At 41.9% G+C, this 72,089-nt stretch overlaps 1 pseudogene; it reads right to left on the reverse strand.

Moving 5' to 3' along the window:
• Nucleotides 1-18,340: 18,340 nt before the first annotated feature.
• LOC142217910 (E-selectin-like) lies at nucleotides 18,341-43,292 on the reverse strand (annotated as a pseudogene).
• Between the last annotated feature and the right edge of the window lie 28,797 nt (nucleotides 43,293-72,089).

Here is a 72,089-nt window from a genome sequence, read left to right on the forward strand (position 1 = left end):
AGGCTATTCGTCTCTTACCTTTAGACGTGGTCTTCACAGTGCCATTCCTTAGAAATGCCGGTTTTAACTGGTATGCAAATAAGTTCTCTGCAGCAATGAGGGCACGCCCCAGTGCTCAAATGGCGATGGGGGCATCCCCACTGCTGCCCAAGAGCTCACTCCAGCGACGTCTCCATCTTCAGTTGAAACCCTGCCTCTTCTGTCTTCCATCTCGGTCCAACCTCCGACACCTGCACAGTACGCTCCTGTATTGAACTATAAGAGTGGCCATTTTTGGGAGGCCGCTCTTGCTCTTGTAGCTTTCGGAGTGAGATTTCAGGCAGCAGTAGGGATGCCCCCATCACCGTTTGAGCACTGGGGCCTGCCCTCATTGTTGCGGAGAACTAATTTGCATACCGGTTAAAACTGGTATTTCTAAGGAACGGCACCATGGAGACCACATCTAAAGGTAAGAGACAAATAGCCTTTCTTAAGGCTATTCCGACGTGGTAGTTAGAAAAAATGTTGGTTTGGCTCTTGAGGGTCCTCAAGAGCCAAAAACACGTGCTGGTGCAAGGCTCAACTCACCCCAAGGGCCAAAAACACAGCTGGTGAATTTTGTTTAGTTCCAAAGGACTCTGTGTTTAGATTTGGCTCAGTCACAGCTCCAGAAGATGCCTTGGAAGGCAAGGTTTCCTATAGTGGCTCCATCTTAGCAGGACAATGATGATGATGATGATGATAATGATGATGATGATGAAGCTTGGTTAAATCTGGTGTCGGAAGGGAAAGTGGTTTCTGATCTACATCTAAAGTACTGGAGCATGTTGTTTGGACTATTAACACCTGATCAGAACCCTGTAGAGGTAATGTAGAGTCTGATATTAGAGGACCATTACCGGTAGTAGTGATTGCAGACAATTCTCCACCTTTGCGGTCCTCTAAATAAAAGTTACCCCTAGGACTAGGGTTGAGCTGATCTTGACTTTTCAGGATTGATTTAGAAATCCGATTTCCGATTATTTTTCATTCGAACCCGATCTCGATCCCAATTCTGATCCCAATGCAAGTCTATGGGATTTTTTTTTTTCTAATGATTGTTTTTTAAAAGCAAAAAAAAAGGTACCCAAAAACACATACAAGTTCTTAGAATGAATAGAAATAGCAAGAGAACACTTAAATGGCCATAAAAACATTGTTTTCTAATCACTACACAGCGTGGAGTCCAAAAATTGAAGCACATGAGCCTCTGAAAAATTGTAACTTAAAAAAAAAATAAAAAATATGTGCAGGATGAGCTACAGAAAATCGATGATAGGTTTTTTAACATCGATTTCTTTATAATGCCAATGGTGTGTTATAGCCCTTCGCAATCCAGGCCTCGTTCACCTTTATAAAACTCAGGCGTTCGACATTGTCAGCAGAGAGTCTTGTCCGAAGCTCTGTGACAAAACCACCTGCAGTGCTGAACAGTCGTTCAGAAAAGACACTAACTGCTGGACAGGAATGTAACCCCAGGGCATACTGGGCAAGTTCAGGCCACATTTCCATCTTTGACACCCAGTAGTTCAGCAGGAAAGACTCTTGTGGTAAGATGTCTATGTGCGTTTTCATATAGTCTTGCACCTGCAACATAAAATACTGTCTCCGGTCTGATACCTCTACATTTAATGTTAGTGTAGTAGACCTCAACAAAGACAGCCAAGCACTAGCCACACTTCCCCTGCAACAGGCTGTGCTTCTGTCTCTGGGACCACCATGGCGTTGTGAAAGTTGTGCAGGAGTTGGAGATGATCTTGATTCACTGCTTTCGGTAGGAAATGTGTCCATTAAGTCGTCCAACAGTGTTTGATGGTACATCCCAATAAGCCTGTGGTGTGATGGAAATGAAGCCCGGAACTTTATCTCTGAAGCGAGGATCAAGTAGGGTTGCTACCCAGTATTCAGGATCTGCCAGGATGTTTTTTACACGTTTCCAGAAGACAATTAAGCATGAAATGACACATGTGTGCCAATGTACCTGGTGGAGATTCATCACTGTCCAACTCATCTAAGCTAACTATTGTCTCTTCTGCATCCCCCCATCCACGCACAATGCCTGTTGACTGGGACTGCTGGAATGACTCCTCCACAGTGACATCAATCTCCTGATCCAAATTGTCCTCATCATCCTCCTCCTCCTCCTCTGAATAAGTACCCACATAGGCTATTCGAGTCTGTGACCCAGTCTTCAACCATTGCCTGATCCGTCCAGCCCTGGAGTCATGGTGGCCATGTTGGTCTTCCAAGTCCTGGCTGTCTTCCAAGAAAATCTACTCTTCCTCCTCTGTTGGACATACCTGAACCCTCAAAGTTATGAGACTGTCCTTCAATGTGCACAAAAGTGGCACAGTCATGCTGACGCTGGTGTTGTTTGCGCTGCCCACTTTTGTGCAGTAATCCAGACACTGAAGAACCAAAGAGACGTCATGCAGCTGTGCCCACTCCACAGCCATAAGAAGGAGGTTCACTGGGGTAACATTTGTATGTTGGGCTCCTCTCGTCATCAAAAGATCTATTACTGCTGGCTTCTGTTCGACAAACCTCTGCAACATATTCAATGTCGAATTCCACCTGGTGGGCACATCACATATGAGCCTGTGAACGGGCAAGCGGTGTTTGCGCTGAAACTGTGCCATGAGAGATGAAGCTACCTTGGACCGCCGTATATGGGCACACAATGTTCGTACTTTGTCAATCAGGGGTGCAAGATCGGGATAGTGTTTCAAGAACGCTTGCACCACCAAATTGAATACATGCACAAGGCAAGGTATATGTGTCAATGGGAACAAATTCAGGGCGGCCACCAAATTTCTACCATTGTTGCAGACCACGTTGCCTATTTTGAGGTCTAGCGGACCAAACCATAACACAGTTCAGCAAGTATAGCATCTTTGATGTTTTCAGCAGTATGACTCAGTTCACCCAAACTAATTAATTTGAGTACTGCTTGCTGCCTTCGCCCACTAGCATGCCGATACAAATTAGGTGCATTTCCAGACCCATGATGTGATGGAGGTTCTGGTTTGGAAGTCATTCTGTCCCCAGAACTCTCAGGAAATGAAGTTTCCGAATGAGTTGAAGGGGAAGTTGGAACCCCCAATGAATTCGAAAGGACCCTCCTTCGGGTTGGAAGAACAGATGACAAACTGCCATCCATATTCTGACAAGGATCAAAAATGTTGACCCAATCTGCGGTCAGAGATAGGTAATGGCCCTGCCCATGCTGGCTAGTCCACGTGTCTGTTGTCAAATGCACATATGCACTAACAGATTGCTTTAGGGCACGCTTTATCTGTTGCTTGACATGTTCCTGCAAGTCAGGGACCGCCTTTTGTGAAAAGTAATGGCGGCTGGGGCACAGCATGGGCCATCAGGGAGCGAAAAGCCTTTGATTCCACAAAACGGAAAGGGACCATTTCCAAGGCCAGTAGTTTTGAAATACTGGAGGTAAGCAGCTTAGCACGCTCATGTGTGGCTGGATAGGTTTTTTTCCTTTCCAATACTTGTTGGAGGGTGGGCTGAATATTAGAGCCAGAAAGAGAGGAACATGTTGGAGCAATTGGCATGCGGAATTCAGATGTGGCTCTTTGGCCAGTGGTTCCTGTAATTCTTTTATAGAAATTGCTTGACTGTTGCCCAGCACTGCTGCCTGGCGCACATGAAGTTGGTGTGTACGTGGCACTGGCATTGGACAAGTAGGTTGAAGAACTAGCCAAAGCTCATGGTGGTCCAACGTTCACAGGCACATCCCTCTCTTCACTTTCTTGTTGATTAAATATTTTAAAAAGTGATGGGTGTACAGGTTTCAAATGCCTAGGCATAGCATTTGTATTGAGGTGCCTAGTGTCCTTTCCTCGGCTAAGTGACTGCTTGCAAGTCTTGCATATCACCCTCGTTGGGTCATTTTCATCTTTGGTGAAATATAACCACACAGTTTGTTTGGAGCCTTTCTTTTTCAGGTTAGCACGTTTAGGCGCTTTGGGTCGCAGAGTGCCAGCAGGAGAAGCGTTTACTGGTGTTCGTATTATAACTGGGATTTGTGCATTAATTGGAGGACGTTTTGGTGGCACTGGCAAACGAACTTGAACCTCATCATCAGAACTAGTTCCTTGATCCTCTTCACGTGGAGACCAAGTTTTGTCAACATAGTCATCATCCACTGGCTCTTCTGAACAATCTTCCACACTAACGCATGGGCTGGCCTGGATGATGGTGAAGGCAGTCGCATCTGGAATTTGTGTTTCATCATCATCAGATGACAGCAGTATGTCTGTGAACTTGGACATTGATTGATCAAATAATGCAGCAGATCCCTCAACTTCTGCCAAATTTGTTGGACAGGTTAATTTAGAAGGGGGTAAACTGGATCCCCATTGAACATTTGGCACAGCAGATGACCCAAAGCTTCGTTCAGTGGAATATGAGGAGGAAGTCCTTCCAGAAGAAGATGCTTCAATATATGAAGTAATTAGTTGTCTGTGGACTGGCTTATCAGCATTCAGAATACCGGATTCGCCACACACATGTAATGCTGACGTCTGTTTTTTCCCTTTTATGGCAGGTGGTTGAGCTCTGGCCAGAGCACGACTGTTGGGTCCTTTTACTTTTTTTGTTTTTGGTGGCATGGTTTTTTTTTGTTTTTTTTTTTAATTGTTTATATATACAGTCCTATGAAAAAGTTTGGGCACCCCTATTAATCTTAATCATTTTTTGTTCTAAATATTTTGGTGTTTGCAACAGCCATTTCAGTTTGATATATCTAATAACTGATGGACACAGTAATATTTCAGGATTGAAATGAGGTTTATTGTACTAACAGAAAATGTGCAATATGCATTAAACCAAAATTTGACCGGTGCAAAAGTATGGGCACCCTTATCATTTTATTGATTTGAATTCCCCTACTTTTTACTGACTTACTGAAGCACAAAATTGGTTTTGTAACCTCAGTGAGCTTTGAACTTCATAGCCAGATGTATCCAATCATAAGAAAAGGTATTTAAGGTGGCCAATTGCAAGTTGATCTCCTATTTGAATCTCCTCTGAAGAGTGGCATCATGGGCTACTCAAAACAACTCTCAAATGATCTGAAAACAAAGATTGTTCAACATAGTTGTTCAGGGAAAGGATACAAAAAGTTGTCTCAGAGATTTAACCTGTCAGTTTCCACTGTGAGGAACATAGTAAGGAAATGGAAGACCACAGGGACAGTTCTTGTTAAGCCCAGAAGTGGCAGGCCAAGAAAAATATCAGAAAGGCAGAGAAGAAGAATGGTGAGAACAGTCAAGGACAATCCACAGACCACCTCCAAAGAGCTGCAGCATCATCTTGCTGCAGATGGTGTCACTGTGCATCGGTCAACTATACAGCGCACTTTGCACAAATAGAAGCTGTATGGGAGAGTGATGAGAAAGAAGCCGTTTCTGTACGTACGCCACAAATAGAGTTGCCTGAGGTATGAAAAAGCACATTTGGACAAGGCAGCTTCATTTTGGAAACAAAAATTGAGTTGTTTGGTTATAAAAAAAAGGCGTTATGCATGGCGTCCAAAAAGAAACAGCATTCCAAGAAAAACACATGCTACCCACTGTAAAATTTGGTGGAGGTTCCATCATGCTTTGGGGCTGTGTGGCCAATGCCGGCATCGGGAATCTTGTTAAAGTTGAGAGTCGCATGGATTCCACTCAGTATCAGCAGATTCTTGAGAATAATGTTCAAGAATCAGTGACGAAGTTGAAGTTACGCCGGGGATGGATATTTCAGCAAGACAATCATCCAAAACACCGCTCCAAATCCTCAGGCATTCATGCAGAGGAACAATTACAATGTTCTGGAATGGCCATCCCAGTCCCCAGACCTGAATATCATTGAACATCTGTGGGATGATTTGAAGCGGGCTGTCCATGCTCGGCGACCATCTAACTTAACTGAACTTGAATTGTTTGTCCAAAATACCTTTATCCAGGATCCAGGAACTGATTAAAAGCTACAGGAAGCGACTAGAGGCTGTTATCTTTGCAAAAGGAGGATGTACTAAATATTAATGTCACTTTTCTGTTGAGGTGCCCATACTTTTGCACCGGTCAAATTTTGGTTTAATGCATATTTCGCATTTTCTGTTAGTACAATAAACCTCATTTCAATCCTGAAATATTACTGTGTCCATCAGTTATTAGATATATCAAACTGAAATGGCTGTTGCAAATACCAAAATATTTAGAACTAAAAATGATTAAGATTAATAGGGGTGCCCAAACTTTTTCATAGGACTGTATATATATATATATATATATATACATATCTGAGGACAGGACTGCCTATTGGATTATAACAGCCACTGGTTGTCAGGAGTGGACGTATACCTAGTTGGCTAAAGTATATATATATATCTCTCTGAGGACAGGACTGCCTATTGGATTATAACAGCCACTGGTTGTCAGGAGTGGACGTATACCTAGTTGGCTAAAGTATATATATATATATCTCTGAGGACAGGACTTCCTATTGGATTATAGACAGCCACTGGTTGTCAGGAATAAACGGATGCCTTTTTTGAAAGGTATATACAGTATAACACCCTCACTAGCACAGCTAAACACCTGCCTACACTGACCCTAGCTACCACTGAGATCCTCTCCCTAGCTAGTATGTGCAGCAAAATGGTGGCGTCTGCATCATCACTGCCCTTATATAGAGGGGTGTGATGATGCTGCCGACAACCAATGAGCTTTCTGCCCACAGCTAACATGGTGCCTGAGTTTCAGGCGTCATCTTAGCTGTTCCCACAATGATTGGCCAGTAGCCAAGCATTGTGAGAACTTAACCTCCGACCTCGATCCTGCCGGAAAAGATCGTGTTCGGGATTCCGATTGTGATCGTGAATTTTTCTCGATCGCCGATCGGAATCCGATCTTTTCCGAACATGATCGCTCAACCCTACCTAGGACTTGATGCCAAAATGTTATCAATTTCCCAATCAAAATCAAGGTCAATGTCTGGGTCCTCAGTCCAATCCACTGCATCAATCCCACACAATGAGAGTGATGGTTCTGCAGCCACCATTTTAGGGGCTAACAATTTTAATGGGGCTACCACTCTGCTGGTGCAAGGCTCAACTCACCCAAAGGGCAAAAAACTCTGCTGGTGCAAGACTGAACTAAGTTAAAAGGCCTAAAACTCTGCTGGTAAAAGGCTGAAGTCACCTCAAGGGCCTCAATCTCTGCTGGTAGCTCAGCTTAAGGGCCTCTAACTTAATTTGGAAGGGCGCACGTTAAGGGCAAGAAAAGTGAATTTTAGAAGGTCTTACCACATCACACACACACACACACACACACACACACATCCACAATGACAGTTCAGGGTGGGTACTGTTGGATTTCTCATTGCCTATTCCATCTGTGGTTGTCATGGGCAACGTGATTTAAAGGGATGCTTGGTAATGTTTCTTTAGCTTAAAATTTGGGGAGGAAAGAAGGTTTCCAGGTATTTTTCCACTTTGCACAAAGTTCCACTTGACCACCGACGTGTGGAAAAGTGCACGCGGCCAGTGCATGACGCTACATCTCAATCACGGCACACTGGCTGAATGTAGTTGAGGCTGGGACCGGGTCGCAAACTGTGGCGGCCTGCCTTGTCTCCCCGCCCAATATTCCTGGCAGGAGTACTGAAACACCACCCTCCTCCTCCTCCTCGTCCGCCATTAAATCGACCCCAGCTACGAGCTGGAAACGCTGCAACACTGGCGTGGGGAGATGTCAGCAGGCTGTGCTGAAGCTCATCAGCTTGGAGGACAGACAGCACACTGCCTCCGAGGTGAGGGATGCCATCCTGGATGATATGGCAATGTGGTTTTCGCCACTGCACCTGGGCCCAGGCATTTTTTCATGTGTGATAATGGCCAGAACCTGGTAGCGGCTCTGATGCTTTCCAACCTCCAACATGGTCCATGCCTGGCCCACGTTTTCAACTTATTGGTGCAACGGTTTTTAAAAACATACCCCAATTTACACAAGCTACTGGTTAAAGTGTGGTGCTTGTGCACCCACTTTGGCAAGTCTACAGTAGCTGCTGCTCGCCTCAATACACTCCAGCAACGCCTAAATCTGCCTGAAGCACCGGCTGTTGTGTGAGGTCACCACACGCTGAAACCCTAGATACAGTATGTTGAGCAGGGTGTGTGAGCAGCAGAGACCTTTGATGGAATTCCATCTCCAAAACTCAAGGGTTCATCAAAGTCAGCTCCGTCAGTTTCTGCACCATGAGTGCCCATGGGTGGCAGACTTATGTGAAATCCTATCCCATCCTTTCCCCTGGACACTTTACAAACCTCTATGAAAGTGGATAAATAATTAGAAACCTTCTTTCCTCTACATTAATATGGACAGAAACATAACTTTAAACCGAAAGAAACATTAGCATGCGCTCATCACAATTCCTGATATGACAGCTGCGTCAAGCAGGGTGCAAGGTACAACGCAGACCAGGCCCGAGCACCAGGAACAGGTGTTACAATGGCTAGTGGATAATGCTTCCAGCTGCTTTTGCACCAGCCAGTCAGCCACTACCTGCAGTTGTGTTCATACCCAAGAGTCTGCCCCTCCTTCCTCCCAACATGTCCAATCTTCCCAACAGAGTCATCCCACCCTTGCCCCCTCCCAGGATCTATTTTCGGGTCCTTTTACTGTCTCTCCCTCTGTTGAACTACTTCCCGAATCGCAGGAGCTACAAGACGACTTTGTGTGTCCTGATGCCCAAATACTGGAGCATCCGCCATTTCCTACCAATTTTGTGGTTGTGGACCCGCAACCGACATTTCTTGGCCTCAGTGATGATGATGAGACACTGTTGCCATCAGGGCAAGCTGTGATTATGTGTGGTTTGCAGTAAGAGGAGAGTGAGCAATTGGAAGAGGAGTTGGTGGACAACGAGGCCACCGACCCAACATGGACAGGGGTGATGTCTAGCAGGGAAAGCAGTGTAGATGTGGAGGCAAGCTAAGCAGGAAAAAAGGTGACTAGAATCAGAGGCATGGACAGGGGTGATGTCTAGGGGGGAAAGCAGTGTAGAAGTGGAAGCAAGCGCAGCAGCAAAAAAGGTGGCTACAGGCAGAGGAATGGACAGGGGTGATGTCTAGGGGGGAAAGCAGTGTAGATGTGGAGGCAAGCGCAGCAGCAAAAAAGGTGGCTAGAGGCAGAGGCATATCCAGAGGCAGCATGGCCAAAGATTTTCCATGTACTAGCCACTCGCCCAAAACTCGCCCATGTTGGCAGACTTATGCGAGATCTTGCGTGTCTTTGAGGAGTCCACCAAGAGGTCAGCTGTGATGACGCATTAGTGAGTGTAGCAATCCCGCTCCTGTGTGTGATGCAAGAATCCCTCATCGCCATCAGGGATAACGCATTGCACGCTTAGGAGTCGGGCATAGGAGCAGAACCATCCCAGCAGGATAGTCAGTGCACACTCCTGTTCGCTTCACAGTGTATATTGATGAAGGAAGAGGAGGAGGAGGATGACGAAGTGGCAGATGATCTCATTGTCACACAGGAGGCTAGTGGCACCCCCTGGCCAAACTACTACCACTGAGGGGCCTAGTGTCACCAGGAGGGACAAATATAGGTACATGTTGCGGGAGTACCTGGCCAACCACAGCCCTGTCCTCTCCGATCCCTCTGCGCCTTACACTTAGTGGGTCTCCAAGTTGGATTTGTGGCTGGAACTTGCGCTATACACCTTGGAGGTCCTTTTCTGTCCTGCTGACAGTGCTGACCAGCTGACTTTCATGAAAATGAACAGCCAATGGATAGACCCGTCATTTGGAAGGCAAGCCCTGGGCTCAGTGGGAGAGAGCAAATGCAGGACAATCATCACCCGGCGTTGCCGACACTACTTCTTCCACTGTTTACAGTGCTGGTGCTGCAGTCCTGACCACCAGCCTGGACACCTCCAGTAGGCCTTATCACTGATGGCGATGATAGGGAATACAGAGACTTAAACTGGGAATTTGTTGAATGGTGCCAGCTGAACCACCTCAGGATTAATGCTTTGAAGACCAAGGAGATGGTGGTGGACTTTAGTAAATGGAGAAGTGCTCCGAACCCGGTGGAGATCCAAGGGACATGCATTGAGATAGTCAGGACTTATAAGTATCTGGGTGTGCTCCTCAATAATAAAGTGGACTGGGCTGATCACCTGGAGGCGCTGCACAGAAAGGGCTACAACAGACTCTACCTGCTCAGGAGGCTGAGGGCCTTCGGAGTCCAGGGGACACTTCTTAGGGCCTTTTTCAACTCTGTGGTTGCTTCTGCCATCTTTTTCGGTGTGGCCTGCTGGGGGAGCAGTATATCAACCAGGGACAGAAATAGACGTGACAGGCTGATCAGAAGGGCCAGCTCTGTCCTGGGGGGCCCCCTGGACCCAGTACAGGTGGTGGGAGACAGAAGGATACTGTCTATGGTGACCTCCATGCGGGTGAACAAATCCCACCCCATGTATGAGACCTTGATGGCACTTAGCAGCACCGTAAGTGACCGCCTGCTTCACCCCAAGTGTGAGAAGGAGCGCTATCGCAAGTCCTTCCTTCCAACCACCACCAGGCTGTATAATCTACATCAGACCATGCAAAGATCACACAGAAAACTAATAATGATTATGAAGTCTTCCTTCTTTCTTCTTCTGTTCCTTAGCTGCTATGGGCTCCTAGTACATCTTTTCGTCTCAGCATATGTGTGTCTACTTCTGCAATATATTACTGTGTATTATCTTGTATCTGTATTACTCTGCAATGTGGTTTTCCCTGCTGCACCTGGGCCCAGGCATGTTTGCGTATGTGATAATGGCTGGAACCTGGTAGAAGATCTGGAGCTTGCCAGTCTCAAACATGGTCCACACATGGCCAACGTTTTTAACTTGTTGGTGCAAAGGTTCTTTGAAACCTACACCATTGTGCCTGATATACTGGTAAAAGTGCGGCCATTTTCGTAAGTGAAAAGTAGCCTCTAATAGGCAGAAAACTTACTGAGCCACTCTTCTACTTGTAACTGCATGATAGAACCTGCGTATGTATGCTCTCTTGAGTTAGAGATAGATTGGGGCCCCTGCATTTTAAGTTTATGCCCCATTCAGCTTCAGCCCATAAACAGAGAAGTTATTTTGTGCCCATTAGTGCCAATTCAGCCGTGCCACCCCCAGGATTAATTCTTTTACCCCTCTTTTGTAGTTGTCACTTGCCCTAGCAGCGTATACAGTTGTCAGGCCCACCATTAAGCTTCAGCCCATAAACAGAGATGCTATTATATATTTAGCTGTATACCACTTTTATTTTGGAGTGGAATACATCCAGGAAAGCTGGATTCAGCTTATATATACTGTACACAGATTTTCTGTATACCACTTAGGTTTTTGGGGGTACACACCGAGGAAAGCTGGATTGAGCATATATAGCCTGACTGAATTGCTGTGTATCCCACTTAGCTTTTGGGGGTACAGCATTAAAAACTGGATTGAGCGTATATAGCCTGACTGAATTGCTGTGTATCCCACTTAGCTTTTGGGGGGTACAGCATTAAAAACTGGATTGAGCGTATATAGCCTGACTGAATTGCTGTGTATCCCACTTAGCTTTTGGGGGGTACAGAATTAAAAACTGGATAGCGTGTATATAGCCTGACTGAATTGCTGTGTATCCCACTTAGGTTTTAGGGGGTACAGCGTTAAAAACTGGATTGAGCTTATATGGACTGACGGATTTGCTGTATACCACTTAGCTTTTGGTTGGTGCAGCATTAAAAACAGGATTGAGCATATATAGCCTGACTGAATTGCTGTGTACACCACTTAGCTTTTGGGGGGTACAGCGTTAAAAACTGGATTTAGTGTATATAGCTTGACTGAATTGCTGTGTATCCCACTTAGGTTTTGGGGGGTACAGCGTTAAAAACTGGATTGAGCTTATATGGACTGACAGATTTGCTGTATACCACTTAGCTTTTGGGGGGTACAGCATTAAAAACTGGATTTAGTGTATATAGCCTGACTGAAGTGCTGTGTATCACACTTAGGTTTTAGGGGGGTAAATCCTTAAAAATTGGATTGAGCATATATAGCCTGACTGAATTGCTGTGTATCCCACTTAGCTTTTGGGGGGGTACAGCATTAAAAACTGGATTGAGCATATATAGCCTGACTGAATTACTGTGTATCACACTTTGGCTTTTGAGGGTAGACACCGTGGAAAGCTGGGTTGAGCGTGTATATCCTGACAAGGATTGAGCATACATCAACTCCTTTCCCTGCAGTATATAGCTCTGAAAAGAGCTGTTGTTATTCTTTAGTTTTTCCCTGCCTAGCTGAAGCTAATCCCTATCTAGCCCTCAGCAGCACGACTGTCCCTATGTCTCCAAGCCGTAAAATGAAACGAAGATGTCAGCCGCTATTCTTATAAATCCAAGGTCACATGTTTTTGGCAGCCAATGGGTTTTTTCAATTTTTTTCAATGCCTAGGTTGTCGTAGTTACTGTCCCACCTCCCCTGCACAGTTATTGGTGCAAAAAACACGCCAGGGAAGGTGGGAGGGGATACGAATTTTTACTGCGTTTGCTGCGTGGTATTCGATTGGAATTGAATACCTAGAACAGCTTGGTATTCGATCGAATACCAATTCGATCGAACAGCGTTCGCTCATCTCTCGTTAACACATAAAACATTGAGTGCCTATGAAAACAGATGAAAATCAGTGTCAAACACACATATTTATTTATTTATTTATTATGTTTATTTGTATAGTGCCATTATATTCCGCAGCGCTTTATAGACATTGACAGTCACTGTCCCATATAGGGCTCAAAATCTACAGTCCCTATCAGTATGTCTTTGGAGTGTCGGAGGAAACCAGAGTACTTGGAGGAAACCCACGCAAACACAGAGAGAACATACAAACTTCTTGCAGATGTTGTCCTTGACAGGATTTTTTCTTCATTGTATAACATTTACTTGAGACATCTTGCGAACAGTGTGTGGACTTTGTTCCTAATAACACTGAAATGTTTTCAATATTCATTCTATTTCTGTGATTATATCTTACTAGTAGAATACCCGTGGCTTCGCTCACGGAAAATATGTAAAATTGTTTGTTATGCTAAAGTTAAATTTTCAGTGTAACATTGATATAGACATTTTCAGAGTTCTACAGTAAATCTTTTTTTCCACTTTAAATTTTTATTATTTTGACATTTTACTAATTTGTCATAACATTGAGGTGAACAACAATTTTTTTTTTTAATTTCAACATTTTTATTGATTTTACATATTCGATACATATTATGTAGTATGAACTATTACAACTATTTTTAAACTATTTTTTATCAAAAATTAAACTTTATATCCCTTACACAAACATATAAAACATTTGAAGCTACAAGTCACGTTGTTCACTTGTCTCAGCTCTTTGACACAATTTTGCGTTTTTAGCTTTTGGATGAACTTGCCCAATAGATGGACGTTTTTTTGGGCGGCATTTTAAAAAACAGTCTGTAGTATTATGACCTTTTAGTATTCTCCTGACTCTGATAAGAGATGTAATAGGATGAATACAGTGGCATAACTACCGGGGTAGCAGCGCTAGCAGCTGCCACAGTGCCTGGGACATTAGGGGCCCGGCGACATCCGCTACCGTTTTTTTTTTTTTCTTAATAGGCCGTTAGGTAATGGTCCCTATTTAATTACCGATCCTGGCAGGGGCTGGGATCGGTGAGTGATGCTGCGGGCACCACAAACACTATTATTATACTTGGGGGTCTTTTCAGACCCCAGTGTATAATGATCAGAGGTCCAGGAGAGGTAAGAGAACATAAAAAACAGTGTTACTTATTTCTACGGGCTCCAGGCAGGCTTTGGACCTACTTCTGTGACGGCCATGACATCACATGACTGAGGCCTGCGTTCCGGCTCATGTGACGTCCCGGACGTCATTGAAGATGGCCGTCACCATCGAGGAGTGCATCGGAGTCAGGGAGAGTTAAGTAACAGTGTTTTTTATGTTGGTATCCCCTCTCGGTCTCCGAGATTGTTCATGGGTGTCCATAGTGGGGCATAATAGTGTGTGCAGGGACCACTATGGGGCATAATACTGTGTTCAGGGGCAACTATGGGGAATAATACTGTGTGCAGGGGCCACTATGGGGAATAATACTGTGTGCAGGGGCCACTATGGGGCATAATACTGTGTGCAGGGGCCACTATGGGGAATAATATTGTGTGCAGGGGCCACTATGGGGCATAATACTGTGTGCAGGGGCTACTATGGGGAATAATACTGTGTGCAGGAGCCACTATGAGGAATAATACTGTGTGTACCAGGGCCACTATGGGGCATAATACTGTGTGTGCAGGGGCCACTATGGTGCATAATACTGTGTTCAGGGGCAACTATAGAGCATAATACTGTGTGTACCCGGGCCACTATGGATCATAATACTGTGTGTGCAGGGGCCACTATGGTGCATAATACTGTGTTCAGGGGCAACTATGGATCATAATACTGTGTGTACACGGGCCACTATGGGGCATAATAGAGAGTGCAGGAATACGTGGGGGGGGTGTCGGTCAGGGGGGGCTCCATGTCAAAAGTTCACCATGGGGCCCCGCCATTCCTAGTTACGCCGCTGGATAAATAGTAAATACAGAGCAGCCCTTACATAGTATTACTGACCTGAAGGAGTTCACATCTCAGTAATGAAAATCGTCTCACAGGCAGACTTGCGTAGCTGCCCATAGCAACCAATCAGTGCTCAGCTTTCACTTTACCTCAGCAACTTCAGTGATGAAAGTAGTATATGTAGTGTATAGTAAGCAATAATGACAATTTTACTATCAGGCAGTTTTTGCCTGACCAATATTGTTGCTCAGTAAGGCTGCTTGCACACTACATTATTTTTCACGGGTCTGTGGGCCGTGGATTCTACAGCTCCATAGACTTCAATGGAGCATGCAAAATGCACAGCTTTGTGCACAAAGAAGTCTATGCAATTGCCAAATCCTTGGCCCAGAGGCCCATGAAAAATACCATAGCGTGCAATCAGCCACTAAGGATACCAGATGTGTTTTGTCAGTACGTGCGTGTAGTTGTGCGCGAGTGTGTGCCTGTGTGTGATCCATATGTATGTATGTGTGTGTGTGTGCATGTGTTTGCACACCTCTGATCCATGTCTATAAATGCGTGTGTGCATGGACATGTGTGGTCTGTGTATACGTATGTGTGTGTGGATGTGTGTGCACACGTGTGATCCACGTGTATATATGCGTGTGTGCATGCATGTGTGTGGTCCGTGTATGTGTATGCGTGTAAGTGCGCATGTGATCCATGTGTTTGTGCGTGCGCAATGCAAGTATCCATGTGTGCGGTAGTTGTGTGTTTGTCCATGTGCATAGTGTGCATCCATCTGAGTGTGTTTGTGTGTGTGTATGGTCCTTGCATGCGTGTGTATGTGGTGTGCATGTTGTATTTATGGGATCATGTTGTGGTATTTATGGGGTGGTGTTTGTGTTGTGTGTGTCTAGAGTGGTCTGGTGTTTGTGTGGTGTTGTGCTTATGGATTGGTGTATGTGTGCTGTCTGTGTGATGTTTATATGGTGTTTGTGAAATGTTTGTGTATTGTGTGTGGTGGTGTGGCCCCTTTAGCAGCGACTCTTTAGGGCCGTCTCTATAATCCGTTCCTGTCAGTCACAACTGTTGTTTTCCCCTCAGCACTTTCATGTTCACATTTCTCCATTATATGTGTAGGGCCTAACTTTGGGGGCCCAAATCTCATGACCGGGGGGATGCTAGCGAGATGTAATGTGTGCAGTACTCTGCTCCTGTGCGTGGTGAGGGGCATGCCAAATTTCACCCAAATCTGGCGAGAACTGTGGATTTGTTTAGAGCGGACTACTACAGATTTTGAGTTTTATATATATAGATTTAATGGGGTTGTCTAGGATAAAACTATACTTTTACTCTAAGCTAAACAATCTTGCCCTATCTAACTTACTTATTTCACCAAAAATGTATATTTACCCTGATTGCCGGGATGGTCATGTGACCGCTCCAGGAAAGTTTTATGATGTTCCGTTTCTCCATTTCCAGAAATGGAATGTCACCAATGCTACCTCCCAGCACATCATATTTATATGTCTTTCTGTCCGATTCTTCTGGCCATGGACCGTTACTCCTCTTCTTTGACGTCTGCTGGCCTCCCACACCTGTGCAATAGCATTGGATTGGCGGCATTCCGATTCCATTGTGCAGGCACACATCAAGAGGAGAAGGAGCCGTTTTCACAGAAGTTTGTGATATACCATGCCCAGAAGATCTGGACATGAAGAAAGTTAAGTATGATGGGGTGGAGAGGTGGGCTAGAGTTAGATAGGAAGAGCTAATAGTGGGGAAGCTAGCAATGGAAACAGGGAAGGGGTATGAGGAAGTGAGAGAGGGAGGGGGTGGGAGTGAGAGGGGGATGTAGTGTGAGTCAGCTCTGAGTGAAGAGCAATGCATCATGGTAGTTTTGTAGGATAAACAAACAGGAGGCTACACCAAGTAAACAAATGCAGAGGATGCCAGGAGCTCTCACAGAAACCCAGAAATCATCCAAAACATTGCTAAAGGCATTTGGGTGCACTTATTAACCCACTAACTGACTTTTTATAAAAAAAAATATTTTTTTACCCGGAAAACCCCTTTAATATTTACTGATGACTCCATACAGAGAGTGTTTGTTTCTGTAGATGGGTACCCCAACAAAACAAGTGTACGCTGCTTTGCCCCCCCCCCCATAGAAATAGTCGAAACATGTACGATGGATAAAGACACAATTTATTCTAAAAATGTTTTTATGTTTTACAGCATTATATTATATAATGGGGCAATAAACAAACAAATAAATAATATAAATACCTTTAAATATTATTTAGTGTCACAATGTACAATAGTTTTAATAGATGAGCTACGCAAGTCATTCACACATCACACATAATATATGAGGACTTGAATATCATCTGGTAACAAGTAATACAATACACAACATAATATAAACTAATGTCACTCCTTATATTTATATAAATAGTTGCATACACACTTCTGTACCTCACACTGTCTATATGCATTTCACACCATGGCAGCAAGTTTCCACATAGTAAAAGAAGAGTATATAGTGTGCAGAATGTCTAGAGATAAAACAGCACCTTTATCATCAGGTAGGGATCCATGACGTTTTTTTGATAGTCAAAGAACTGACACAACCATCAGCAAAGGATATTTTCCTAGATATAATATTTTTGTGAAACATTTTCAGATTTCTGATCAATACTCTTGGATAGCTGAAAGGATTTTACCAATATACAGTGATATGACACGTCAATCAGACAAGTACAAAGCGTTAGAGAAGTGGGGATTTGGCCGCTGGCAGGATCACTCACTACTGATTGACAAACCATAAGCTGTCCTTTTTGGGCCAATTCTATTAATGTGATAATTAGAATTTTTATATATAGATTATATTTTTTATTTTATAAGAAGTATATATTTTGTATCCCATTGGGATGACACTTGGCAGTCTGTTATAAACAGATACATATTTTGTACAGCATTTCTGATAATTCAACATGGCGGTCTCCAGAACAAAAGGTCATCTATGAATCTCTCACTTATTATATGCTACATTACATTGATATAAATCCTTTCATGCCAGAGAACACTCATAGTTTATGTTCAAGAATATTTTGTGTTTGCCGAGGAGAAGAAAAAAAGGACGGTTTGAGCGTCTTATGAGAGGATCCAATGAATGATAATATGGTGGGTCTGTGCTCCTTCCTCTGAAACGGGACGACTCCACTCTTTCCTTTTTGTGAGGAAGATGAAAAAAGTGACTGTATCTGTCACTGTGACTGGGGGTCGCACCAAACGGATGACAGCCGTCAACTAGGTGGGCTGTATATAGGCACTGGACTGGACTGGCATGCCCGATCACGTCAACAAAACAGATCTGAAATGAGTCATCTCCAATAAAGTCCTTGTTCATCATATCCAGTCCCGGTTGTCATCTATAAGGAAGAGCGTACCTACACAGTTTTTGGTAGTGTCCTTTGGATTCTACTGTTCTAGTCCAGTGAGAATATTCTGTGATATACTGTGTACTTGGAAATACAGCAATAACAAAACGTACTTCCACGGTCTCTGGAAGCCCCCTCCATCGAGGCATCTTCATTTGAGACTTTCCACTATGGAAAAGGTTGACAATTCTGGATAATACTTCTTAAACTCAGTAGTACCATGTATATACATATACAGTACTTCAGTGTTTCATATCACAAGAGAAAGAATGGATGCCTCGGTTTCCATACAAATTTTCAAGTACAGGAATGAAGAACACTGCAGAAAAAAAAAAGATCATATGATAAATTATTTCTTCAGTCTTGTTACCACATTTATGTATCAGAGAATCAACCCTGGCAAGTGTCTATTGTGTTTCCTTTACCAGTGGTAACTATTGAATTATACCTCTATATTAGAAATATTGCTTATTCAGCATATATAAAGGAGCTCACTGCCTACCAGAGGCATAGCTAATGTAAAGGTAGCAGTGTTACCAGGCCCTGGGGGATGAGGGGGCCCATAGGCCCATCTACATCATAATAATGTCCTGTTACTGATTTTGTATTGTGGCAAACAACTTCACATTATGTCTCTGCTGTCTATACTGCATCCTGTATTAAGATTCCTTTAATACTTGCACAGACTGTATATAATAAGTAAGGCCTCTGTAGACCATGTTTATAGTTTAAATAAAAAGGATGTGTGAATAGGATAAAGGTATCCAAATATATACTGCAATGTAGGTCAAAACACAGTATCACAGCAAAATCAAAAAATATACATTATTGTGCAATCTTTACAGTGATAGTCAATAGCAGATATATGATATCCTTCACAATCGCTTATGATTTTTTGCCTACAGATAAACTTTGTATGAATATACAGCAGAGAATACTGCACAATATTCAGAGAACCTTGAAATACTCCATTGTTAAAGTCACTTACCACTTATTACACACCGTCCCAGCTATTCTCAGTATTCTGGTAGATGCCTGATGCTTCTAGATGTTGGTAACTGCTGCAAAGAAAATGCAAAAATAATAAGTATGCAGTCTTTTTTGATATGAATATTCTAATAAAATGTATGACACAGAATAAGGACTTACTTTGCTGGTGTAAATTTCTTTGCTGTAAAAGAAAAAATGTGTATGGTTAGTATATGATGGTAAATGTATTCTCTTGTTCTATAATTAGAAAGTTCTAATCTTGATGTAATAGCTGTATGAGCAATATTAGTCAGCTTATCATTTACCTGTTTTACGCATGCGCTTTATGAGCCAGATGATTAGAGAAGCCACTGACAAAAAAGAAGCTCCAGATGTGACAATTCCAACTGCTTTATATGTGTCTGTATCAGATGTCACCTTCTGAGCTATAGAGGAAAGGCAAATGTAAAACTTTAGAATAGGATACGTAAAATATGTATGCTGTAATAAATATAAAGAATATAATATATAAATAATTGCATGATCCAATAAAACTTACCTTCACAAGTTGGGGTTTCTGTATTCCAGCTTCCGTTGCTGTCACATTCCAGGGTATTGGTCCCATTTAGTACCAGATCATGATCACAAGTAAAGTTGCATACGGTACCATATCCAAAACCTATGTCACTGCAATTCATTTTTCCCATTGAAGGAGTATGAAGACGACTGCATTGTACAGCTGCAAAAATAGGAAGTGGATTTTTACTAAAAAGAAAACCTTTTAATGACAAAGAAAGAAGTGAATCTTATTTATGTGCATTTGTAGTTGGCATAATCTGTTCTATTGTGTGGCCAAGCAAATAAATTGCTAACCGTAATACATGGATGGCTTATTGTTAGCAGTGCTTCCCCATCTACATTTACATATGCCCTTACACCACACATGGATAGGATTGGTCTATCTTTGTTGTGAGAGGACATAGGTAGCAGTGATGTACATCACAACATTTACCTTCACATCGGGGAAGAGATGAAGTCCATGCTCCAGATGACTGGCAGGTAAGTACTGACGATCCGAGCAATCTGAAGCCTTTCAGGCAGCTAAAGGAACATTGTGACTCATAGTTTGCTGCATCTTCACAGGTCATTTGACCATTCTCCAGAGCAGTTAAAGAAGGGCATTGGACAGCTGGAAAATAATTGGAAATAAATGATGAAAATTTAACTTATAAACATTAAATATGTCATTTTATTACTACTGTATATCCAAACTATTCAGGTTTCATCCTTTACCTTCACATCGGGGAAGAGATGAAGTCCATGCTCCAGATGACTGGCAGGAAAGTACTGGTGATCCGATCAACCTGAAGCCTTTCCAGCACCTAAAGGAACATTCTGACTTGTAGTTGGTGGTATCTTGACAGACCATGTGTCCTTTGTTTGGAGAAGTCAAAGAAGGGCACTGAACAGCTGGAAGTCAAACAATGGTATCGAGAATTATTATTCATATAACAATGAAAAATGGCCATGAAATGTTATTTTCAAGTAGATCACACTGACTTTTACAAAACAATGACAGTGAATGAGTTTTTTATTAACACAATAAAATGTTTTATATTTGTCCATTTCATCGGACACAGTTTTGTGAACAAACCCCTTTATATCTGAAAGGTGCCTCTAAAGTGGAAACAGTTGCTGTTTTTTACCTTTACATAAGGGCACTGAGGACGTCCACTGCCCAGAAGACAAGCATCGGAGCTCAGATGATCCAATCACGTCATAGCCTTCAGAACAGGAAAAGGCACATGTGGAATTGTAGTTGGATCCATCGTCGCATGTCAGTAGACCATTCACAGGGGCAGTCAGTGAGGTACACTGCATGACTGTTCAGAAAATATATGGATTTAGTTTATAGTTTTTACAGTATGTGTCTATAAGGTATAGAATTAGCAATGTACAGACTGACAATGCAACATTCACCTGCATAAAGAATATGCAGAGCCTGAAATATGCAATATGTGCATTCTAAAATGGAGCAAAATAAAATCTACATACATTCACAACATGTTGTACACTGTTTATTAAAGTCAAACGTATTTCTTACCTTCACATTTTGGAGGCTTTTCAGTCCACTGAGCAGTAGCTGAACACTGTATAGAAGAAGAGCCCTCCATAGTAAATCCTTCATCACAGCTGAAATGACATGTAGCATTATATGGCGACGTCTCCTCACTGCTGGAACAGCTCATTGATCCATGTTCTGGCTCCCCTGGCCGCTCACACTGTATAGCTGAAAACCAAGATAAATATTCCTATTATAGATGGTGCAACAGTTTCATTGTAGAATTATATTTACAGTAGATGATCATGAAATAATATGGATTGAAAACTTAAATCTAACGCCATTTTTCAATGCATGTGAATTATAAAATCCTATTCACATAAAGCAGATGTAAAGCAAGAGATTACAAATCGCTACATGAATTTTTCCAGATTTTAGTTGAGTAGAAAGATTTAATCCACATATAAACCACAAGCAAATCTCTATGCTCTTGCTACAGGAAATAGACAGTTGCCTTTTGGAAGGGTAGATGTAGTGCTACGAAACTGGTCATCGCGACACCTTGCTTTTACATTTGTGATTTTCTAGTCACAAGGAGTTCACCTAAATTGCAGGGGTTAGCAGTTTGTCCATAGCCCTTCTATCATAATAATTCCTTCTTCTATCAGTACTACCATAACACTATGTATAGTGGTTATCATTGTTTCCTTGCATTGTTGGAGTCCTAGGTTCAAATCCATCCAACATCTGCAAGGAATTTGTGTGTTTGCAAAAGTTTCCTACCACACTCAAAAATATACTGATAGGGAATTTAGATTGTCAGCATTATATGGGGCAATGATTGACAATTTTAATAATATATAGTCAGTGGCGTAACTAGGACTGGAGGGGCCCCATGGCAAACTTTTGACATGAAGACCCCCCATGACCAATGCCCGCTGAAGACCCCATCCGACCCCCCCCCCCCCGCATTCCTGCACTCTCTTTTGTGCCCCATAGTGGTCCCTGTACATAGTATTATGCCCCATAGTGGCCCCTGCACACAGTATTATGCCCCATAGTGGACACCCATGAACAATTATTATACTCTGGGGTCTTTTCAGACCCCAGAGTATAATAATCGGAGACCCAGGGGGATGAGAACATAAAAAAACACTGTTACTTACCTATCTCTGGCTCCCCTGCAGTCCTCGGTGGCGGTGGCCTTCTTTAATGACGTCCGGGACATCACATGACCTGGGATGTCACATGACCGGGCCCTGCGTCTCGGGTCATGTGACGTCACAGAGCGTCCAGAAGTAGGCCTGAACCTGCCCAGAGTGTGGTAAGTAACATGGGTTTTTATGTTCTCTTACCTTTCCTGTTCCTCCGATCATTATACTCGGGGGTCTGAAAAGACCCCTGAGTATAATAATGATGTTTGTGGGGCCCGTAGTGTCACTTAACGATCCCGGTCATTGCCAGGATCGGTAAGTAAATAGGGCCCGTTACCTAAAGGAGAAAAAAAAACGCAGCGGTGGTGGCTGTCGCCGGGCCCCTAATGTCCCGGGCCCTGTGGCAGCCGCTACCCCTGCAACCCTGGTAGTTACGCCACTGTATATAGTCAAAATTACAAATCTTTAGTACCTTCACAGTTTGGGAATTCTGCAGACCATTGACCATCAGTCACACAATGAATTGATGGATCTCCAACTAGAGCAAATCCTTCGTTGCAGATGAAGTTACATGTAGCATTATATGGTTGCATTTCTCCATTGCTAGAACAATCGATTGCTCCATATTCTGGTGCTGCTGGAAATTCACATTGAATAGCTGAAAAAAAAGTAAAAGTTTATGTCATATTAATCATAGATATTGATTTATCATTTCTGTCTGACTAATTCTACTTTGGTAGTAGTGAGTATCCAGTATTATTACCTTCACATCTTGGAGGATTTTCTGACCACTGGCCAGGAGTTGTGCAAAGTAGTGAAGCAGATCCAACCATGGTGTACCCTTCTTTGCAACTAAAATTACATGTGGACTTCTCTGGAAGGATTTCCCCATCGATAGAACAGTTCATTACTCCATTGTCTGGCAGTTCTGGACGCTGGCATTGAATAGCTGTTCAATAAGACAAAATATCATGTCAGAAAATAGAGTTTAGTAAGTTAATAAAACAGGCATTACAGTTATCTTTATATATGCAGCGCTAAAAATGTGAAGTGCAACAAATGCCAAAATATTATCTACAAGGAAGTGCTAGTTCCTGATCAAATGTACAAGGAATATTCCAATATGTACACTAGCTGTGATAGCTTAAAGGGGTATTCCCATGCACATAACCATTTTTCAATTTGCAGATAATTAAAAGTTAACCCTTTTTTGCAAATATAAGTAATTCAAACATTTTGCAGAGTTTTAAAGATTTTCTCTAAATATCTTGTGGGTACAGTCTTTGGTTGCCAGTGGATACAACCATGAATGCAGGAACTTTATAAGGTCAGAAAATCGACCATGTTTTCCTTATTGTGGCCGCAATATCTTCTCATACATGTAATATCCCTGTCTGATGACCCTGCTACAATAAGAAAATCATAGTTGGGTTTCTGACAAGTCCCAGACCATGGAAAGTTTCTGCATTTGTGGTCATATCCATTGGCAACCAATCAAGACAACAGACTGTCACTAAGGTAGTTAGAGAAAATCTTTAAAACTCTGCAGAATATTTAACTACTTATATGTGCAAAAATGTTTAACTTTCAATCATCTACAAATACAGATATGGATATGTTCATGGGAATACCCCTTTAATTTATAGTTCATTACTAATCCACATGAGAATATGAAAAAGATCAGATTGTACCATATATATGTATATACCTTTACAATGTGGAATCTGGAATCCCCAGTCTCCTTTCCCATTGCACTGTAGATTTTCAGCACCAACCAACAGATGTCCATCAGAACATGTGAAATTACAACTTGACTGGTAGGAAAAATTCCCATTCACGTGAGAGCACACAACTGAGCCATGATCAATTCCCTTCATCTCAGGACAAGTAACAGCTGGAAATTAATAATGCAATGTGTTAGATGTGGATTCTGGACTTTATTTTTTACTGATTGTAAGATATATGGTTAGAAGGTTTGCTGAAAACATATATTTACTTACCATGCTCACAGTATTTTCCAAAAAATCCATCAGAGCAATTGCAGTGGTAATCATTAATAGTTTCTATACATTCTCCATGGTTGTTACAGGAGGAAGAGTTGCAAGAAGCTGAAGGAGAAAGGAAATTATTAAGAGGTTTAGCATCCCATTTTACCTTCTTTAGTATCCACAATGACATTTCATGATTAACCAATAATCTTTCAGTAGAATAAAAAAAGGGATTCCAGCATCTTTCTGTTTGTGATATCACCCCTACTATTGCATTCCCTATATTGTACAGAATAAGTGGAAGTCTACTAAATCCAATATTGGAGGAATTAACTATTTCTCTATACTAGAAAACTGGTGTGGATGGTTCATACCCCTTTTTACAAAAAGGGAGGAGCAGCAAGGTGTGGCTGGGCGTAGACATCTTGGTCTGTCAAATTTAATATATCACACCAGAAAGCTCTTGTGAGTTATATGTGAAATCTGCGGCAAGTATGGATTGGCAGAGATTTCAATTCCAGTGCACAAGAGACAGCTCTGCCATACAGAACACCAGTCTTAATAATTCCCCCAATGTTTTTTATCCTAGTGCTCTAAATTTTCTTATTGTCTGATGCCATTACTTCATACCTGTGTAACACAAAGCCATTTTCTTCTTACTACAGGGCTCATCATTCCATTTTCCTGTATCATTAAGCCTTTTTACATACATCTCTACACAGTCTTCATTTTCATTCTCATTTTTGTTGTTTGGTTCATTCGTAGCCCAGTTTTCAGCTTCCTTTGTGAGCTCCTTGTTGGTGCCAACCCACGTCCACTTCTGAGTGTTAATATTTTTCCGAATGCCAATCCAATAATATGCTGGATTAAAAGGTAATATCTCATTCAGATACTTATTCTCTTCGTGGTTTTGAATTGCTACCATGTCAGTGTACTTTTCTCTGCAAAATGCTTGGGCACTATCGTATGGCATGTTGTTGGGTGATGTATGATACGTCCAGCCGTGTGTAAAATATATTAATGGAAAACCTGCAAGAGGAAAAAGCCAAGTATGAATTACATTCACCAATAGATATCTAATGTATTTTACAGTAAAACTATCTATAGTTCACAACATAGATGTACAATAGTTTATTTAAAATATATTTTATCATTGCTAAGAAATATTCCACCACAATGAAATTTTAGGATAAAATGTGCAGTGTAGTAAACGAAGAAGAAATAGCATAGGATATCATCTGAATAATATTACCACTTACCACAGACAAGTAGGAAAAGCTGGACTAAATATCCCATTGTGATCAGTGAAGTCAGAGGTCGCAAAGAAGGCGTACTGAAAATAAAACGCATCAATTTTTATGTCTCTTGATTTTGTAATAATAGAATATAAAACGTAATAGATGTGATAAACCTCTACACATATCACAGTCAACTAAAAATCTCTCACTATATTGTAAGCTAAATATATAATTTGTTAAAAAATCTAATAATTGACTTACTGTTTTATATAATCTTCTGGTTTGTAGTCTTGAAGTGATAGCTAATCCTTGACTATTTCCTGCAGATTATCCTGTCACAGATGGATGTGTGCCTCTTTTAAACAGCTGAAAGAAAAAAAAACAAATTATGTATGTCATTTGCATAAAATAGGAGGATATACCGCTAACAACACACAAATTACTGGCTGGGAGATTTCCCAGAACCATCTCACATGTCCCAAAAATTGATTTTGTTCATGCAACATGTAATGTAATAATTATTAATACACAAACACAATAAAGGAGATGTCACATATACAAAATACTGTATATAACCTATCCACAGGACAAAAAATAATTGACATAACCATTGTGATGGCAAAAAGGGTTAATTTTAAACTTAGCAATTTTTTAAAAATGCCTCACATTTATCACCAAGACAGGTGATAAATATATTTATTACTGGGGGTCGGACCACTATAACCTATTCTGGGTCTTGCTACCACTCAGCCGCTCCATTCAATATCTGTGTTACTGACTCAGTATGGGATTCCAGCTCTTGGCCCTGATCAATCATACCATTCATATATTCATATCATATATTCATTTATTAATCCAAAGATACTTATAGACTGTAGCTCACCATTCAGATATATCTGGATTATTGGGGTGCACGACCAAACTCCTCTTGACTCATGGAATGTAGAAACGTATGAAGAAACGATGAAATAGTCCGCACAGCATCCGACTTCCATGAAATTTAACTTTTAATCTCACATATTAAGATGCAATTACAAAAACAAAAAAAGAGACAGTCATACAAACATACAAAAAGTGGTTAAAAAACATGCTCGCTGACGAGTTTTGGGGCCTTAGTCACAGCGCTATGTTTTTCCAACTGGAAGGCAAAAAACAAACAACACCGAGCCGATCCTCGTGTATTACCACTGGAAGAAAATGTGGTTTAAATGTAGAGACAAGTGCTTGTTCACCTGGGTGGGTTGTGAGGAAGTCACAACAACCGAAATAACCTTGAGAGCAAGCAAATCCAGTGTATGTAGAATAAGGTGGAGGGCAGCAGCTGCAGGACCGTTACACGAACGGGAACGTACAACGAAAAATTGGGGCCGGCCTGATACAATGCTCAGCCTGAAGAACAGCGCTCACCCAGAAGATGACAGAAACTTCTTTAATAACAAATGGAACACCACAATGCGTTTCCAACTGTTCAACTGATGTTTTTCCAACTGTCTCTTTTTTTGTTTTTGTAATTGCATCTTAATATGTGAGATTAAAAGATAAATTTTACGGAAGTCGGATGCTGTGCGGACTATTTCATCGTTTCTTCATACATTCATTTATTGTAAAGCGTTTTCTATGATTTCACATACTTACTGTAAATTAACATAAACTATTAAACATTTTACTGATTTTATTACTGAAGAAATAGCAAGTTAGATCTTCAAAGTGATAATCTTAAAGGGTGACAGTGGAAACTATGAATAATAAACTGGTATGACAATGCAAACAGTAAAGTATGCTGAAGGTATTAGTCAAATTACTAATTCCAAAGCAGGGAAAATCATATGATATACAGTACTCAATGCCCAAGTAATACCACCATACAATGCACACATATATTTCTATACAGACTGAAAATAATATCAGCATACAGTCCACAACTCATATAGTCATAATGAATACAAAAATAGCAACAGAGACTTTGTTCAGGTTTATGGGTATACCGCATAAAAAATTTCAGAAAGCTATCCTGTTTTCTCAGGACATACTGTAGGTGAGGGCATAAAGTGGACAGGCTCCCAAAAGATACATATAGTATCTGGAACTCCTTACCAAGACACATAAGATTTTCAAGTGAGTCTTCAAGAAGGCCCTGAAGACTCACCTATTCAGGAAGGTCTACAACCCTCAATAAAACTACTGTCACCACAATGCGATCTGAACAGTCTCCCCCCTTAATCCTAAAATGGTCACCAACTGTTCAAGCAACTTAGTCTCATTTAATAGAGCATGTGATTCTGAACCAAAATGTGATGCACTTTAAATAAAAAATATTGCTGTTTTCAGCTTGAAAAACCTCTTTAAAGTAGATGCCAATATTTGTCTCCCTTCAAGCTAATTTGCTGTTCATTTCCTGTTGCTAGGAAAGGCCCATCCATAGATACCACCAAAAGAAAGACACGTTCACATAAGTGAAGACAGAATCTAACACAGTGTTTATTGGGAATGAGCACTTGTGCAAACGTTCTTTCCCAATAAATGCCTATAATATTGCTTAGTCTAATAGGCCTGTTACACTGGTTACTAGGGAAGTTCTGATCATAGACACCATCAAAAGCAAGACAGGTTCACGAAAGTGAAGAGTACAGAAGAAAGGATCTGTGCTATCTTCACACAACTAATGCAGAGAGGAGGTTTTCACATAGCTTTCCCTGCTTCTACACTTCACAGACATTTCTCACAGCTTATAGTATTTATTTCTGACTAGGTGTTTGTCTCATTATTGATGTGTCATTATTGATGGGATATTAGTCATAGACAGTAAGCAGCTTTCCTTATTATGCTGTTGGTCCCACAGGAATGGAGGTCCATGTTCATTGTTACAAATGGAGGGATGGTATGCATGCTTGACCACCTGTTGAATTCAATGTGTCTTCTGGAGATCGCTAAGTATTCTGTTCCGTCATTCACATTGCCCCATTCACATAGTGTTCTTCTGGATCCCTGTTTTCATTATCACAGTGGTTGTCAGACCCCCAGCAGACTCTTGTAGTATATTAAGTATGACAAAAAAAAACTTTAATCAATACATTATATGCACCCCCAAAATAATGTAATTGAAAAACACAGCTTATCCTGCTAAAACCTAAATATGCCATTAAAATATGCAACTGCCTTCAGGAACATCAAGTCTCATGCCAAAAGTCTAAACTCTGAGTTCCCAAACTGTGGGTTGTGATCCTCCCAGAAGGTCATGCAAAGACCACAGGGTAAGGGAGGGGTGGGCAGGTGATTATGAGCCTTCACTGATATTTGCATTTATAACCAGTGATAAATGGGTTGGGTTACATGACCCTTCTTCACAGGGTCGGACTGGCCCGCCAGAGCACCGGGGAATCCCCCGGTGGGCTCCGGGCCCTGACTATACTGCTGCTCATTTTAGCATAGGCAGGAGCCCGATCATCAATGGGTTGGATCGGGATGGTTAGGGGCCCGATCGGGGCCCTGACATTCTAATCGGGCCCCTGCCCAGGTCAGAGCAGGATTAGGGGAGGCGCTTAGGGCGGAAGACCGGGCGATTTTTTAATTTTTTTCCTAAGAACCAGCACAAGGAGAGCTACCGCTCTCCTTGCGCTTGTTCAGCCATCTACGTATCAGCGTAGGCGGCGGCATCACGCCGCCTACGCTGATACACAGACGTCCTGTGAAAGAAGAGGAAGCAGCAGCAGCAGCAGCTCGCGGTCGGTAAGTATAATAATTTTTTTTGGTTTATAATAGGCCGCTGCCTGTTGGAGTATCTACCAGCAGGCAGCGGCCTATTTACCAACCCGGACCTGCTCACTGCCACCCCCGCTTCCCCTTGTACTTTAGGCCGCGGCGGGCGGTAGTGAATAGGCCCGGGCCAGGCCGTGATCCCACTGCCGCTGATATTATACTCAGGGGTCTTTTCAGGCCCCCGAGTATAATAATCGGAGCCCCAGGGGAGGTGAGGGAACATAATAAACACTGTTACTCACCTCTCCGGGATCCGGTGTTAATCCAAGCAGGCTTCGGGGCTATATGGTAATGCCCAGACGTCGCGTGATCTGGAATATTACCATATAGGCCTGAAGCCTGTTCTAGAAGTACCATATAGGCGCGAAGCCTATGGTAGTAGTAATAACGTGTTACTGATAGCACAGGCTTTGGGCCTGTATGGCAACAGGTTGTTACTGCTACCACAGGCTTTGGGCCTATATGTTACTGCTAGCACAGGCTTTGGGCCTATATGGTAATATCCCAGACCACGTGACGTCTGACACATTACCATATAGGCCTGAAGCCTGCTAGGAGTAAGATCAGATCCCGGAGATGTGAGTAACAGTGTTTATTATGTTCCCTCATCTCCCCTGGGGATTCGATTATTATACTCAGAGGTCTAAAAAGACCCCTGAGTATAATAATAGTTCATGGATGTGCAACTGTGGGTCATAATAGAGCTTGAAGGGTCCACTGTGGCCCCTGTAACCTCTATTATGCCCCACAACGGCCCCCCTGCAATCTCTATTATGCCCAACAGTCTATTGTGCCACTGTGGGGCATAATATAGGCTGCAGGGGCTGCTGTGAGATATATATCTCATATATATTATATACTGTGTATATATCTATTGGGGTTGGATGTGTGGAGAAGTGAGGAGTCAAAGATGTCTGTGTTTTAAACTTTACAGAGTCAAGTCACAGCTGGAAGAAGTGGTCATGGCGGTCCAAAGGGTAGAGACGGGAAATGTGGGAAGACGTCTCCTGTGAGTATTACTGCACAAAATATCACATTGCATTGCATTTATTGCAATGTTGTAATTTATTGTAATGGTACTGCTAGCACTCCCAATTCCCCCGCTGTCTGAGGCAAACGATCAAAAGATGAACAACTCCCCCCCCCCCTTTCCCCCGGATTCAATACGGGGGGAAGGAAGCGTCTTTTGATCGTCCGCCTCAAGCAGCAGAGAGGCTAGGTTCACCACTGGGTGAGGGTACATGAAAATGGCCGGCTGGAGAATGTCCCTAGCTATTTGGGCACGCCCCCTGTTATGAACCTAGCATAAGGCTATGGCTACACTATAACTTCTGTCATACAACCAAAGATGTGTCGCCCTGTGATTCTTTCCCTTATGTTAGTGAATGGAGTTACATTGCAACCTGAGGGACCCAATGCGACTCCATTCACTAATGTGAAAGAGTCCCAAAGGGACACTGCGATCTTTGGTTGCATGAAGGAAGTAGTAGTGTAGCCATAGCTGTTTTGCACACTGTATTGTGCGTGAAAGTGCACTTTAAACGTGCATAATGGCAAAAACTGGATGGGCGATATTACATATGGCAGTAGGGTGGGCCCCTGAAAATAATCCCACTGGTGGGCCCTAGGCACCCCAGTCCGACCCTGCTTCTTCAGCAGCCATATCTGGAGCAGAACACCATACTACCTTTCATGAAGATGTGGGAGTGGGTGATCTTGTGGGTTCTGCACAGCCTTACAACCTAGAGAGAGAGTGGTTGGGCAGGCCATATAGAGAAGAGAAAATTATGTGACCACAAGATATTCTAAATGTTGAGGATATTGAGGATGTTTAATGACTCTTGCTAGTCATTTGACGTCTTCTTTCATTGGGTCCCCCTGAAATTGTAGTCCAGGTAGTGTTCCTTAATATGTCAATAATGGAGCTTCCACCAAACTGAAGGATGCATTGTCCTTTACACATGAGTGCTGTTATAAGCGCTGATGTATGTGCAGACAGCAGGAGCACCCAACTGTGAAAGGCAGAATAATGCAGTGAAAAGCAGAAAACAAGACAGAATACAACAGAATAAGAGACAAAATACAACAAAATGAGCTCCTATTGAAGTGAATAAGAGGTGAAAAATTTGGTCAAGTGAAAAAAAATTCAACTAAAAAAAAAATCCTGAAACTGAATCCTGCCATATGAACATACCCTAACAGGCATTCAGCAAAATACTGCAAATAATGATATTTGGTTGTTTTTTTTTTTTATCTAACAGTTATAGTCATAAGAGTCATATATATATATATATATATATATATATATTTAGTCTAGGGATCAGAATAACAATAAAGAGAAAACACAATAAACCCCAATACAGTATAATTAGTTATAATGCTAATAAACTGTAATTACCGTATTTTTCGGACTATAAGACGCACTTTTTTTCCTCCAAATATGGGAGGAAAATGGAGGTGCGTCTTATAGTCCGAATGTAGTGCTAGAATGAGTGGAGCTAGAATGTAGTGGGCGGGAATGTAGTGGGCGGGAATGTAGTGGGCGGGGCAAGCACAGCGCCAGTTTAGTCCCGTCAGTTAGAAGCAAAGCAGGTATGTTACGGTACCGTATCATGTCCCTACACTTCAGCCTCTTCCCCCCTTCCTGACATCTGCCGTTTCAATAAGGTAGATGCCGGGTCTTTGAGATGGTGACCGCTCCTGCAGAGCGATTGCCATAGCTATCAGGTCTCCGCTGTACAGGAGACCCGATAGCTATGGCAATCACTCTGCAAGAGCGGCCACAAGCCGTAAAAGATGTCATTATTAACACACACACCCCCCCTCCTAATGAGTTAAAAAAACGCCCATGATACCTGTACCGACGGGCTACTACATCCGCTTCCCGACATCAATACCGTAGATGCTGGGTCTTAAAGATGATGGCCGCTCCTGCAGAGCGATTGCCATAGCTAACAGGTCTCCGCTGTACATGAGACCCGATAGCTATGGCAATCGCTCTGTAAGAGATAATGTCATCAGATAATGTCCCACAGAGAGTTAAAAAAGTGCCCATGATACCTGTACCAAGACCACTTTAGATGTCTAAAAGATGGCGGCCGCTCCTGCAGAGCGGTTGCCATAGCTACCGTGTCTCCGCTGTACAGGAGACCCGATGGCTATTGCCATTGCTCTGCAAGAGCGGCCAGAAACTTTCACCTGTTCTGTTGCAGGCCAGCTCCCGCAGAGCCGACCTGTTCCTGTGCCACGCGGCTCTGCGGGAGCTGGCCTGCAACAGAACAGGTGAAAGTTTCTGGCCGCTCTTGCAGAGCAATGGCAATAGCCATCGGGTCTCCTGTACAGCGGAGACACGGTAGCTATGGCAACAGCTCTGCAGGAGGGGCCTTCATATAGAGAGCATCTCCCATAGACTGCAATACAGTTGTATTGCAGTCTATGGGACTTGCAATCAAATGATTGCAGGTTCAAACCCCCTAGGTGGGTGAAAATAAAATATTTAAAAAATAAATAAATTGATAGCTATGAAAATATATATATATAAAAAAAAAATTCAAATCACCCCCATATCCCTAGAATACATATAAAACAAAAACATTACTGTGAAACACAAACACATTAGGAATCCCTGCGTCCGAAAACCCCCGATCTACAAACTTATGAAAATATTTTTCTCGTATGGTGACTGCTGTAGCAGAGAAAAAATTGGTACTATTCCGTTATGCTGGCTGGCACTGGAGCTGTGTAAAGGAGCAGCGGCTCACAGGACGCCAGAGACGCACGCCCAGACCCTGCCCTCACTCGCAGTGCAGAAGGCACAGGTTGACTTAGGGATTGCGGTGATTGTCGGTGAGCACAAGCTTGTCAGCGGCCGGGCTGCACGTCCCAGTGCCGGGAGGAGGACACGGTGAGGACATCCCCCCCCTGATGCTGCAGTGACACGCACACACACCATCTGTCACGGTGGCACACCGCTTACGCCAGGCCAGGCTCCATCATACTCTCCACACCGCAAGTGAGGGCAGGGTCTGGGTGCCCCTCTCTGGTGTCCTGTGATTCTCTGCTCCTTTATACAGCTCCATTGCCAGCCAGCATCGGGCCAGCAGTCAGCATGTCCCGATGCTGATGCTGAACTGCGATGCTAGCCCGATAATGGAAAAGTACCAAAAAATCATGTGTTGAAGTGCTAAACCGTGTTATATTCACAGTTTATGAACAAAAAGTGATCAAAGCAAGAGACATTCCCCGAAATGGTATACGGGTAACTACACCCGACTCCGCAAAAAAACCCTCACACCCTGTGTATCCCCATACACGGAAATATAAAAAAGTTACGGGTGTCAGAACATCAAGACTCCCTGAAATCATTTTGTCTTCACAGTGAACGCCGTAAAAACGAAACCTGTATGAAAGTCGTACAAATGCAGTTTCTCTCTAATGCCACCCATTCTGAAATTATGTCCACCTTCCCAGTACATTGTACAATAATAAATGATACCACTATGAAAACCAATACCTCTCAAACATTAAGCTCTCATATGGCTCAAATTCCACCTGTCCAGGTGGTCTTGCAGCTGTTGTAAAATTACGACTCCCATCATTCTGTTGGACAACCGATAGCTCTCCAGCAGCAGATCTCCACTATAAGTGTCAGCAGCAGATTTCCCCTGTAAGGGTCTGTTTGCATGACCTTTTCCGCTGTGTGAATTCTCTGCAGTGCATCGGCATCCCATCGCAGCATCCTGCTCCTGATTAGGCCTAATGAATGGGCCTAATCAGGAGGGTGTCTCGAGCCGTGGATACTGTGGCTGACTCAGCCGTGGAATCCACGGGAAGATAGGGCAAGTCGCTTCTTTTTCCTGCTAGCTGAAAAAAGGACTCCTATTTAAATGAATGGGAGGCCTTTTTGCAAGCGGATTTTGAGGCTGATGGCGTGTGAAAATCCACCTGCAAAAAATTCTGTGTGAACATACCCTAGTAGTACATGATCTATAGTGCCCCCATAATTAAACAGGAAATGGTGCTGATAGTTCCGTAATTCCGTGTATTTTGTTAGCAGATAGCAGATAGTGGAGAGATGTCAAAGCAGAAAAGGAATTCATATAAAATCCCATTTAAACTTGAAGTGGTGAAGTATGCCAAAGAGCATGGGAAGCAGAGAGACACTTTGGGCCACCTCCAACTGAAAAAATGATACGGGAATGGAGGAAACAGGAAGATGAGCTGCAAAAAACGGACAAAACAAAACAATGTTTACGTGGGCATGCTACAAAATGGCCAAAATTGGAAGTGGATATGAAAGAGTGGATCACACGCCACAGGAGCAATGGCTTTTCAGTATCTACAAAAATGATCATATATGAAGCCAGACGTCTTGCTGCAGAGAAAGGTATTGTAGATTTCACTGGATCACCATCATGGTGTTACAGATTTATGAAGAGAAGTGGCCTTGCTATGCGTACTAAAACAAGGATTTCACAAAAAATGCCAGTAGAATATGAATCAAAGATTGTTTCATTTCATAAGTTTGTACTGGATGCGAGGAAGAAAAATAAATTTGAGATAAGCCAGATTGGGAACATGGATGAGGTCCCGTTAACTTTTGATGTTCCTTCAAACAAGACTGTTGATGTGAAAGGTGCCAAAACCATAACTGTTAAAACCTTGGGGCATGAAAAGACACATTACACAGTTGTGTTGTCTTGCTGTGCAGATGGTGCCAAACTACCACCAATGTTAATTTTTAAGCGAAAAAACATGCCAAAAGAGGCAATCCCAAGAGGGGTTGTAGTTCATGTTCACAACAAAGGATGGATGGACGAAAATGGCATGAAAATATGGATTGAAAAAGTGTGGTCCAAACGTCCTGGAGGACTTATGAGAAAACCTGCACTATTAGTGCTTGACCAGTTTCGGGCACACATCACTGAAGTCACAAAAAAGAGATTCAAAGAGGAGAAAACCTATCTAGCTGTAATTCCTGGGGGACTTACCAGCCAGTTGCAACCTTTGGATGTTTCCATCAACAAACCATTTAAAGTTTTCATGAGAGAAGAGTGGAACAAATGGATGGCTGCTGGAAATCATGATCTAACACCAACTGGACGAATGAAGAGGCCCACTATCACCCAAGTTTGTGAGTGGGTGAAAATCTCATGGGAGTCGGTTAAAGATGAAACCGTTGTGAAGTCCTTCAAAAAATGTGGCATCAGTAATGCATTAGATGGCTCAGAAGATGACATCCTCTATGAACACAGCGATACTAGTGAAGACAGCGATACTAGTGATCCTGAGGAACTGAGCTTCATAAATGTGGACAGTAGTGACGAAGAATTCTTGGGGTTCCCTGATGATTAGAGGAGTTTCCATACTTAAAGCTTAAAGTCCCTAATGGTTGTTAATGCTGCTGTTGAGTTCTGTTTACATTGGTGAAATCATATGTTATGTTATTAAATATTTTACAAATTTTTTTGCTTCAAAAATTTTTTTTCCTATTTTCCTCCTCTAAAACCTTAGTGCGTCTTATGGTCCGGTGCGTCTTATAGTCCGAAAAATACGGTACATACAATTATAATTGTTTCAGCAGATATTGCTAGAGCACAAAGTATATACTGTTTGGGACAAGCCTTGTAATTCATTTGTGTAGTTGTCGTTAAAGGGCTGTGCCAGTGTCAGCTGAATTATTGGCAATACCTTTTGATAGTTTAATGCTCCACCAGCCTTGCCAGTAAGAAGACAATTGTCCATTTGGGATAAGTCTCATAATGAAAGATGAACAATAGAAGGAGCAGCATTTCCTCAATGATTTCAAAGCATAAGGGAAATATGTCACATAGTAGGCTTATTTGGAAAGATCAATTTGATATCTCAATTGCTTTTTCATTAGAATTATTTTTTTGGAAAATTATCAAATAACCTGGCTCTTTTTCAGCTAAACACTTTTAACTTTTCCCCTAATACTAAGCAAACAGCCTTTTGGGAAGCGTGCCATAGAAATACTATTAACACTTCCCAGAAGGAAGGAAACCTAACAACTATGATTACTAACCTTTTTCTGCCTGCTTGGCAGACTTGATGTCGGCAGCCTCCAACTCATATATAAATTTAGGTATTTTCCTTGTCAGCTTGTTTTCTTTGGCCTATGTGGTGATTCCTTTTCTAAAACCGCTTAATTTTATGTTTACATTACTATTAGAGTAGCTAATAATAGGCACTAGATCACCGGTTCTCAACCTGTGGGTCGCGACCCCGGCGGGGGTCGAACGACTAAAGCACAGGGGTCGCCACATACCTCCCAACCGTCCCAGTCGGTGGGAGGTATGTCCCGGTTTCAAATGATCGGCGCCCGGAGGACGCCGATGAGTTGAAAACACAGGCGATTAAAGCAGGAGCTGACACAGCCAGCTCCTGCTTTAACGCTGTGCTGCGGCTTCTGTATGTGTAGCCGCGATGTGATGACGTCACATCGCGGCTACAAGGCTACAACTATATGAGTGAGCGAGATTGAGCGGGCGACGGGAGGAGCGTTGGAAGGTGAGTGTTTTTTTTTGTTGTTGTTTTAAACATTAAGGTGGAACATAATGAAGGGGCAGATGAAGGGGGGGACGGCATGACACTGGGGACAGAGATGGAGGGACATGAAACTGTGGGCAGATGAAGGGGGGACGGCATGACACTGGGGGCAGAGATGGAGGGACATGAAACTGTGGGCAGATGAAGTGGGGGACGGCATGACACTGGGGGCAGAGATGGAGGGACATGAAACTGTGGGCAGATGAAGGGGGGGACGGCATGACACTGGGGGCAGAGATGGAAGGACATGAAACTGTGGGCAGGTGAAGGGGGGATGGCATGATACTAGGGGCAGAGATGGAGGGACATGAAGCTCTGGGCAGAGATGGGGGAACATGAAACTGGGGAACAGATGGGGACATGAAACTGGGGGAAGGCATGGGGGGATATGAAACTGTGGGCAGATGAAGGGGGTACGGCTTGACACTGGAGGCAAAGATGGGGGGACATGAAACTGGGGAAGAGATGGGGACATGAAACTGGGGGCAGAGATGGGGGGACATGAAACAGGGGGGCAGGGATGGAGGGGGGACATGAAACTGGGGGCAGATGAAGGGGTTATATGAAACTGGGGGAGATGGCGGGGAGACATATAATGTATGGGTGACTGTAGGAGGATTATACTGTGTGGGAGCAGATGAAAAATGAATGAGAATGGGCGGAGGTATGCCTAAAGCCATCAGAAAATACATATTTCTGATGGTTTTAGCCACTGAGAAGCCGCGCTACTGTCTGCAGCAGCGCTATTCATCTGGAACGCACGCCGTTATGGACGAGTGTTCCAAACTGAATGGGGTCACCGCAACATGAGGAACTGTATTGCTGGGTCACAGCATTAGAAAGGTTGAGAACCACAGCTCTAGATAGCAGTTAATGACCATTCTGCACTGCATTCTCCCTGCCTAAAAATTCTAATATTTATGCTTTTTTCTTCATATTTTCTTTATAGATAATAGAAAAATAATGGATAAAGGGCCATCAACTACTGTAAACATACCATAATCACAATAACAAAGGTTATGGTCCTCAGAAAATCCTGACACAAAAACAAGACTAAAAAAAGTGTTGAATTGTGCAAAAGCAGTAAAATGCTAAAAAAAGCTATACAAATTTTCTATTATCAGGAATCAATACAATCATACTGACACTATAACATGTGAATAATAATATGTCATTGTGAAGGCCAGAAAACCCAAAAAATAACACTGGAAGTTGCGTAACTACCACGGTAGAAGCGGTAGCAGCTGCCACAGGGCCCAGGACATTAGGGAATGCAGCGATAGCCGCTACTGCTGCATAACCAGCCGGTAACGGGCCCCATTTACTTACCTCTCCTCGCTCCGGGCAGGCTTCGGGCCTACTAGTGTGACGTCCCTGGCGTCACATGACCAAGACCTGTATCCTTATGCGTCACAACGCAGACCATGTGATGTCCCGTAAGTCACTGAAGATGGCCGACAATGCAGCGGAGCCAGGGATAGGTAAGTAACAGTGTTTTTTATGTTTGTATCCCCCCTTGGGTCTCTGATTATTATACTCTGGGGTCTGAAAAGACCTCAGAGTATAATAATTGTTCATGGGTGTTCATAATGGGACATAATACTGTGTGCAGGGACCACTATGGGGAATAATACTGTGTGCTGGGGCCACTATGGGGGATAATACTGTATGCAGGGGCCACTATGGGGGATAATACTGTGTGCAGGGGCCACTATAGGGCATAAAAGTGCATGCAGGGGGGATGTTGGTCGGGGTCTTCGGCGTCGGTTTGGGGGGCCCCATGTCAAAAGTTCTCCACAGGGCCCCGCTATTCCAAATTACGCGACTGAACAGTGGCATTGTTGATTTTTGGTCAACTTGCTTTCAAAGAAACTAGTATTATTCCCTAACAGTCAGGCAGTTTACATATGGCCTCATATTGCAACTGAAAGAATAGGTATTATACTCCTAGATAAATACTCTAAGGCTCCATTCACACGGAGGAACGCCAGGCATTTTTTGTGCTTATTTTGTGCTTATTTTTACGGCTGTAAAAAGACGTTTCCATTGAGTTCTATAGAAAAATACGTCCGTTTTTTTACGTCCGTTTTTTTGCGTCCGTTTTTTGCGTCCGTTTTTTTTTTGCGTCCGTTTTTTTGCGTCCGTTTTTTTACGGACGTATTTTACTATAGAACTCAATGGAAACGTCTTTTTACAGCCGTAAAAATAAGCACAAAATAAGCACAAAAAACGCCTGGCGTTACTCCATGTGAATGGAGCCTTAGGATACTTCAGGGACTTTACAAAAGAGACATAGCACAACGGATTTATTCCAGCAAGATCTCTGTTCTTAATGGTGTTTCTTTCCTTCAGAGCCATTCCATCTCCCTAAGTAGCAGGTTACAACCAAATATTGGGTAAAATTGTGCAACAAATGGTGGGGTGCTTTTTTGCTATTACCCCTTTTTATTTTTTTATATATATTTCAAATAACAAAACAATACAAAACATTTCCCCATATGAAGTGAATTCCATACAAAAACATTTTTTACATGTACTCCAACCTATATAAACAACTAACCATCCAGAGGAGAGGCAGAGAGAGGGAAAAAAGAAAGGCCTATGAGGGGACTATAGAAGAACATATCTGTTCCAAATATATCAGACGAGACCAAGTTCATAGTGTGAAAATCTTTTTTCCATTGTTACATGCTTATCCATACATTGCTTCAATACTATAAAAATAGAAAGTATAAGACCACTAGAGCAAAATAAAAAGAGTGTACTAGCCACAAATAAAACGTTTAGGGCCAGCCACTTAGCATTATTGTTGATGGCAATGGCAATGCCTAAGTTGCATCATATAATAAAAGTAGTTAGTATACTAGCCTCCGATATTTTACAACAACAGTAATTTCCATTTCTACTAATCCCTTCTTAATACATTCTTTTGGGTGTAAAATAAGCCATATGAAATAAATGACATTGTGTAAAACAGTTTTAGTAATTACTAGAGATGAGCGAACAGTAAAATGTTCGATATTCAATATTCGTTTCGAGTAGCCGCTCAATATTCGACTACTCGAATCGAATATCGAATCCTATTATAGTCTATTGGGGGGAAAATGCTCGTTTCATGGGGCCTGGGCAGAGCCGACTGCGCATGCCCGCACTACAAGAAAATGGCCGCTTACAGTCAAAGCGGCCATTTTCTTGTAGCGCGGGCATGCACAGTCGGCTCTGCCCAGGCCCGATGCCTCGCAGAGTGAATTCAGAGCCGGAAGATGCCGCGGGGAAGCTGCACGGAGAAGACTTCTAAAGGTAGGAGTAGAACCAGCGTTGATTGGCCGACTGTATAGCATTCGGCCAATCAATGCCGATTCTGCATCGAAATTTTCCATTCGAATAGCGAGTGGTACTCGATCGAGTATGAGTATTTCGAATACCGTAGTATTCAATCGAATACCTACTCGATCGAATACTACTCGCTCATCTCTAGTAATTACTACTAATTGTAGAAACATTTCTTTATGCATTTTCTCAATCTGCTATAGGCATTATTAACCAGTTCCCCCATGTGATGTACTATTACTTCAGTAGTGGGAACCTGTCCCCATGCCGTAATGTTATCTCATGAGGATGGCACAGGCTCAGAAGCTGAAATGGCTCCATCAGAAGTGGATTCTTATAAGCTTAATTACCAAAATTTCCTCCCTCACAAGCTCTTGCTTATAATATTGCCAAGTTTTACATATCATGACATGAAATGAACTTTTCCTGATTTGGTGACTTTTCATAAAACCTCGTTCAAGCAACATAAATATATTATGAAAGGTAAAATAATAGAAACTAGAATAAAATAGATTACAATTAAGAGAGTGCATATCCCAAGAGATATGGTTTTGCAACTGTGATGCAATTTTGACATATTTTACATGCCATCCCACCCAGTGTTCTTTTCCTGATTTGGTGATTTCCTGATTTCCTAAAACCTCCTTCAAGAAATATAAATATGTTACGAAATAAAAAATTATAAACTCTGAGAACAAAATAGAATAGCATTAAGAGTGCATATTCCAAGAAATAAGGTTCTGCAATTGTGACAGGATACTGTATTCCCTAAAATCTGGAAGTGCAATCACTCTCTAGGGATCTCCAATAAACCCATTTTGACCCTTGACTTTTGACCTGCCCATATAAAATCTTTAACCAGCCTATTCAGTGCCTGGATAAAAAAGAGCAAGAGAACCAAATAGGAACACTTTTAGGGATGTTCACACACGGAATTTGCATTTCGCATGTGAACACTTCCGTGCAGCTAGCAGTGCACTGGCATCCAGTCATGGCATTCCACTCTGTATTAGGCCCGAAAAATGAGCCATATTGGAAGAGAGCCTCGTGCTGCGGATGCCACGTCTGAGTCAGCTGCAGAATCAGCGGTAAGATAGGGCAGCTTGCTTCTTTTTTCCACTACTAGCTAGCAGAAAAAAGAAGTGAGCGGCTCCCATTGCAGTCAATGGGAGCTGTTTTTTGAGGCAAATTTTGAGGCAGATTCCACATCAAAATCCACTCCAAAAAAACTCTGTGTGGACATACCCTTGGATCAATTCCCCAGTAGCTGCCGGCAACCCCTGGGGGAGCGGCGCGATAAGACATTGAGCCCTAAGCTCACAACTTGGCGGCAAAACCCTTTCTAGATATATGTAATGACACAAAATGCAGACAATACAAACAACAACAAAGGGAAGTCAGCTAGCCAAGGATTCAGTAACAGTCGAGCAATGCAGTACAGAATCAGAATTCAAGAGAATGGTCAAAGGAAGAGCCAGAGGTCAGGAATATGAATACAGGTAATGAAATAGCAAGAGTAAATAGCCAGCATGCACGAAGCAATAGCAAGTACCAATTATGAGCAAACAATAAATAGGAAGGAAAAACTCGCCCCAGACCTGATAGAAAGATAGACTGTCAATCACACAGGCAAGTCTAACATTAACTATTAGAGGGCAGAAGGAGATGGATGTGGTAGAAAATCAATTACCAGGGTGAGGGAATAGGACAGTATTCAGACAATACAAGAAGAAAGGAATCATAGCTGGACACGCCTGGCCTGCACCACAGCATGCAGCCAGAGGATGGTACCAAAGCCCGGAGGGGGGGGGGATGTTACAATAATATAATATAATCAGGAACCACATCAGTTTACATCAGTTTAACGAATGTATCTTTAACAGCGAATCATATTCTTAAACACTTCCAGCTCTTTGCTTTCATTCCAACTCTTTTCCATAATGAGTAAAGATTTAATTCCAATAATCTGTAGGAGATTTCAAGATTGCACCTCCTAAATACTTTACAGTAGAGGCAATGGGCAAGGACAACTTCCTAACATCACTGACTGTTCCTACCACTTGCCAAATGGTAGATTTTTGACAATGAATAAGCAGACCAGAAAAAAATTCCAAAATACTGAAAGAACTGTATTGCCTTCCCAAAATACAGCAACATTTTAATGGAACAACACATTTTTTATAGCCACAGTTCACTAGACTGGTTACATGAAGCTTCCTATTACACTAGTCTAAATACAGATCGTACACTCTTTTCTGAACTTTCACTTAAGACCTTTCTTCATTGTCCTTACAATAAACTCTCTGATGATAGTAAAGGTGAATTCCCAAGTATAAATATTTGGTGGAAGACATGGGAAACAACGACTTATGTCACCTTTCTCTTACACAAAATATGCCATAGTTACAGGAAGGTAGTCCTTAACCAATACTAAATAACTGGAACAAAGCCTGGATCTGCACACAGTGTAGCCTGCTTTGACATACACATCCTCACACTATGTACAAGTCACCACAAACACCCAGACATCTCCATATAGGTCTTTTCCTGTCTATGAATATAGTGCTATACCAAAAACTATTACTCAAATAAACATAGATTAAATAGAATTTAGAATTATGAAAATGGTTCACTCAACATGATACTCAAATAGGCGAAAGAAACTATAACGTGTTCCCTGGACTAAACTATGCCTCTTTAGATGTTGTCCTTAAAATATGGAACCAAAATTAACATATATCATCACAATATAATACTGCCATGGAACGTGCATACAAATTCTTACCAACTAGATTTTTGTAGTTGAGACTCAATATCAGCCATGAAACATATAATTGCCAATACTCAGGAAATGGGGTGAACAGGAAGGCAAACCTAAAGGATGGGACTTGAGTAAAATGTGGGCAGTCTTGGGTATGAAGCGATCATTTCTGGTTGGGTTGAATATGGGAGTAAATGGGAACAACCAATTATGCCATTTTGTTTTGGACTTTGACTTTACACTATTCACTGTGCAGTTAAGAACGTTAGCTTTAGCAAAGTTAACAAAATTAATAAATGAGATAAAACAGGGGTATTAGGGACAGACAAAACATAGAAGGTCTCACCCTCTTGACGTGCTTCCTGGTCCAGTCCAGAAGATTGACTCAGATATAATCAGGATCTTCTGCACGCAGACCACCACCCCTGGCTCCAAGACTCCTCTGCTGTGCATGATGTGTAAGTGCGCTGGAAGAAGAAAGTCTGGCTGCTTCCTTGTGCTTGCTATTTCTCCTCTCATCTGACAGACTCCTGTAGCGCTACTCCTGAAAGCACTACTTTGACCTGTGCTCCCGGTTATCCTCTTCCAGCGCCTTTCCTTCTTCTATGAATGCAAGCAAGCTTACCTTTAGTGACCAGTGCCAGTGAGCTGCTGCCAAGGCAAATAAAATTATGGGATGCATCAAAAGAGGTATAGATTCTCATGACAAGAACATAGTTATGTCTCTATACAAATCACTGGTCACTGGGCCCCGATATACAAGACAGACATAAGTGAACTTGAAAAAGACGGGCAACCAAAATTACTGGGGGAATGGGTGGATTGGAGTACAACGATAGATTAATAAATTTGGGGTTATTCAGTTTAGAGAACAGATGCCTACGGGGAGATCTAATAACAATGTACAAATACATGAAGGGACAATACAAAGGACTTTCTAAGGATATTTTTCCTCCTAGGCCACAGTGTCACAATAACAAGGGGACATCCTCTACATCTGGAGGAGAGAAAGTTTCACCAGCAACATAGATCGGGATTCTTCACAGTAAGAACAGCGAGGTTATGAAACTCTCTACCCAGGGAAGTGGTGATGGTGGATTCATTGAACTAGTTTAAAGAGGGCCTGGATGCCTTTCTTGAAGAGAAAAATATAACAGGTTATGGATTCTAGATTTTAAGGACACGTTGATCCAGGTTATTTATACTGACTGCCAGATTGGAGTGGGGAAGGAATTTTTTCCCCCTGAAATGGGGCAATTGGCATGAGCCTCATGGGGTTTTTGCCTTCCCCTGGATCAACACTGTAGGGATTGTAGAGTTATAGGTTGGACTTGATGGACTGATGTCTTCATCCAACCTCATCTACTATGTAACTATGTAACTATGTAATGACAGGCAGCAGCGTATATATGGTGTGGCTCTTATCAGACCCCTTTGCCGGCAGGACCAGATCTTCTGGCTGGCTGCTGATTGACACCAGGTCACGGACCTCCCCTTCCTCTAGAGCTCCATATAACTCTTCCGGCGCTGTACTATTGTCAGGCTGCCGCAGGCACCAGCGCAGCCACTCTTCACCTTTGGCAGATTCAGCACAGTTAATAAGCTGCCGGAGAAGATCCTGCATTCCTCTCTGCTGGTCCTGGAGCTGCTCTATGTATTGAAACGGTGATGACTGACACCTCAGGGCTCGATCACATTTGCGCCCGTACTCCGTTCTGCAGGTTTCCGTTTCCTGCACAAAACAGGGGCAGGAGACAGAAACCTGCCGGCATGTTTAAATCCCATTAATTTGAATGGGCTTGAAAAGTCTCCAGCCGTGTGCGCCGGTGAGCGTTTTATGCTCTCCGCGGCGAAACCGTTTTTTTTTTAACCAGACACAGAGTTGGACATTCAGTCACGGCCGGACTCGGCATGACAGGTTTCCATCTTCTGCATGCAGAAGACGGAAACCTGAAAACAGAGTTACGCTGGGTTCACACCTGCGTTTGGGGTCTCCGTTCTATGGTTTCCGTCTTCTGCATGCCAGAAGACGGAAACCATAGACCGGGTCCGGCCGTGCGCGGCGGTGAGCGTTTTGCGCTCTCCGCCGCGAAACCGGATTTTTTTATCCGGACACAGAGTACTGCATGTCCGACTCTGTGTCCGGATTATAAAACCCGGTTTCGCGGTGGAGAGCGCAAAACGCTCACCGCCGCGCACGGCCGGACAGCTTTCTCACCCATTCAAATGAATGGGTGAGAAAGTCTCCTGCAGGTTTCCGTATCCTGCCTCTGTTTTAGGCAGGAAACGGAAACCTAAGTACAGAGACCGGGCCGCAGATGTGAACGAGCCCATAAGGTGCTGGTGTGAACCCAGCGTTAAATTCCTCCTTTTATTTGTTGATTTTCCCTCTGGCCGGCATAGCTGTCCAATCAGCTGTTTAGAGTTGCTGCTGGGCAGAATCCACATCTGACAGAAATCTTTCTGACAAAACTCAGCTGACCAATCATCTGACAGAAGATGCTGCTGGGCAAAATATCAAACACATAGAACCTGCTCATGGATTACCACAAGATGACCTGTGATTGGCCTTCAATCAACTAAAGAGAATAAGGTAAGTAATCAAAGTGACCAGAACTATTTTACTAATGAGAGAAAATACCAATTAAGATAAAACACAAATAAAACACTATTTGGAGCTGGTATGGTCCCCCCATACATAATACTTGTGAGGGTACTTTCATTATATCACTTTGCCACTCTGTGGCCTCCTCATGCTGCTGCTACCTCAGCACAATGTCACTTCTCATGCTGTTCCCACCCTCCCCACTCCATGATTGGGCCACTATTTTGCCTTTTTGGCCCGGTTGACAGCATCATTTATTTAACCCTTCTTATGATCTATCAGAAGGAAGGAAAAATGAGATGCGCAATGGATCCTGTCTGAGTAGCAGTGGTAAGGCCTGTATGTTTCCATCAGAACTGACTTATGATTTGGTAGCCAAAAGCAGGAGTGGATACAAAACACAGAAGACATGCAAATATTCCGTTCAAGACAGGTTCACATCTGCGCCCTTGTGCACTTCATGCAATCCTGCTGAGTTTCTATCGTCTGCCCCGAGAAACTGGACAGGAGACGGAAACCCAGCAGTCAGTTTTCAAACCCATTCAAGTGAATGGGTTTGAAAAGTTATTGCCCATGAGCATTTTGTACCTGTCCATGGCAAAACCGTTTTTTTTAACCGGACACAAAGTCAAAGGACTTTGTGTTTGGTTAAAAAAAAAAAAAGGTTTCGCCGTGGACAAGCACAAAACGCTCACAGGTCCTGTGTCTATGGCATGACACTGCTGTACTATTATGGCACTATGCATAAAATATATGCGCAGCACAATGTAATAGTACAGCACTGAGCAGGAAGGGGATAAAGATGAGGCACTTTAGCTCAGTTGATTTATTTGACCAAGTGCTGGGCATATCTATTCTCTACAATGAGACTATAAAGTCCTGTATTCAGCAGCTTTGGGAGCTGAGCATTAGTAAACCAATATGTTCACTGCACTGTATACAGAACTGTCTGCCTCTGGCCTTATTAACTGCGCAGGTCCAGAAGCCATGTGAGCTGGTCAGTGGGACCCCACCAACATAAATACCTAAGCCATGTATGAACCATTGTAATAAAATTCCACCTCTGTAAAATGCTATGAAAATGATGCAGTTTTATAAAATGCCTATACATTTGCAACAAAGACACTTGCATGGTATAACTCCTTTATCTCCAGCTCACTCCTACCCCCTCCATCTCTAACACCCCCTCCCTGTCTCCCTAGCTATTCCTTCCACTGTTAGCCTTTCCTAACTCACTCAGCCCACCCTCTTACTCTATTATACTTACCTGCCTTCCTTCTGCAGGGAAGACGCAGCACTTTGCTGTAGCCTTCAATAATTCTCTATTGCACAGGCTCACAGCTTGTGCAATATAGATGTACAGTAATGTCAGCTTCAGTACTAAGCTAGGACACTGGCACTAGTGTGCATGTGTGTGACAACGTCATCGAATGAAGAGGAGCTGTTCCCCAGGGAAGGAAGCTTAGACAGGAAGAAGATAGGTAAGTGTGATAGTGTGGATGGGATGGAAGTAGTAGTGACAATCCGTATTTGGTAATGGTGAAAGGGATCGTCACCGGATAGTCAGAAAATGTCCCTGGGGTGATCACATGACTGTCCCAGGGATATGAGTAAATAGGCGCTTTTGATTAATAATGTAATTTAGAAAGGAGGAGGGTGTTTAGATTAGTGTAGGGGTTTATGGTTATCTCAGGCAACCTCTTTAAACATGGAGATCATACTCACCATAGCTGACTTTTTTATGACAGACAACTGAAAATCCTCAATTTAGGCAAAATATTAAGTAAAAACAATACTATCTTTTTGATGATTTCCAGTTTTTTACAACCTAGAAAATGTTTAGAAACTCTGTTGTGCATAATGATTTAGAACAGTGGATGTTGTTCTGTTTTTTTTTACTTTGTGAAAATTTGATTTATACTTGAAAATTTGAACATTATACTGACTGTCATTTGCATCAACCATTTAGAAAAATCTGTGAAAAATATAATTTGCATAATAATTCTGAGTATGTTGTGTATGATACGTGTAGAGTTTATGAAGTCCAGACTGCGAGACTTTGAATGGTTTGGTAAATGACTTTGTTAAATGATGCATTTACAGTATGCTTTTAAGCATTGTCTTTTAAAAGGATAGGCTTCCTCTCTATTCTGAGCATTTGGCAGAGACAGTGTTTTTTGAACTAGACATTTTCAGGAATAAGCAGTAGCGGCATTCCCATCATTCTGTTAAGGATAGCAGGTTTATTTTTATTAAGTAATTAAGTAATGTCCTCATATTAGATATACAGTGAAAAGTGAGGACAACTATCCAATAGCCAAAGCTAAGTCACGCAACAAATGAAATAGCAGAACCTTGTACAGAAGTCCAGAATAGATGCTGAGAGGTCTTCCAAAGTATATTACTATCACAAGTAGAAGGTTGCATTAGGGTCCGGTACTCTAGTTTCAAGTGAGAGGGGCCCTTACACAGTTTTTGCAGAAGATCTCATAGTCTGTCCCTGCACCCAGAACTAGCTATAGTGTTTTAATAAAAGAAATTTCTCCCTAAAAATGTGCCAGTTTCTGCATGCAGTAATAGCCTAAACAGGCTAAAGTTATAATACCCTCTGAAAAATGTTAAATGTAGCATGGCAATAAATCCATGTCCACTGCCCTAGACATAGATCTTGTATCCAATCTCAAATAGATCTTATTGAATCCTTTCAAGAACAAGTAAGTGAAGCCCTTGAAATTACCTGGATCTCTGAACTGATCACTAATAAAATGTGGGTATAGGGGCTGAGATCCACCACTTGTTCCGCATTTTTGGCCATTTTCTTGGCCAAATGTACAATGTAGAAAGAAAGTGAACCCATGAATTTAATAACCTGTATTTCACCCTTCAGCAGCCATTAGCTGAAAATACGATTTGAACATGGTTTCGGATAAATTTTTGACCTTTCCTCCCTGTAAATTTGTTAAAGTTTATCCATATTTCTGGTTCCTGTTGTCCTATGGCTTATTCATATGTCAATGTTTTTGGTCAATATCAGTGATTATAAGCCAAAACTATGAGTAGGTCGAAAGTGAAGACAGGTGGAATCCATTCCATGACACCTTATCTCTACGTAATCTCCACTACCGGTTTTGACTTACAATCACTGCTGCAAAACGCAGGCCAAAACACCGACGTGAGAATATGTATGGCCATTCCTAGGGAGAGTAGCAGTGATCAAAAATTTTCTCTATTTGTAGACATCCTATCCAACCATAAAATAATGTCTTTAGCAATGATTTTATTGCCTTGTCCAAACTCCTGTCACTCTTAACACATCTTCTGAAGCCATCTGAAAGTTGTTTGCCTTGAGGTATGGTTCACTTTTGCAAAGCAACTATGAAAACAACACTGCCAATTTTCTGCTTCTTTTGGTTAAGGCCCACCTAGCGTCCCACAGAAAAAAAAAACAAACACTGTGGAATAAACCATGGCAGCAACACAACACGGTTTTTCCCGCAGCGCTTTTCACAGAAAGTCCACAGAGGAACGCTCTGCTTCCATTATACCCAAAGGGAAACTGACGACATTTCCATAGGTATAAATGACATGCTGGGGTTTCTAAAACTGCAACAGTGTCCACAGCATGTATTTTCCCACACTGTGGAGATGGGATTTGCTAGTGTAAGTGGAACATTGATTAAGTTCAGCAGGATCATTACAGGCAGTTTTGATATTAAACGGGTCACTTTATGTATTTTTCTCTTTCCCGCTCACTCCTGCTAAACAGCGAGAAGTCTTACAATACTTCTGCAGATCAGATAATACGCAGATGCTTGTACAGAATGGACTCAGATTTAACTGTGTTTACATATAGAGATAACACACCCAACTTTATCAGCAAACTGCAATTATTTAAACAATTGATCCTGCTGGCACGAGCAGTGAGTAAGTGGCTTCACTTGTCCTATAGGTCTATGGTTATAGCAATGCTGTGTAAACAATGGGAGGAATAAGTTGACCTAGCAGAATTTCTAAAACAATATATTTAGGAAAAGTCTTCAATTTACATAAGCTACTAGCATAGATAGGATCCTTGAGATGGGACAACCTCTTTACTGCGCAGCCAACAATGAGACCCAACAGAAAATAATTTTCATTTCACTTATACTCACTTGAACAGTACAACATTTGCGTTTTATATATTTACGTTGAAATTGTGAGAACAAATGAGTCCACATTTTATTAGTAATTAGTACAGAAATCCATCTAGGTAAATCCAAAGGGGTCGCTCTTTCTTGCATTTGTCTTATCCTTGCAAACTTGATAAGTGAAACAATTAGTACAGTATTTTGAAAGTAAGCTAATATAGTTTAAAATGACAGTAAGCCTCAGATAACACTGGTCAACAGCCAAAATGTTTCGGGCATCAAACCAGTTGTTCTTAACTAATTTTGGGGTGCTGAGATTGAAATTGATGCTAAAATTTTAAAATTGGCTTTACTTTTCATGATATAGACGTGCATTTTATATTTCTATTTATATTTGGTTAAGAAAGCCTACCACCTGTATTTTGGCTGCAAAATAGGCGACCAGGACAAGAGTTGGGCTCCACACATATGCTGTAATACATGTTCTTCAAAACTCAGACAATGATTGAAGCGGAAGAGATAGTCTATGCCGTTTGCAATGCCAATGGTCTGGAGAGAGCCATCTGACCATAGTGGCAATTGCTACTTCTGCAAGGTGCCTCCAATTGGGAAAGGAATTTCAAAAAGAAGTGGACTTTACAGTATCCGAATATTCCATCTGCGATACGCCCAGTAGCTCATTCTGAAGAATTGCCAGTTCCAAATGCTCCAGAAACATTCTCGCTCGATTCCACTGACGAGGAAGAAGAAGGAGTTTGTCATGAACCATCTACCTCGTCAGATCCAGACTTTCCTGCATCACTCTCCACTGAACCGCACCTTATATCGCAAAGTGAACTTAACGATCTTGTTAGAGATCTAGACCTGCCCAAGAGTAAGGCCGAGCTCTTAGGTTCCAGACTACAACAGTGGAATCTGTTGGCAGATGATGTTCGAATTTCTTTCTTTAGGAACCGTCAACAGTCTCTTGTCCAATTCTTCTTCATGGAGGGTCATCTTGTTGTATGCAATAACATTTGTGGTTTAATGGATGCTCTCAAAATCAGCTATAACCCCGATGAGTGGAGGCTATTTATCGATTCATCAAAGCTAAGTCTTAAAGCTGTCTTACTTCACAATGGCAATGCACTACCATCAGTTCCAATTGGTTATGCTGTTCACATGAAGGAAACCTATAACAACATGAAAGAGCTCTTGAGATGCATAAACTATGATCAACATCTGTGGTGCCTCTGTGGTGACTTGAAGGTGGTAGCGCTAGTGCTTGGTCTACAGGGAGGATACACCAAGTACTGCTGCTTCCTATGTGAGTGGGACAGTCGTGCAAGATCAGAACACTACAAGAAAAGAGACTGGCCACTCAGAAAGTCACTGCAGCCAGGGACTAAAAATGTTATGCATCCAGCACTTGTTCAAGCAGGAAAGATTCTGTTACCTCCTTTACATATCAAGCTTGGTCTTATGAAGAATTTTGTAAAGGCAATGGATAGAAATGAAGAGGCATTCAAATATCTCCTCTGTAAGTTTCCAAGGTTGAGTGAAGCGAAGATAAAAGCAGGAGTCTTTATTGGTCCTCAGATTCGTATGCTTCTTCAAGATGACGAGTTTTACCATTTGCTGCGTGGCAAAGAAAAGACTGCATGGGAAGCATTCAAGTTAGTCGTGACTAATTTCTTGGGAAACACCAAAGCAGATAATTATGAAAAGTTGGTTGAAAATCTCCTGAAGGCATATAAAAACCTAGGATGTAACATGTCTTTAAAGATTCATTTCTTACACTCTCATCTAGACTTCTTTGCACCAAACTGTGGAGCGGTGAGCGATGAACATGGTGAACAATTTCATCAGGAAATTGTGACTATGGAAAAGAGATATCAGGGTAAATGGAACCCATCAATGCTTGCAGACTACTGCTGGACAATTATCAGAGACAATCTCATGTCTGAATACAAGAGACGTGAGTAAAGGAGCCGAATAGCAATTCAATAAGGATCTACGTTCCAAAGTTCAATAAACATACTTCATTTGTAAAAAATTCTTAGATATGACTATAAATTAAAGTTGATTTTAGATAGAACTAAGTTTCCTAAGAATATATTTCCAAAATTTTAAAAACAGTAAACTTGCACCTCTATTATTGCTGAAGTAAGAAATATGTATCATATTTCTTACAATTCACAAAACAGTAAAATGAGAACCCTTCGATATCATAGAAACTAGAGCCAATTGACAGTTTTCCTTGTGATATTTGAATTCAGCACATAAAAATCATTAGGGAATGACTCATTTCATTTCAGAAACAAACAACTTTTGAAAATTTGTTGACCAGTGTAATATACCTAGTGCCATAAGATACAGTAATAAATATTAACTTATCTTTGGCGGATAGGGGCAACTATAAGTCAGTTAAAGAATAACTGTAATATCTATAGTCCTGTTTCTTTACCCAGAAAACTATTCTAAGATCTGAGGCCATGGATTTTTTTCTCTACTCAAGCAGGTTTTGCAGGAAATGAAAAGACATCCATTAACCGCCAACCAACACAGATTTGCCCTCTTGAGTAAAATTAGCATTCTACTTTTTCCAACATAATATGTTTGCTTATTCCTGAGTCCAACTACAAAGAAAAATAAAATCGCTTTTCCCACAAAATTTCTATTGTTACTTGCTGTATTTCCGCTTTTATCTGGGTAAGTAAGGGACTTGCCAGTGCACATCAAAAGATTATTTTTGAGAAAAATAAAATAATTAGCTTACTTTTTCCAATAAGAATACTGTAGGCTGTAAAACATTAGTCTAGCTTTGGAATTCACCCCATGGTATGAAGTATTCAATATGTTATCTTTTTTTTTAATGTAGATTGTGAGCCCTTCATATTTCCCTATCAGTATGTCTTTTTTGGAATATGGGATGGAAATCCATGCAAACACGGGGAGAACATATAAATTCCTTGCAGATTGTTTTTTGCCCTTGGTGGGATTTGAACACTAGGACGCCAGCGCTGCAAGGCTGCAGTGCTACCCACTGAGCCACCATGTGGCCTCTTAGGCAATATGTTATTGACAAAAGTTATTAAATAAAATTTATAAACTATTGAGGCTAAAAACTTGACCTAAGCAAAGTCTTTAACGACCAGAGTAAATGCCATTAATGCCTATGTCTACATACAATGATCTTCAGAAAGATGACTCATGTTCTTAATTTAAATTCTAAAGAAAATAAATGAAGTCACCTAAGATTTGGAAATTGCTTTAAATTCTGCAGCAGCATTTTGTCAAACAGACATTGCTAGATGTAATAGTAATATCTTCAACATTACTGAATCTTTTAACATTATGAACCAATGTCTGACTAAACAGAATTTCGTCCCACCTACTTTGTTGTGTAGTCACGTACCATAGTTTCTCGGTCTTGATGAGTTTCAGATTCGGTTGGATGAGTTTTGTCCTTTTACATGCTCTTCTCCTTCAGTGTAGATAATTTGATCAATTTCACTCAATCAATTTTTTAGCATCAACAAAGTATGTTAATCAGAAGATTTTACAAGTAAAAACAATGATTTCTTGACAGGTCCTATAGATGGAGATGCATTAGAAAAGCCTAAAGCAATGAGGGTCTCATTTGCCATCTGGTATACCTTCAGGCATTTTGGACATCACTGCAAATGCTTCATTTCTTTTTGGCTAGTTAGCCCTCTCTAGTTGCTATTTGGAGTTTAACAGTAAACCCACTTTTGGAACACGCAGAATGGACTTGGGTGTAAACGGACAAAAATGGACGCAAGATAAAATCCTATTGAAATAAATGAAAATTTTAACTGATTTCTGACGGTTCAGCTAGTGTCAATTGCTAAAATCGTGTAATGGACAATAGCTACGGACACTGTTGATGGTCACCAGCGGTAGTGTGTGAATATAATGTATAACAAAATGTATTGATCATATAGTACACTGCAAGATGTCTGAATTATGATGTAAGAAAGCAGTTAGGTGACAACCCAATGGTATCCCATAGTAAAGTCATGGACACTGATGAAGTGGCGCGTGGAATCCCTCCATTTCTTTAAATCTATTACTGATGTAGTTGCTTTTGACTGTGGTTTCCCCAAGATTAAATTGCAGGGACAGGAGTTGTCGACCATAACCAAACAAAAACTGTCACTGAAACAAAATACTATGGCTATATGGAGGAATGACATGACAAGGAGCATCACTGATAGGTACCACCTGCTGTTTAAATGGTGTATCTATACGCATTATCTTTCAGTGAACAAATTGCCTTCCGTTACAGCCAAATATTTCAAATTTCAACTCATCCGTCCACGGCACATGCTGCCATTTTTTTCAGCCAAATTCATAAGTCTTTGTGCATAGATGAGTTGCTTGGTCTTGTTTTCACTTCTGGCCATAATTCTCCAAACAGCAGTGATTCCACTGGTTTCTGCCATACTTCTATTTTTGAAAGCTTTTTACTTAGCAGCATTGTTTCCCTCTCTACCTAAAACTCTTGCACCTTACTGTTTTTGTTATAATATTTTCTTAAATAAAATGTTATCTTTTCCATTTACCATTAACTTTTTGATTGGGCAACTTCAGCATTGGAGCCAGGCAGACAGGCTACTATGAGCTGTGATTCAGCAATTTCACAGTGTTGTCAAGGGATTTTCCTTTATTATGAAAGAAAGTGTTATAATGGGAGAGTGAAACATACTTAGTCATATATTCTAAGAGACTATCATCTTAGAAGAGCCCATTCAGGAAACACAAAGTAGATTACATGTTGTTCACTAATGCTTTCTTCAGTGTACTTGCAATGCTTCATTGTCTTCCATCAGTGAAAAGATAAGAGAGTTCCTGCCAAAAATAAGTAGAGTAAAATACAAGGAAAACCCTGTGTTAACTGTCTGATTCATTTGTACAGTTCGGAGCTGTAATGTATGAAAATTACCATGGAAATACCATTGGTATGTATTACTACATTTTGTAAATCTCTTATTTATGGAATGGCTAGTGATTAATCGGAGATCAGAATACCTTGAATAGAAAGAACACTTTGTCCAGAACTTACATCATTTTTTTATGGAATTGGAATATTTCTTTGGCATGTCTAACAAAAATCTAAGAAAAACTGTCCTTTCTCCAACACTACCCCCTCGTGGCTCCCCTTTGCTGGTTTTCAGGCCCCAGACTTACCGTCTCTGCTACAATGGTCCACTGTAACTCCTAAATCGCCGAGGATGAAGAAACACCCTCAGAAAACCTAACACCCTTCTCGTTCCTCTGGTAGGACATTACTCCACTGCATACCCATCTTCATGAGGTCACAAGTCTAAGTCCTTTGATAACTGAACTCAGCTGCTCAAGAATTACTAGCAGTCTACGCCCTTCAAAACTGCTCTCTCTTTGTTTATCCATGTTCTCACTTGTTGGACATAGATAGGACCTTTAAACATGTTTCTTTTCTCTGGGTTCAGTTTGTGACCTCTTGTCATATGTTTTGCATTATTTGTATGGTGTTATCAAAATAACCCTCCTTTGCATACTGTTTTTTGCAGTCGTGCGCTCCTGCTTCCTATCCCCTCTCGCTTCTTATCTTTGCAAAAACTTTGCAATTTTATACTTGTTACTCATATTGTCAGGGTGAGGCGAGATGGGACAGGATGTAGGGTGCTCTTCATTATTGCATATATCTCACATTTATATATACAGTGGTGGCCAAAAAAACTGCACCACCAGTGGATTTTGTCAAGTGTATGTGATGCGTATAAATTGAGTCCCTGCAGATGATATGTATACCTCCTACTACGAAATCGACTGAAAAATGTCACGTGACAGGTACAAAATTGCCAAATGTTCGTCAACCAGGAGAGAAGAGGATAGAAATGGAAAAAGACAAGAAATCATTGTCGTATCATTCCTAACAACCTAAGTTAACTTTTATTGTTTTTTTTCTGTCACAAACACAAATGGAACCATAATACAACAGTATGAGATTATATATAAACATATTTTGGTGCTTAATATTTTGTTGATCCTGCTTTAGCAGCATTAACTGCTTTGCATCTGTCTGCCATGGAATAAATCAGGTTCTTGGAACTTCTTGGAGTTCAATTTTACTCTTTGGCTTCTTTGCAACAATTTTAAAACCTATGATATGCCAGCAATGTTCAATAGGATTGATATCAGGACTGTTTCCAGGCCATTCCAACACTTGGATGTTGCTCGTTTTGAGGAATTCCTGGATCTGAAGCGAGTGGAGAAAGAGAAAATGTTAATAAAATGTTGTAACAACATTAGGAAATAAACATATGAATAAATCTGATTAGAACTACTCACTGACTTTGCTGTGTAGCAAGGTGCGGAGTCATGTTGAAATATGCAGTTTTGGTTGTCTGAGTAGTGATCGGTGATAATCGGTTTCAGAGATGTCTCTAAGATGTCACAGTACCGTTTTGCGTTCACTGTTCCTGTGATAAACTTCATTTGACCTACCCCTTTGCTTGTTATGCATTCCCAGATCATTTGGCCTACTGGAAACTTTACAGTTGGTACAATACATTCTGGTTGGTATGCTCCAATTTTCGTCTTCTCACATACCGTTTCCCATCTCATCCATGGAGATTGAATTTTGATTAATCAGAAAAGATGACGTTGTCCCACTGTTCTTTTGACCAAGAAACATGTCTCTTAGTCCAAGCAAGTCACTTTTTCCTCATTTCTTTGGTCAACAGTGGCTTCTTTTTGGGTAGATAGGCACGAAGACCACATTCTGTTAGACGTCTTCAGATAGTTTGTGCACTTATTTCAACAACAGACGCATTCTGAAACTCAACTTTTAGGTCCGAAGCACTAGCTTGACGATTACGAAGACACAATCTCTTCAAATATCGGTCTTGAGATGGGGTAGTAACTCTTTTTTTCGACCGGATCCTGCTTTTCACTTCAAATCACCTGTTTCCCGCTTTAATTTCAGTAACTGAACCACGGTTGAGTGGTGCCAGCTTAGTTTAGCAGCAACGGGACATATGGACAACCCTTCCTGGGACAGAGCAAAAGCTACACTTTTTTTTTTTTCTCGGTGTCAACTGGACGTAATGCTCCATCCTTGCGATTAAAGTAATCAAGACACTTATGAGTAACGTTTACTTTCCACCATGCTATATATAGAAAAGGATGATGCGATACCTTGCAATTATTGTTTGATGCAACACTCAAATATATTACATCATTACATAATGCAATACTCAAAAGTTTCACTGAAAATAATACAATTTTTGCTACAATTATTACATTTTGTGAAGTGGTGCAGTATTTTTGGTCGCCACTGTATGTGTGGTTCAATTGATGTTCTGTGGGCCAGACACCTCCTGGCTATCGCTTATTGTCTTATCTTACAGGTTCTCATAACATACATTTCCTTACAACCTGTTTGTTTTTATAGTTATTCACTACAAAGTTAACAGTGTATATTCACTCAACCTACCTACCATTCGACCTCCCAGTGCAGCAGTTACTGAATCCACAGTTGTTCTTACCTAAGTCCCCCTTGTTATACTTACACTAATTTCCTCTCCACTCCCCCACCCCCTTGGTTATATTTCCCAATTTCACACCTCTGCGCCAACAGACAAATTCTGAATAACTTTCATAATGTCATCCATATGTGCCACCACATTCAATGTGAGAGGCTTGAACTCTCCCAACAAGAGACACTCAAATTTATGCCTAATGAAGAAAGCTAAAGCTGACCTCTTGTTTCTTCAAAAGACGCCCTTTAAGCAAGATAAATTCACCATTATGCCCAAGAAGCATTTTGATCAATGGTTCTTTGGCAGCCATCTTCCATCTGCTTCTAAAGATGTTGCTATTGCAATAAAAAAATCCATCCCCTTTTTATGCAAACACATTTTCATTAAAAGAACCTTAGCCTCGAGACCCCTAAACTTAGCTAACCTCTAACCTTAGCTAATTGATGCCCTAAATGACCTAAAGTCCTTTGCAGAGGGAAGGATTCTACTGGGAGAAGATCTAAATCTCACATTAGATCCCATTTTGGACTCTTCATCCAGAAAATCTTCTATTGCTCTGAAAAGCTTAAAGAGAATACATCAATTACTACAAGACTTATATTTACTAGACATTTCCTCCTCTGGCCGTGTTACAGTCTGTTCTTGGTGTCATTTTCCACAGGCCCTTAGGCTGTGAGGTGATATGGGGAATGCACGGGTGGATTTTATTGTCCCCCTGGAGAATACCTTCGGGGAAGTCTCCTGATTCACAGTTGGTGGGGTGCCCTTGATGTTAGGTGCAAATAACAGGCAGGAGGTTGTGTGGCAAAAGTGCAAAGAAGGTGAGATGAACCGGCCCTCAATTATTATTTTCAGCTCTGTATGTAGAAATCTATGTATTGTATCAGTGGGATGAATGACCCTTCAGTTATAGATTTTTCAGTGCCCATCTCATATACAGGGCCTATTTCACATATAATTTCCGCGGGGCGTGGCCTAGACGCTGAAGCTACCAGACGTGCTTTCTGTGAGCTCTGCTCTTATCTGACTTTATCCATCTTCATCTTTCTGATTGCTCGGCCATACTTATATAAAACCTTCCTTCAAGGGATTCCCCCACCCTGATAGCCTGATTTCAGAACATTTTGGGGCAATTTGCAGATATTATTGGATATAAAACGTTTGAGGCCTACCTCCACTGCTGCTCCATCCGCCATCTTGCCCTGTACACATACCACCTCCAGGCAGCCTGCAGCAGCTGAATCCGAACTCCGTGACATCTTGAGAGCAGGAGGGACACTGGAGCAGCAAAAGGGCCGGAGATAACGCTGATTCTGATACCGTGGACATCGCACGCATGGTACTGTAACTACGTACTCCAGATCTCTCTCCTGACAGTACCGCAAGAAATTAGCACATAATTCAGGTTAGTGCCAGCGGATCACCGGATAGGAAGGCACCTGGTCTACATGTCAGCAGCCCTGCTTAATTTCTAGAGACTTACCTGCAATCTCTCCCGAACCGGGGCCTACTTCCGGCTTGAAGCACCGGAGTAAATTTTAGGCTTAGCCAGAGACAGACCAGGGGGCGTGTCTTTCCTCCCTCTCTCATCTAGCCCTGTTTCCGCCCACTCACTGACACCCACCAGCTCCGCCCACTAGCACCGCCCACCTGCACTGTCCAGCAACGTCTGAGCTCACTCACACCACTGGGATTGCTTTAGCAAAGCTGTCATAGCTGTGCCTGACTCGATTTGCATACCTACAGCCAGTGAGTCCTGATCTAGCAGCAGGGACTGTATACTTATCCTTCCTAGATATAACACCAGACAGCAGGCTATTTCTGCTTATCAAGGACGATTATACATTGATTATGCTCTTGCCTTAAACCTTATGTAGAGGTGTTCACTGCACTCTCATTAGCTGATATTCGCCTCACAATGGTCAAGATAGGCAAGGACACAGCCTCAGGTCAGACACAACCAGCAACCAAAGTTACGAAAACTTCTCCTGACATGCAAAAATTTCTAGCAAAAAAGCCGTCTCAACCTGCACCACAAGTGGCGAAGTCGCCACAGGATGGGCCATCCAGCTCTAAAGACACAGTGACAGACCTACTTAAAGATGCATCTCAATTTGACTTTCATCCCGCTTTGATTACTAAGGACTTTCTCATGAAAGCACTCTCACAAGCTATCACTCCAGTACTCAAGGAAATTGCAGTGCTCAGAGAAGAAGTGAAATCGATGGGTTTAAGAGTAGACACCTTAGAAGCTGCTCAGAGCACAACTGTTAAAACTACAAATCTTCTCTCCTGCAGAGTGGATTCTCATGCTGAACACTTAAACAAATCTTACCTATTACTTGAGGATCTTGAGAATAGGAATAGACGACGGAATATCCGCATCCGTGGTTTACCGGAAAGTGTTTCCCCAGAAGACTTACCAGAGGTCTCCATGTCAATATTTAAATCTCTTCTGGGTGATGATCGCTCTGCAAAGCTTGAAATCGAGAGGGTGCACAGAGCAATACGCCCTAAGCCTGCTCCGGAGGATCCGCCTAGGGATGTCATCTGTGGCCTTCTGTCCTCCGCTCACACAACAGAGATTCTAAGAGCAGCCAGAGACACTCAAGACTTAACTTTTTCTGACTATCATATTCAAATATACCAGGACCTGGCACCAGCCACCTTACAAAAGAGGCGCATTTTGAGGCCCTTGCTGGAAGTGCTACGGCAACAGAAATTACAATATGCATGGCTATTCCCATTCGGTCTCTCCATCACTAAAAACGGTAGGAGATTTAATATTTTCTCACCGAGAGATCTACCTGCAGTCTGGGAATTTCTAGGAATTGAACCACTTGATTTACCATCGTGGTTGCCCGTACCAGAGGAACAACCGCATCAGCTTGAATCCTCTAGGAATGACCCACCATTTACACCTGGACGTTATTGCTCTCCAAGAATTAGACGTCGCTTGCAACGAACACCCGATGTGAGAAGACAAGATCGTTAGATGCTATGATGTGGTGAGCTTGTAGCATCTCAATAATGTTTTGTCATTTAAGACTTTACTTGAGTTACCATCCGGAACTTTAAGTATAATTACTAATAGTTACAACAGTTTGATATATTGCTTCTCCTGTTTATCTCTAGCACAGGATAGTATTATTTGACATGACGTTCTGACCTTGTATGCTATTATCTTGTATTGTTTACTAATAGTGTCCCTTAATATATGCTATCAACCGGCTTAGTTTGTTATAATAATATCTACTCTACAGCTATTGCTAGTTAGTATAATCGTAGACCATTTTTCTTGCCAAGGTGCGAGTGATACACCTCTCTGTATGATCTATGATCTTTTGTTTACGTATTATCCGTCTTTAGTTCGTAATGTTTTGAATTTAAAACAACTATTTTGCATCTCTTATATAGTAGGGCAAAGACTCGACTACACCCCATATTATAGAGTTTTGCAAAGTTTATGAGAGGGCTCTTCCCCTCTCCTCTTTACCTATTTCCCATTTCTTTGTGTTTTCCCTTCCCTCCCCTACTTTGTTCCTCCTATAACTTCTGTGCACAGGCCAAACCCACACTCTACTTCAGACTTTATATTCTGACAAATTAATACGCCCGCAAGATGGCCACTCCACCAGAACAATCATCATTGCTTCATTGTATGACCTTTAACGTGAGGGGACTAAATTCTCCAAATAAGAGGCACCACATTTTATCACTGTTGCGCAAGTGGAAGGTAGATGTGGCTTTTCTACAAGAAACGCACTTTAAGGGAAACAAAATCCCCAAATTACCAGCCAAGAACTATAACCAGCACTTTCATTCTTCCCACCCGCACTCTTCCTCTAAAGGAGTGTCAATATTAATTAGTTCAAACGTTCCCTTTGTATGTCGCCAACAATATTCTGATCCGGATGGGAGAGCTTTATTTGTTAGAGGTACAATTGCATCTCAGCCCTATACACTGGTGTCAATCTACGCACCTAACAAACACCAAACCTCCTGGATCCTCCAAATACTACGTTTGCTCAGTTTATTCCGAGAAGGACAGCTAATCATTGGAGGAGATTTTAATGTAGCCCTAAATCATTCTCTCGACTCATCGGCACAGGTACCTACATTATCTCAAAGAGCCATTAGCGCATTGAACAGAGCACTTCAAGACCTTGATCTAGTAGACTTATGGAGACTTCATCATCCTAATGTCCGAGATTATACGTTCTTTGCTCACACTGCTAATTCTTATCACCGTATTGATTACATCCTTGTATCGAAATCCCTTCTGGACTCCGCGTCTCATGTTCTAATCCACCCTATGACTGTATCAGATCACGCTCCAGTATCATTCAAACTAGCTCTTAAACAAGTACCAAAAGGACAATGGACGTGGAGATTAAATGAGACACTGCTGGATTCAGAGGAGCATGTTGAATTCCTAAATTCTCATCTGATAGAATATTTTGAGAAAAATTCAATGCCCGAAGTTAGCTCTCAGATTCTGTGGGAGGCTCACAAAGCCTACATGAGAGGGGTACTTATTACCTTAGCATCTAAAGTAAAACGTGAAAAGCAGAAGAAAATGGACGAAGTACTGCGGACAATCGCTCGCTTAGAGAGAATACATAAGCGCACCAAAGCAGTGGAATCCCAGAAAGAATTGGTCTTTTGGAGAGAGTCTCTATTAGATCTACTAAATGCTAGGGCAGCAAAATACCATCTGAATTACCGCAAACTTATCTATTCGCACGGCGATAAGGGTAGTAGATTGATGACCTCACTGATCCGGAAGGCGCAACATAGAACTTATATTCCTTCTATCAAAACAAAAGACGGCAGAGTGGTTTATAGTACCGACAAGATTGCGACTGAATTCGTACGGTATTATTCTGATTTGTACAACCTTAGTAGGGAGGACTCCCACTCCTATGCTGCATCCAAACAACATCTGACGGACGTGTTCCTGAGCAAGTTAAACTTACCTAAAGTTTCTCCTGAGGACGCGAAGACCTTATTGGAGCCAATTACGCCGAAAGAAATCACATCTGTCATTTCAAGCTTTCCACCTGGGAAAAGCCCTGGACCAGATGGGTTTTCTCTGATTTATTTTAAGAAATTTCAGAAGACCTTACTCCCACCCTTACATAACTGGTGTAATGCTCTCTTAGCTGGAGGCAATCTACCAACTCAAGCACAAGAAGCTCAAGTGACGCTGATCCCGAAGGAAGGGAGAGACCTCTCATTGTGTGGGAACTACAGACCAATATCGTTGCTGAATTTGGATATCAAAATCTGGGCCAAATTATTAGCTATGCGTATGAAATCCCTCATTCCGGACCTAATAAATCCGGAACAGTCCGGATTTGTGCAAGGCAGAGAGGGTAGAGACAACTCGTGGCATCTTCTTCCCCTCATATATAAAGCTAGGAAACATAATATCCTTCTAGTTCTATTAGGCGTCGATGCGGAGAAAGCCTTCGACCGAGTCGATTGGGACTTTATGAGATTAACTCTACTTAAGTTTGGCTTTCCTTCACTCTTCATTACAGCTATCTTCTCCCTTTATGCCAATCCATATGCCAGGCTAAAGATAAATGGGACTTTGTCGGAAGCTTTTAAAATAACAAATGGTACGAGGCAGGGATGCCCTCTCTCGCCGACTTTGTTTATACTCGTACTAGAAACATTGCTACAAGCAGTGAGACAGGACCCCAAAATTCAAGGAATGAAAGACGGAACACTGACTACATCGTCAGTCGCCTTCGCGGACGATGTGCTCTTCCTGGTGTCAAATCCGGAAACAGGCCTGAGCTCTTTAACCGCCATCCTTGAGGAATATAGCATAGTATCCAGATATAAGGCAAATTTCGAAAAATCTGAGGTCCTCAATATCTCTCTCGGCCCAAATCGGGTGAAACACCTGAAGTCGCAATCACCGTTTCAATGGGCCACCAAATCGATTAAATATTTAGGTACTCAACTCACGCCCAGAGTGGACCTCCTTTATGAAACCAATTTTTCACCCTTACTACTTACTCTGAAGAAAGACCTCCAGAATTACCGTGATTTACCCTTGTCGTGGTTTGGAAGGAAGGCCCTCATTCAAACTTACCTAATCCCGAAGGTCTTGTATCTGCTCTCTATGCTGCCAATCTTCCTGCCAAAAGAATTCTTTAGCTCCCTCAGAACGACATTTTCAAAATTTGTTTGGAATTACAAGACCCCCAGAATTGCTTGGTCCCTTCTACTGAAAAGCAAACACCAAGGGGGCATTGGTATGCCAGACCTCAATCGTTATTATAAGGCGATACAACTACGCTGGTGGGCGCATTTATTATTTCCGATACAGGATCGATCTGTTACACTTTCGACTGAATTGCAAGGAGACTTGTGGCTACCATCCACTATAGGAAAACCCTTATCTTCTATGACCCCGCTTTTTAAGGGTGCGGTCGATACTTGGATGGAATTAGGTACAGACTTGGCCCCTCTTCCGTCCCCATTATTACCTGTGTCTCTTCTCCCACGATGGTTGAGCCATGATAAAAGAAAGTTTGGCCCTACTTGGCCTCCGAGCCTCAATTTGCATTTACGTGAACTATGCACAGATTCTCACAACACTATGTTTATAGATCCTATGACGTTCCAACAGGATTGCCAAGTATCTTTCTTACATCGAGCTCATATCCATCATTACATCTCTGAATTCAATGACTTGAAAATCCCACAGAGAGCGATGACGAGTTTTGAAAAATTGCTTGTGTCCAAAACAACCATGTTGAGGAAAACCTCGGCTCTCTTACACAGATTTATCACTCCTCCAGCTTCTTATAAACCAGCGTACCTCACTAGCTGGGAGAAGGAACTGAATATATCCTTATCCGAGGAGGACACCGAATTGGCCCTGAAGGCGTCGCATGGTTTTTCCACCTGTATCAGATTACAGGAAAATAGTTTTAAGCTTTTGTCCAGATGGTACAGGACCCCCGAATGGCTGGTACAAAAAGGCCTCTCAAAAGACTCAAATTGTTGGAGATGCCTTTCACAGAGGGGCACCTACCGGCATATCTGGTGGACTTGTCCCAAGATTGCACCCTTCTGGAGGGAAGTTACGAACCATATTTCAGACATTAGAGGATCCCCTTTTACACTTACTCCAGAAACACTTTTCCTGTCATTACCGAAGGTAACCTACTCTCCATCCAAGGATCGACTAATCACCATGCTTTTGGCAGCAGCCAAACTCTTAATCCCGAGGTTTTGGTTACAAGAGTCACCACCACCTATCGACCTCTGGATACGGACAGTCCAGGATATAGCTAGACTGGAGGAATTGCTTAGCTGGTCTTCTAGAACACATGATAACTTTTTGAAAGTCTGGAGGCCATGGAGATTGTTTATGGCTACTAGATCATCTGACTCCTTATGATTACAACATATAACATCATCACCCCTTCGCGCAATATACCTACAAATTTATTGTCCCACCACTTTATTCTCTACATCTATTTCATACCCACCCTCTCCCCCTCTTTTCCTTTATCCCCTCAGGAATTTGTACTTCTTTCCTGGTTATTGGTGTTTATTCTTTAACCCTTCAATGAGAAATGCTGTTATTGGTCCTGCGTGACCACTGTTGTTATATACCTTTCACAGTACCACTTGATTTGTAACTGAACTATGTTTGCTTTTGAGTTATGCACCCAGTCCGGGAATATCCGCACTGTTGAATTACCTTTCTATTCTTTTGTCTATGTACCTTAAAAAATCTTCAATAAAAATGTTTGAATTAAAAAAACATATAATTTCCGCAAATCCACCATCTTTGTTGATTAATCTCTTTACCTTAACAGGTGTGAAGGATGATGACAAATGGCCAAGTTTAATTACCTGTTTGAAGTTGCTAGGATCAAAGCCTATTGTCATCTCCTAGGCCAAATCCATTAACATACCTATGCAAGCTTGTTAGCTCCGCAAGGGGCTTTCCTGCAACACAAGGGTTGAAACAAACCCTCTTAGACTATGCGGAGCCAGCAGATACAAGATACAACAGCCTGACCCCTCAGGAAATCTTCAAAGAGTTATGGTTTTATGATGATATCTTCCCAGGGGAAGATGTTACCATTATGACAATTAGTTCTTCAGGTGCTCAGTACAAAGACGTACGTTCTAATCCCAAAGGCCATACGCCTAGGGGCCTAGGAGGAGTCCAGACACTGAACTCCTTACTCATAGGAAATTGGGGTGTCGTCCTTGGTGTTTATATGACGGGGACCTCGCTATGAACCCCGTTATGCGCCTGGTTTGACAGTACGATCATGTGATGAGGAATAATGACCATTTATAGTTATTTGATTGCTAAGATGGAGGGTGGATCTGAAGCCCTGATGACATCATTCCAGGGTGGAGCCCAGGGTCAATATATGGACTCACCTTGGGGGGAAGTGGTCTCTTTGGTCTTCTTCTCTTGCTTACAACATGTAAGTGAGTCGGCTCTGTGTGTGTGGCCACCTCCCCCCTTCGATGGGGGGGGGGAGGCCAGGGTCAAAGAAGCCATGTGCTCATTGAACCCTCATGGACTTATGGATTATGAGGAGTATGATGTAACTCCAATCTGACCATAGACTGATGGACTTTTATACCGGTATGGACTAAAAACTCTCTCTATTGCTATATGTTATGTGGTGGGCTGTATGTCCCACTACCATGGACACTATTGGACTGTAATCTCTTGACTTATGGATATCATGCGCTGGCTGTGGAAATGCCATGTGCCTAAGGACTGTTCTGTGATGGGGTAGTCAAACCCCCAACAATCTGTGGACTAATTAAGGACTCTAAATGGACTGTGCCCTGGATTTCATGAGCGGAAACTCGAGACCAAATTGGGTATATTTCTTTTTCTAATCTTTTACTCTCTGTATCTTACTGTACTGTATCATACCTATCCGTAACCGTATAAGCTTGTATCCGCTAGCATATATCTCTATGTATGTTGGTTGTTTAGTATCGATCCTCTTGGGTTAATAATATAAATACTTTAGAAAGCTCGTCTCATATTATCCTATAAGACCCGGTCCCTCTCAGGTTGAGAGCGGACAGTAAAGGTAAGAAGGTGATCACAGGTGGGCCAAAGCGGCTTTGGCAAGGTGAGATCCTTCACAGAGGGTCTATTTGATAGTGATGACCTACCCTGAGGACAAGCCATTATATTCCTGAAACTGAAAATACCTGATCAGATATGTGTGGCCTATCCTAAGGACAGGACATAAAAAAACCTCCTGGAAAAGCCTGTTAATATTATTTAATAAAATGGAAGTCTGAATAGAAAAGCCGTGTGTGAGAAACATTTGACTGTGGCATTGAAGAGACGAATGCCAAACTCAGATCTGATCAGTCTCTGATGGCAGCCATTGCTGGCGTCTCTGCTGAGCTGCTATGATGCCTGTTCAGTCTCTGGGGGGCACCATCCTTAAAGTTTCAACATCTGCTGTAATTGAATGGTTTATGTTGGTAAGAGGTTAAAAAGAGAGTTTGTAATATTGTAAGGAAAGACAATTTGAGGAATATTTTGAGAAAAGTGTTTTTTAATTTTGCAAATTGTGGCATATTTATCAAATGCAAACACGCTCCCCTCCAAAAGGAAGACAACTCTCTAGTGCCACCTAGAGGTGATTACCCTGTAAGTCAATATCCGACTCCTTAACATGACTTGAAACATGACTAGAGATCCTAGCCAAGCCAGTCATTTTTCAAAACAGGTTAACATGAACATACAAGGTAGCTTCCAGCAATGACACCTGCCTGGAGGAGAGCTAATTTACTTATTTTTCCAAGGAAGCACAGCCTGTAAGGATGTACACAAAGAGAAATAGTAACTGCCAAAATTTACCATAACAATCTACACTCACCGGCCACTTTATTAGGTACACCTGTCCAACTGCTCGTTAACACTTAATTTCTAATCAGCCAATCACATGGCGGCAACTCAGTGCATTTAGGCATGTAGACATGGTCAAGACAATCTCCTGCAGTTCAAACCGAGCATCAGTATGGGGAAGAAAGGTGATTTGAGTGCCTTTGAACGTGGCATGGTTGTTGGTGCCAGAAGGGCTGGTCTGAGTATTTCAGAAACTGCTGATCTACTGGGATTTTCACGCACAACCATCTCTAGGGTTTACAGAGAATGGTCCGAAAAAGAAAAAACATCCAGTGAGCGGCAGTTCTGTGGGCGGAAATGCGTTGTTGATGCCAGAGGTCAGAGGAGAATGGCCAGACTGGTTCGAGCTGATAGAAAGGCAACAGTGACTCAAATAGCCACCCGTTACAACCAAGGTAGCCAGAAGAGCATCTCTGAACGCACAGTACGTCGAACTTTGAGGCAGATGGGCTACAGCAGCAGAAGACCACACCGGGTGCCACTCCTTTCAGCTAAGAACAGGAAACTGAGGCTACAATTTGCACAAGCTCATCGAAATTGGACAATTGAAGATTGGAAAAACGTTGCCTGGTCTGATGAGTCTCGATTTCTGCTGCGACATTCGGATGGTAGGGTCAGAATTTGGCGTCAACAACATGAAAGCATGGATCCATCCTGCCTTGTATCAACGGTTCAGGCTGGTGGTGGTGGTGTCATGGTGTGGGGAATATTTTCTTGGCACTCTTTGGGCCCCTTGGTACCAATTGAGCATCGTTGCAACGCCAAAGCCTACCTGAGTATTGTTGCTGACCATGTCCATCCCTTTATGACCACAATGTACCCAACATCTGATGGCTACTTTCAGCAGGATAATGCAATGCCATGTCATAAAGCTGGAATCATCTCAGACTGGTTTCTTGAACATGACAATGAGTTCACTATACTCCAATGGCCTCCACAGTCACCAGATCTAAATCCAATAGAGCATCTTTGGGATGTGGTGGAACGGGAGATTCGCATCATGGATGTGCAGCCGACAAATCTGCGGCAACTGTGTGATGCCATCATGTCAATATGGACCAAAATCTCTGAGGAATGCTTCCAGCACCTTGTTGAATCTATGCCATGAAGAATTGAGGCAGTTATGAAGGCAAAAGGGGGTCCAACCCGTTACTAGCATGGTGTACCTAATAAAGTGGCCGGTGAGTGTACATGCAGTATAAGGCATACGTTTGTTTTTGTTCCTTCAGAAATAGTTTTTAAATTTACCTGAGGAAGAAGCCGAGAGCTTCGAAAGCTTGTAATCTGTCATCATCATTATTAGTTAGCCTTTATAGAAGGTATCAACTACTGAAGACTCTCAAGTTTTGTTTTTTTTTATATTTCCAACCCACTGGCTAACACGGTACAAAAACAAACGTTTTCCTTATACTAAATGGAGGATACCAGAATCTACCAGATATTTATGGACCTAAAGACACTTCTGAAGAAACGGGCGCAACTGGACAGCAACATCTTTTTCCTATCTAAATGCAAAAAAGAGAAATTAATTCCTAAAGGACTCTGGCTCACAAATCCCATCTCATATACCTACAATACTCACTATGCACAAAACTTGTGCTATAGAACTTCAGAGAGACTGAGGAACCACCTTATACATCTCTTCTACAGCATCAAGAGCAAAGTCCAAATGGAGATTAAAACAGAATGCCGTCTAACATCAGTACCCAGGAAAGAACGGCCATGCAATCCCTGAGAAATAACAAAGACATCATCATTAAACCAGCTGACAAAGGTGGTGCAATAGTCATGATGAACACATCAGACTACACACAGGAAGCACACAGACAACTGACTGACACACACTATCACTCCAAATTGGATTCAGACCAGACAGAGGAGTATTCCAAAAAACTGAAAAAGGTCATTTCCGGCCTATCTGATGGAGCAGAAAGCCTAAGCTTATTAAAGGTCCAAGGACGGGACCTTTTACATGCTTCCAAAACTGCACAAATCTGGGAACCCAGGGATACCGATCATTTCATGTGTTGGCACCCTCACTGAACAGATTTCTGGATGGGTGGATGGTACTCTTAAACCCTTAGTGAATGATACAGCCAGCTACCTGCAGGACACCACAGACCTATTAAATACACTATCCACTATAGATCCCCTTCCAGATGGAACCATCCTGGCCACCATGGATGTAGAATCCTTGTACTCCAACATCCCACACCAGGACGGTGTAAATGCCTGCCAGTTTTCCATGAAAAAGCGAAGTATGAACGCTGAAAAGTGGTGAAACTCACAAAATACATCCTCACCCACAATTACTTTTCTTTTGGTGACTGCATCTATCTACAGCAGACCGGCACCGCAATGGGGAGCAAAATGGCGCCACAGTACACTAATCTTTTCATGGCCAAGCTTGAGAGTGACTTCCTATCCACCTGCACCACCAGGCCTCGGGCCTACTATCGCTTCATTGACGATATCCTAATCCTTTGGACTGGGTCTGAACAACAGCTGAAAACCTTCCATGAACAATTCAACCAGTTCCATCCCACCATCAACCTGATGATCATTTATTCCTTCTCTGAAATAAATTTCCTAGACACAGTCATCAAGATACAGGACAACAAAATTGAGACATCACTGTATCGGAAACCAATTGACCGCCCTACCTACCTAAAATGGGATAGCTTTCATCCTAAACACATAAAGAACTCCATTGTCTACAACCAAGCTATCAGATACCATCGCATGTGTTCAGACCCGGCAGATAGAAAAAACACCTTGGGGGCCTCAAAAACACATTCTTGGGGCAGGGTTACCACCCAAGAACAATTGAAAACCAAATAGCTAGGGCTACCAGAACACCAAGATCAGAGTTATTAAAATACAATTCCAAACAGGAAAACAATCGGGTGCCCCTAGTCGTCACATATAACCCACACCTGGAGATGCTGAGAGGAATTACATCTACTATTGCAAAAAGATGACCGTCTAAAATCCATATTTCCAGACCCCCCTCTTCTGTGCTATAGACAGCCACCAAATCTCAGGAATATGGTGATTAGCAGCTCATTGTCACCTCCAACTGACACAGGAACATTTCCATGCAGACAGAAAAGGTGCAAAACCTGCCCTCACATCATGACCACCAACAAGATAAAGATACCAAATTCTAACAGGGAATATAAAATCCCAGGTACGTTCACCTGTAACACACCTAATGTGGTGTATTTAATAATATGCACCGTGTTCCACTGAAAATCTGTATGTTGGAGAGACTGGTCAGAAACTTATAATGCGGATGAACTCATACCATCATACAATTAGAGAACAAAGAATGAATCTTTGTTGATTTCTGCAATGAAGATCATAATATCACCAATGCCATGAAAATTTTGGTTTTAAGAGGGAATTTTAAATCAAGGAAAGACAGGAGGATTTATGAGTAAAAGATCATGACCCTGTTTAACACTCTCCAGAAAGTGATGAATCTGTCACATGGGTTCATGGCATCCTACAGAAATCACTGAACTGAGAAAGTCATAAAAAGACGACTCTTTGAACTGATAAGAACATTGCGAACTGATGAACTGTTTACTTGTATGCACCATTAACCAATAACCTTCTTCCACCCTCTCTTCTAAAATTCTATTCCTATGTGTCCCTCTGTACATAAATATTTAGCCTTCAGAAATTGTTTTTAAATTCACCTGAGAAAGAAGCCAGGAGTTTCGAAAGCTTGTAATTTGTCATCATCATTATTAGTTAGACATTAAAAAAGGTATCAACTACTGAAGACTCTCAAGTTTTTTGTTTTTTAATCTACATGCAGTAATATAGTTGTCACAACCCACAATATTATTTCATATATAATATACCAATACACTAAAATTATTAAATCTGATTAAATTAATACATGTTAAAAATAACTCTCTTTCATAAGATCTTTCATATATATTCCACCTCCACAATACACATTTTATACTTTTAGTTCCTCACATTTCATAAATGTTTTTCCATTTTATTTTATTACAGTTTACAACTTTATATTAGGAAGGATTTTCTGAAACCATGTAGTAAATACTGCCATCTAGGTGTCATATAGTATATTGTCTGAGATTGCTATTGTTCTCATTAAGAACATGGGAAAACTGACAATGTTTATAATTATAATGGTAATGATATTGTTATTGTTAAATACAATAATATTCGTTGTAAAGATAGCATAATAATAATAATTATTATTATTATTATTATTATTATTATTATAACATTCAGCATATTTTTCACTGCCGTCCTCCGAGTTTACTATTTCCAGGTTTACTGTTTTTAATTAAATCTTTGCTGGTTATAGCCTCATCCTTTAACAGAAAACAGGAAGTAAATACATCACATGGTCACTTTGAAACAAACTGAATGCATTTGTCGCATGGTCTCAATGGGACCACTTAAGTATATTGGATGATAGCCAAGTTTAAAGATAAAGACTTGAATCAGTGATGCATTCAACACAGAGACAACTTGAACCTGGGCAGAAGCATAGCTTTATTGTGTACATCACACCATTTTATACCCACTAGAGTGGCGTAAATATACAATTCCCCATCACTTTTGAGAACTGATATGAACACTCCCCTTCATCTCCAAGTACTTCAATAGCAAGAAGCTATTGTTGGGCTTTCCCGAATTCCCTGAGGGTATGGGAAGGATCATATCTTACTGTTCTCAAGAGAAGCCTTCCGGGGAGGGGATCTCTCTTCTCACTATTAAGCATAGATATTTCTACACACTCTTTCTGTGGCTGTTTACTTACTCATGACAATATGGCAGTGCAAAAACAAACGATTTCTATCCGAAAAGTGCTCCAATAAAGGAAACACCCTTTACAGGGTTAGTGCGTCAGTGTTTCTTCTATTCAACTCACAATTATACGCCTGTGTCTTGGCTGTCTTCATTCGGGTCCGACGCTGG

This window comes from Leptodactylus fuscus, chromosome 9 (assembly GCF_031893055.1).
Source record: "Leptodactylus fuscus isolate aLepFus1 chromosome 9, aLepFus1.hap2, whole genome shotgun sequence".
Taxonomy (NCBI): domain Eukaryota; kingdom Metazoa; phylum Chordata; class Amphibia; order Anura; family Leptodactylidae; genus Leptodactylus; species Leptodactylus fuscus.